The sequence below is a fragment of the Stegostoma tigrinum genome, chromosome 38 (genome assembly GCF_030684315.1).
Source record: "Stegostoma tigrinum isolate sSteTig4 chromosome 38, sSteTig4.hap1, whole genome shotgun sequence".
Classification (NCBI taxonomy): domain Eukaryota; kingdom Metazoa; phylum Chordata; class Chondrichthyes; order Orectolobiformes; family Stegostomatidae; genus Stegostoma; species Stegostoma tigrinum.
In genome coordinates this window covers 19,680,999-19,753,087 of record NC_081391.1, presented here as the reverse complement: position 1 = coordinate 19,753,087, position 72,089 = coordinate 19,680,999, and the positions used below count along the sequence as shown (strand labels likewise).

The following is a 72,089-nucleotide window of genomic DNA, read 5'->3' as shown; positions in this document are numbered from 1 at the left end:
AGACTGAAGGATCTGTTTCTGTGCTGTGTGACTCTATGACCACTCACTTGATCAAACTCTTAGGTTTTAAGGAGTGTTTTAAAACAGAGAGTGAGGCAGATCCTGGAATCACCCCTGCTTGAACTGGGATCAAGCACCATGCTATTGGCATCAATCTGATTCAGGCTAGTAATTCAACCAATCCAGGGAGTCTGAGTTGCTGTGAAACCATACATTTTTACATTTATATTGTAGCCAGAAGCGTGTGTGTAGCAGCACAGGTGCTCTGTGATTTTTCATATGTCAATGCCTTGACCTCTGGTTTCAGAAGTCACTGTTGTGCCTTGACCTTGGAGGTCCACACACCAAGAAAGAAATTGAGCGGCATTATTGGATAGTGAAGGTAGAGGCTCCCACATCCTGCCTGTCTCACACTTGATCAGAAATCTCTCCCATTCTTGATTCCTCCCACTAGGGGCATTTGCAGGTCAGTCCTCATTGCCTTTTGTACTTTTCCTGGACTGTCAAGTCTTGCACTGGGCCTTAAGTCCAGAGCTTCTGGATCAGAGAGTAGGGACAGTACCCATTGCATCATCAGACTTCCTCACATCAATTGCCATTCTTTAATAGAATTTATCACAGGATGGATAGCCAAGAGCTAACAGCATTGCAAAAGTACGTTCACCCTACAGAAAACACTTCACTACCATTTTCTCAAAGAGCAACTAGATAAGGACAATAAATGCTTGCAATCAGTATCCCAAGAATGATGAAGTAATCACAGATTCATAGGATTGTTATAGAACAGAAGACCATTCAGCCCATCATGCCTGCACCTGTTCCATTATCTAGTGGCAATCCCCTGGCTTTTCCCCAATATCCCTGCACACCATTTCAATCCAAATAACCAGCAAATACCCTCCTGATTGCTGAAAAATAAATTGTTAAAATTAAAGCTCCTTGAAAATGAGACAACTCTAGCATCCCGGGATGTTCAGGCTAGGCGAATCAGCCATGGTAAATGTGGGGTCAAGGGTGATGGGGTGAAGGGAGCGGGGTTATGGGGACTGGGTGGTATTCTTTTTGGAGGGTTGATGCAGACTTGATGGGCTGAATGGCCTCTTTCCGCTCTGTAGGGATTCTATGATTCGATAAACACATTGACCCATGATTCTTCAGAAGAGCCTGTGCATGCACAGTGAGCCAAACGGCTTTCTCCTGCGCTGTAACAACACTGTGAATCCAGTCCTTGCCAGCGAGCATTGGGGGTATGCCGGTATCTCTCTGTTGCCCAATTTTAGGCCCACAAATTATGCTGCCCCGCCCCCTGCCTACCATCATTTCCGTCTCTGTCATCTGTTTAATGTTCAGGCAGTCGTCCTCGAGCTGTTGCTGCCACTTAAAATCTTCAACCAACTGAAAACCAGAAAGCAAACAAGAAATCAGGCCTACATCCCAGACTACAGCATTCCAGAAAATTAGCCCCAACAATCTTAATAGTTAAAGGTGCCGTATTGGCTAACCGCACTGATGTACCAAGCAGCTACATTCCCCGGGCAAGAGGGTCTAGAATAAGTGGATCAGCCATGGTAAATGTGGGGTTAAGGATGATGGGGTAACCTTGTATTTCCCATGACCAATCCACCAAATGTCCATATCGTTGGATTGTAGGAGGAAACCCACACAGACACAGGGAGAACATGCTAACTCCACAGAGCCAGCCACCCGAGGCTGGATTCAAGCCAGGGTCCCTGGTGCTGTGAGGCAGCTGTGCTAACCACCGTGCTACCCCATTATATGTTGGAATGTTATTGAGTGACCAGATGCAAGTTTTGTTTTTAATGTGTCAAGTGGTACGGCCACGGCTTCCTCTACATTGGGGAAACCAAGCGGAGGCTTGGAGACCGCTTTGCAGAACACCTCCGCTCAGTTCGCAACAAACAACTGCACCTCCCAGTCACGAACCATTTCCACTCCCCCTCCCATTCTCTAGATGACATGTCCATCATGGGCCTCCTGCAGTGCCACAATGATGCCACCCGAAGGTTGCAGGAACAGCAACTCATATTCCACATGGGAACCCTGCAGCCCAATGGTATCAATGTGGACTTCACAAGCTTCAAAATCTCCCCTTCCCCTACTGCATCCCTCAACCAGCCCAGCTCTTCCCCTCCACCCACTGCATCCCAAAACCAGTCCAACCTGTCTCTGCCTCCCTAACCGGTTCTTCCTCTCACCCATCCCTTCCTCCCACCCCAAGCCGCACCCCCTGCTACCTACTAACCTCATCCCACCTCCTTGACCTGTCCGTCTTCCCTGGACTGACCTATCCCCTCCCTACCTCCCCACCTACACTCTCTCCACCTATTTTCTTTACTCTCCATCTTCGGTCCGCCTCCCCCTCTCTCCCTATTTGTTCCAGTTTCCTCCCCCCATCCCCCTCTCTGATGAAGGGTCTAGGCCCGAAACGTCAGCTTTTGTGCTCCTGAGATGCTGCTTGGCCTGCAGTGTTCATCCAGCCTCACATTTTATTATCTTGGAATCTCCAGCATCTGCAGTCCCCATTATCTCTCAATGTGGACTTCACCAGTTTCAAAATCTCCCCTTCCCCCACCGCATCCCAAAACCAGCCCAGTTCGTCCCCTCCCCCCACAGCACCACACAACCAGCCCAGCTCTTCCCCTCCACCCACTGCATCCCAAAACCAGTCCAACCTGTCTCTGCCTCCCTAACTTGTTCTTCCTCTCACCCATCCCTTCCTCCCACCCCAAGCCGCACCCCCATCTACCTACTAACCTCATCCCACCTCCTTGACCTGTCCGTCTTCCCTGGACTGACCTATCCCCTCCCTACCTCCCCACCTATACTCTCTCCACCTATCTTCTTTTCTCTCCATCTTCGGTCCGCCTCCCCCTCTCTCCCTATTTATTCCAGTTTCCTCACCCCATCCCCCTCTCTGATGAAGGGTCTAGGCCCAAAACGTCAGCTTTTGTGCTCTTGAGATGCTGCTGGGCCTGCTGTGTTCATCCAGCCTCACATTTTAATATAATGTTTAAATACGTTGGCTGCAACAGCAGGTCAGAGGCTAGGAATCCCACAACAAGTAGGAAGAAACTCACATCCTGACTCGCCAAAGCCTGTGCACCATATCAAAGGCACAAGTCAGGAGTGTGATGGAGTGCTCCTGACCTGGCTGGATGGGGGCAACCCCACCAACATCAAGAAACCTAACACCATGCGGGACAAAGCAAATTGCTTGTTTCATACTGCCCCCAGGGCCTGCAATTGCTAATTTCTGCAGTTTTATATTTTGTATTTTGTTTCCATTTCAATTGCCCTTCCATGCTGAATTTTTAGAAGTTACTTTGTGGACATTGGTTTAAAATTAAGTGTGATCGTGCTTTGATGAAGTCAAGTAATTAATCAATTATGTAAACAGTCGGTGGTAACATTATTAACTATGGCTTTGTCCATTCCCAAGGACTCCTCTATTGGAGCTTTCATGCCATCCAAAGCTGGGCGCGTTCAAATCTGGAACAGAGGGATTTGAAAGTCCTGGTCAGGAAAAGTTAGCATCCAAGTTCAAGGTGGGTGTTGTAGAAGGCGAATGGTATTTGAAGGATGTTGTGAAACTTGAAAGAGTGCAGAAGAGATTTATAAGTATGATGCCAGAGTTGGAGGGTTTGAGCTACAGGGAGAGGCTGAACAGGCTGGAGCTATTTTCCCTGGAAGTTGAGGGGTGACCATATAGAGGTTTAAATAATCATGAGGGGCATGGAAAGGATGAATAGCCAAGGGTTCCCTCCTTCCCCCCCCGCCCCAGGGTAGAGGAGTCCAAAACTAAAGGGCATAGGTTTAAGGTGAAGGGGGAAGATTTAAAATGGACCTAAGGGGCATCTTTTTCATGCAGAGGGTGGTGCGTGTATGGAATGAGCTGCCAGAGGAAGTGGTGGAGGCTGGTACAATTACAACATTTAAAAAGCATCTGGATGGGTGCATGAATAAGAAGGGTTTAGAGTGATGTAGGCCTAATGATGGCAAATAGGACTAGATTAACTTAGGATATCTGGTCAGCATGGATGAGTTGGACAGAAGCGTCTGTTTCCATGCTGTACAATTCTATGATTATGACTTTGACTCTCCTTCTAAAGGAAAGAATATAAAGGGAGGGAGTTTTGCTAAAGCTATACAAGACTATTCTGACCTTAACTGGCATATGTGAACAGTCTAATCTATGGAAAGAGATACTAACATTGGAGACAGCCCAGAGAAGTTTCATTAGATTGATACCAGGTATGGACGGATTGTTTTAGGAGGGAGGTTGTGTAGGTTGAGCCTGTACTCATTAGAATATAGACAAATGAGAGGAGATCTTATTGAAATATTCAAAATTCTTAGGGGACTTGACAATGTAGATGTGGAAAGGCTCCTTTCCCTGGTGAGAGAGTCTGGGAGCGGAGGATATAATGTCAGAATAAGGGGGGGTGTCCACACATTCGAAAACAGAGAAGAGGAATTTCTTCTTTCAGATGGTTGTGAATCTGTGGAATTCTTTACCATAGAGGGCTGTTGCAGCTGAGTCATTAAAAATATTCGAGGCTGAGACAGGTTTTTTAATCAGTAAGGGGAATCAAGGATTATGGGGCAAAGCCAGGAACATGGAGTTGAGGATTATCAGATCAATCATGATTTCATTGAAAGGCAGGCTAAATTTGATGGGCTGAATGGCCTACTTCTGCTCCTACAAAAATATAATAGGGTTATTCCTATGATTACTATGGTCTGTGTTCTATCTAAATGATTGTTTTTCCTCTGCCTGCTAGATTAGCTAATATAAAAGTTTAACATTTTTTTTGACAGCAGTCAGCTCTTACTAAGATCAGTTAACTTTAAACTAAATCAAGGACAGACCTTGTAAGTCTTGTGGCCAACTGTGGTGTAGAGCCAGGAATGTAATTTGAGTGTTGGACTGCACAAACTGAATGATGGCAGGAAGGAGACCACTGAAAGCCTGTGTAAACAGCCTGATGAACCCTGTAAAGTCCCGCACTGCCTGCAAGAAGAACATGGTAAAGTCTCATATAATGATAGAATATGGGAGCAGATTTAGACCATTCAGCCCATCAAATCAGCTCCACTATTCAATTGTATCTTCTCAATCCCATCTTTAATCCCCTTACTAATCAGGAATGTAGCTTTTTTTTTAAAATGCTGAAAGAACTGTGGATGCTGTAAGTCAGGAATAAAAACTGCAGTTGCTGGAAAATGCCGCAGATCTGGCAGCATCTGTGAAGAGAAATCAGAGTTAACATTTCGGGTCCAGTGACCGTTCTGAGGAAGGGTCACTGGACCTGAAATGCTAACTCTGATTTTTCTTCACAGATGCTGCCAGACCTGCAGAGCTTTTGCAGCAACTTCTGTTTTTGTTCAGGAATCTTTCTATCACTGTCTTAAGTACACTCAATGACTTGGCCTCCACAGCCCTCTGTGGCAACGAGTTCCATAGATTCACCTCCCTCTGGTTGAAGAAATTCCTCCTCATCTCAGTTCTAAAGGGTCAGTCTGAGGCTGTGCCATTGGTTCCTAGTCTTTCTTACAAATGGAAGTATCTTCTCCACATTCACTCCACACAGGCTTTACAGTATTCTGTAAGTTTCAACCAGATCCCCCCACTTCCTTCTAAACTCTGAGTACAGACCCAGAGTCCTCAACTGCTCCTCATCCCAGAATCATTCATGTAAACCTCCTCTGGACCTACTCCAAAGCTAGCACATCCTGCCTTAGATACAGGACCCAAAATTGCTTATGACATTCCAAATATGGTCTGACCAGACATTAAGACAGCCTCAGCAGTACATCCCTACTCTTGTATTCTAGCCTTTTTGAAATGAGTGCAATCATTGCATTTGCCTTCCTGTGTGCCCAATGAACCTGGCTGTTAACGTTAAGAGAATCCTGCAGTAGGACTCCCAAGCCCCTTTGTACTTCAGATCTCCAGAGGCTTTCCCCATTTGGAAAATAGTCTATGCCTCAATTCTTTTCTGCCAAGGTGCATAACTTCACACTTTCTCACATTGTATTCCATCTGCCACTTTTTTGCCCCCTCTCCTAGTCTGTCCAAGTCCTACAGCATTCTCCCCACTTCCTCTATACTACTAGCCCGAATACCTATCTTTGTGTAATCTGTGAATTTATTAACAATGCCCTCAGTTCCTTCATCCAGACCGTTAATGTATAACATGAATAGTTGTAGCTACAACGCGACCCCTGTGGACCTCCACTAGTCTCTGACTACTGTCCTGAAAAAGATCCGTATTTCCTTACTCTCTGAATTCTGCCAGATAGCCAGCCCTGGAACTCGCTAACAGCACTGAGGACGTACCTGTAGCATGTGGACTATAGCAATCAAAGAAAGTGGCTCAGCACCTTCTCTAGGACAATAGCAAGTGAAGTGAGTAAGTAGGAAAGCAAGGGGTATGTTGGCCTTCATTGTAAGGGGATATAAGGCCAAAATTAAAGATATCTTGTTGTAATCGTACAGGGCATTGGTGAGACAGCACCTGGAGTATTATGTACAATTTCTGAGTTTGTCATCCCAAGGAAAATCCAGGCTGTAAGCTCAATGGTAGCATCTCATCTTTGAGAAGGCACTTTACAGCCTTCTGGGATCATCATTGAAATCAGCAACCTCAGATCATAACCACTGTATTACGTTTCTCAGAGAGCTTTTCTGCTTTTCACATGTATAACTTCTTGATAGCTAGTTTTTCTTCCTTCACTATTCTTGCATCATGCCCTTTTGCTCTGTACAGTCACGCTTAACAAAACAAAAGACATTTCTGAACAAGGGTCTAGGCCCAAAGCGTCAGCCTTCCTGCTCCTCTGATGCAGCTTGGCCTGCAGTGTTCATCCAGCTCTACACTTTGTTATCTCAGATTTGCATTCCTGCACCTTTCATGGCTACCTGATGTCTCACACCTTACAATATACTTTTGAAGAGGACTTTTGAATTGTGCTCATTGTAGTAATGAAGGAAATTCAGGTTGCACAGAACAATCTCCCACGTAGAGAGAGATCAAAAGAAATGAGCTAATGACTGTCGGAAAATATTGCATCCCACAAAACTGTCCTTTCTGATGTGGAGGTGCCAGTGTTGGAGTGGGGTGGACAAAATCAGAAGTCACAACACCAGTTTGTAGTCCAACAGGTTTATTTGAAATCTCAATTTCGGAGTACTGCTACTTTGTCAGCTGAAATGCTTTTTTCTGAAGAAATGTGGCAACTATATTTTCTCAAATTCTCTTATCCACTTGTGGCACCTGGGCATTGCTGGCTGGGCCAGCATTAATTGCCCATCCCTAGTTGCCCTTGAGAAGGATGGTGGCAAGCTGCCTTCTTGAACCACTGCAGTCCACATGCCGTGGTTTGACCCACACTGCCTTTGGGGAGGGAAAACCAGGATTTTGACCCAGTGACACTGAAGGAAGAGCAATGTATTCCCAAGTCAGGATGGTGAGTGTCTTAGAGGGGAACATGCAGGGATGGTGTTCCCATGTATCTGCTGCCTTTGTCCTTCTAGATGGAAGTGGTTGTGGATTTGAAAGGTGTGAATTTCTTTTGTGAATTTCTGCAGTGCATCTTGCTGCTGCTGCTGACCATTGGTGGTGGAGAGAGTGGATGTTTATGGATATGGTGCCAATCAAGCAGCTGCTTTGTCTTGGATGGTGTCAAGCTTTTTGAGTGTTGTTGGAGTTGCCCCCATCCAAGCAATTGGCGAGTATTCCATCACACTCCTGACTTATACCTTGCAGATGGTGGATAGGCTTTGGAGAGTCAGGAGGTGAGTTACTTGCTGCAGCATTCCTCGCCTCTAACTTGCTCTTGTACACACTGTATTTGTGTAGTAATTCTAGTTGAGTTTCTGGTCAATGGTAACCACCGGAATTTTGATAGGGGGAGAGGTGTGTTCAGTGATGGTAATGCCATTGAATGCCAAGGGGCGGTGATTAGATTGTTTCCCTTTGGAGACGGTCATTGCCTGCCATTTCTGTGGTGCAAATGTTATTTACCATTTGTCAACCCAAGCCTTGATATTGTTCAGATCTTTTTTGCATTTGAGCATGGACCCCTTCAGTATCAGAGGAGTCACAAATGGTACTGAACATTGTGCAATCATCAGCGAACATACAGTCTGTATGATGGAGGGAAAGTCATGGTGAAGCAGATGAAGATGTCAAGTCAACACCAACCCTCCAACTGCATCCCACCCAGACCCAACCCTATTCTTGTAATCCCATATTTCCCGTAGCTAATCCACCCTAACCTGCACATCTTTGGACAGTGGGAGGAAACTGGAGCATGCGGAGGGATCCCACGCAGACACTGGGAAAATGTGCAAACTCCACACAGACAGTCGCCTGAGGATGGATGCCCAGGTCTGTGGCACTGAACGGCAGCATTGCTAACCACTGTGCCACCTAGAAGGTGGTGGGAATTTAGAACCCACTGGTAGTAAGGGTGGGAGAAACAGAAACCCTCACAATATTGAAGAACCATAGAACATTGCAATGGAGAAGTAGAAGTGGAGAGGCCATTTGGCCCATCACCTCTGCTCCACAATTCAATGAGATCATGGCAGATCTGATAATCCTGAGCTCCACTTACCTGCCTTTTCTCCATAACCCTCAATTCCCTTAAAAATCAGTCTATCTGAGCCTTGAAGATACTTAATTTTCGCAAAACAAGAGACACAACGCTGAATCCTTGTTCAGTTCTTTCGCAAGCATTACGAGGCATATGGACTGTGCAGGCTGTTCACATGAGCTTTCGATGGAGTTTGTTAGTTATCATCAATCAGCCTATACTGTCTAATCTTCAAACTAGTACTCAGGTAGGGGGCATTCATTTAAGGTGAGAGGGAAAAGATTTAAAAGGGGCCTGAAGGGCAACTTTTTCACACAGAGGATGGTGCATGTATGCAATGAGCTGCCAGAAGGAGTGATAAAAGTGGTTACGGTTACAACATTTAAAAGACATTTGAATAGGTACATGGATAGAGGGATATGGACCAAACACAGGCAAATGGGATAAGTTTAGTTTGGGAAACATGGTCGGCATGGACAAATTGGACTGAAGGATCTGTTTCTGTTCTGTATGACTCTAAGGGGTGCTCTTGCTATGCAAAGACATGCAAGGCTGTGGGAAAATGGGATTAGAATTGTTAGATCAGAGATAATGGGAACTGCAGATGCTGGAGAATCCAAGATAACCAAGTGTAAAGCTGGATGAAAACAGGCCAGGCAGCATTTCAGGAGCACAAAAGCTGAGAGCTCTCTGATGAAGGGTCTAGGCCCGAAATGTCACCTTTTGTGCTCCTGAGATGCTGCCTGGCCTTTTCATCCAGCTTCACACTTGGTTATCTTAGAATCGTTAGATGGTTGTTTTTGACTGGTATAGATGAAATGGGCTGAAAGGCAACTGTAACTCTACCTCAAACCGTAGCATGTATAACAATGCAAATAAAATAATTTGTACGTAAAACTTTCTGTGTCAGATTGCAGTCACTCTTAGCTAAAGACAAACAATGGTTACCAGAAGAGAAGTCTATCAGGTGAAACTAAACCGCAAACTAAATATGTCTTGGACTACTGTAGCTATCACACTGTGACCTGATTGTTGCAGATGGGCACAATCCAAGGTCCAGGTGTACGTGCTGAGGGACACACTAAAATCTAGGCAGTTGCTGCCAAGGCACAGTAGGGAATGACTGCTCTCTGAGGCCTTTCTGCTCAAGTTTCAGACCCTCTTGTTGCCTCAATGTATGTAAACAGTGTCCTGCATCAGTAACAAATGCCTTTGGTTTTTACAACTGCAGGTAATATCATATTTGTTTGTTTTCTTGATGTGCAAATTCAGCTCAGAACTGCTGTAGTACCTGAGAAAGTAAACAAAGATATTTTTAAGAATAAAGTATATTTTGCAATTTAAAAAATCTACCTGTGATCTCTTGAATTAGGTCTTTGTTGTTCTGTCTCCAGTTACCTCCCATCTGTACGTTCTCCGAGGGGCATTTATTTTAACTAAAAGGGCTGGCTAACGAAGAAAAGTTTACCCACCAGATATTTATTCTCTGTCTGTTGGAACGTCTCCACGTCCCGAAGCCCTCGGTGGTGGAAGTTCCTGTAGCATCTCCACCAACTGAAGAGCACCACGAGCTGGTCCAGGGAGCAGTGAAGCACCCAGGGAATGTACAAACCCTTTGGCAGCACCGGGGCGACCAGCAGGAGGCCCCAGTAGATGAGAATGCACAAGAAGTAAGGTATCTGGGTGGGGGATTCAATAAGTTTCTTAAAGGTCCGTTGGGATTTTCTCCTTACATCTATTAGAGAACATGGAGAAAAGAAAATATGTCACTGGTTGTATCATAAGTATTGAATCATTAAACAAAGCAATGCAACTGAGTCCTCTCTTCTTATACTGATTGAGCTGTGCAGCATGAGAACAGACCCTTTGGTCTAACTCATTCATGCTGACCACATATCCTAAACTTATCACGTCCCATTTGACAGCATTTGGCCCATATCCCTCTTAACCCTTCCCATTCATGTGTCCAATCCAAATGTTTTTTTAATGTTGTAATTATACCAGCCACCACCGCTTCCTCTGGCAGCTCATTCCGTACCTGGACTACTCTCTCTGTGAACAAGTTGCCCCTTAGGTCCCTTTTAAATCTTTCCCCTCTGACTGTAAATCTAAGCCCTCTATTTTTGGATCCACCACCGCAGGAGAAAGACAGCTATTCACCCTATTCATGCTCCCTCAAGGTCACCCCACAGCCTCCGACGCTGCAGGGAAAATAGCCTCAGTCTATTCATCCTCTCCCTATAGCTCAAACCCTCCAACCCTGGCAACATCCTTGTAAATCTTTTCTGAACCCTTTCAAGTCTAACAACAACTTTCTACAGCAGGGAGATCAGTATTAAACACAGTATTCCAAATTTGGCCTAACCAATATCCTGTACAGCCACAACATGACGCCCCAGCTCCTATTCACAGCTATGCTTGGAGAAGTATGTAATATGTAATGGACCCAATGGGAACGGGTCCAGTATAGTCAGAACTTCATCCCCTCAGCAGCAGCCTGCGAGAATTCAGCAATGGGGCTCGATGTTTTTCAAGGTTAACTTGGGATCATCCAAACATTGTTGAACTCATGTCATCGCACTGTTATGGCAAGAGTGGCACTTGGTGAATTGACCATTTGGGAGCCAACACAGGCACAGGGGGCCAAATGATCTCATTCTGTGCTGTAACCATGTGCTGGAGGCCATTCAGCCCTTCATGTCTGTGGCAGTTCTTGATACAACTATCTAATTAGACCCAATGCACATCTTCCAGCTGTGTAAATAATTTCCCATTGAGTACCATCCAATTCTAGTTTCAATGTCATTATTGAATCTGGTTCCACACATTGCTTTGACCTTGTAATGCAGAGAGATTCAAAAAGGGGAAGTGGAGGCTTGAGGGGTGAGTAACTACCAGAATGGACCTGTTGGGGTGAATGGTCAGTTTCTTTGCTGTAGACCGTATAACGCAACAATTTACAGCAGAACTAAAAGTGTAAACTTGTGAATGTCATAGTAGATCCACTGAAACATCACCGTTCTTAAGAGACTTGACATGGTAATTGCTGTTTCCCCTCATGGGAGAGTCTGGTATCAGAGGGCATGGTCTCAGAATAAAGGGGTGCCAATTTAATACTGAGATTACGAGGAATTTCTTCTGTCAGAGGACTGTGAGTCTTTGGAACTCCTTGCCACAGAGAGCTGTGGGGTGCCTTGTGTATATTTAAGGCTCAGATAGATTCTCGATCAGCAAGGGAATCAAGGGTCACTGGCAAAGGGCAGGAAAGTGGATGTGAGGAATGTCAAATAAGACATGATTATATTGAATGGTGGAGCAGGCCTGAGGGGCTGAATGACCTACCGTTCCTATTTCTTCTGGTCATTATGGTCTTGTGGCTCAGTCAGGAAGATTATTATCGCTGATTGAATCCTCAAGTTGTAGAGCTGAGCTAACACTGGACACTTCATTGTGTAATGGGGAGGCAATGGCCTAGTGGTATTATCACTGGGCTGTTAAACCAGGGACCCAGATAATATTCTGGGGACCCAGGTTCAAATCCCGCCACAGCAGATGATGGAATTTGAATGCAATAAATATCTGGAGTTGAGAATTTAATGATGACTGTGATTGTTGGAAAAACCCATCTGTTTCACTAATGTCCCTTTAGGGAAGGAAACTGCTATCCTTACCTAGTCTGGCCTCCATGTGACTCCAGACCCACAGCAATGTGGTTGACTCTTACCTGCCCTCTGGGAAATTAGGAATGGGCAATGAATGCTGCCTGGCCAGCGATGCCCTCATCCCATGAATCAATAAACAAAGCACATCCGGTCTGACATATCCAATGCCAATGCGAAGGGAAGTAGTTGCAGGGAAAGACTGAAAGAGCAAAGTAAGGGAGAAAACTGTTCCTTGGCCTGGGGAGATGGTCAGGATTTCACCTTTGAACCTGCAGACCGTTGACCTGAAGTGAGTCTGTCGTTGGAGGATCTCAGCCTTCCTGGTTGTCATGGTGTAGACTTGTCTGATCCCACAGGAGAGGATCCAGATCACTGAACTGATGCTGTAGATCAGCTCCTCGTCAAAGATCACGGTGGGCAGGTAGAAGAAGACAATGAGGCCCAAATATGGCGGAAGTAAATCCATTGCTGACTCTGCACAGATAGAGAATCAGCTGTTACCGAGGAGATTTGATCTGCAGGATAACCGCAACATTGACTCACACAGCTCAGAAAGAGGCCATTCAGCCCATTGTGACCAGCTGGCTGTTGGAAGGAGCATTGAAATTGTCCAATGCCCTAGGGCCCAACAAATTCTTACTTTTCAATTGTTTATCAAGATCCCAGTCTAAACTTTCTTTGTTGATGGGAGGAGCTGCTTGGACCCTAACAATATTGGAGTCATTCTAAATGGACAAACCTGTGAGAAAGGCTATTGAGAAGATTGTGAGAGGCTCAGCTGCCTCTCATCTTTGAGGAGAGATGGCTCAGACCTTCAGACCTGTTTCATCTCAACTCTCTCGTACATTACTGGATTACCCCAGATACGCCTAGGATGATAATCTACCTCTCACCCTCTCACACTCACCCTCACCCTCTCACTCACACCTTATCACATTCACTCACTCACCCTCACCCTCTCACTCACACCTTCTCACACTCACTCACTCACCCTCACCCTCTCACATTCACCCTCTCACACTCACTCACTCACCCTCACCCTCTCACTCACACCTTCTCACACTCACTCACTCACCCTCACCCTCTCACACTCACTCACTCACCCTCTCACTCACACCTTCTCACACTCACTCACTCACCCTCACCCTCTCACATTCACCCTCTCACACTCACTCACCCTCACCCTCTCACACACCTTCTCACACTCACTCACTCACCCTCACCCTCTCACATTCACCCTCTCACACTCACCCTCACCCTCTCACTCACACCTTCTCACACTCACTCACTCACCCTCACCCTCTCACATTCACCCTCTCACACTCACTCACTCACCCTCACCCTCTCACTCACACCTTCTCACACTCACTCACTCACCCTCACCCTCTCACATTCACCCTCTCACACTCACTCACACCCTCACCCTCTCACACCTTCTCACACTCACTCGCTCACCCTCACCCTCTCACATTCACCCTCTCACACTCACTCGCTCACCCTCACCCTCTCACAGTCAGTCATGCTCACCTCACATTCACCCTCTCACACTCACTCACTCACCCTCACCCTCTCACTCACACCTTCTCACACTCACTCATGCTCACCTTCTCACATTCACCCTCTCTCACACCCTCTCACACTCACTCACTCATCATCACCCTCTCACACTCACTCACTCACCCTCACCCTTTCACTCACCCGCATGCTCTCACACTCACTCACGCCCTCATCTTCAGTCATTCACCTTTACCCTCTCACCCTCATCCTGTCACACTCACCCTGACACTCTCACGCCCACCCTCTCACACTCACTCACTCACCTTTACCATGTCACCCTCATCCTCTCACTCTCACACTCACCCCAACACTCTTTCACACTCACCCTCTCACAATCACTCATACTCTCGCCATCTCACTCTCACACTCACCCTCTCACACTTACTCACTCACCCTCACCATCTCAGACTCACTCATTCATTCTCCCACACTCACCCTCACACTCACTCACCTTTATTCTCTCACACTCACTCTCTCACACTCACCCACTCACCTTTACCATGTCACCGTCATCCTCTCACCCTCACACTCACACACACCCCAACACACTCTCACACTCACCCTCTCACAATCACTCATCCTCTCACCGTCTCACTCTCACACTCACCCTCTCACACTTACTCACCCTTACCATCTCAGACTCACTCACTCATTCTCTCACACTCAACCTCACACTCACTCACCTTTATCCTCTCACACTCACTCTCTCACCCTCACTCTCATACTCACCATCTCACACTCACTCACTCACGCCCACCCTCTCACACTCACTCACTCACCTTTACCATGTCACCCTCATCCTCTCACCCTCACACTCGCACACACCCCAACACACTCTCACACTCACTCTCTCACAATCACTCATACTCTCACCGTCTCACTCTCACACTCACCCTCTCACACTTACCCTCACCATCTCAGACTCACCTACTCATTCTCTCACACTCACCCTCACACTCACTCACCTTTATCCTCTCACACTCACTCTCTCACCCTCTCACACTCACCCTCACACTCACTCACCTTTATCCTCTCACACTCACTCTCTCACCCTCTCACACTCACACTCACCCTCTCACACTCACCCACTCAACTTTACCCTTTCACACTCATCTTCTCACAATCACTCACACATTCACTTTCTGACTCACTCACACTCATACTCGCTGTCACACTCACTGACTCTCAGTCTCAAAACAACACTCTCAACTCCTCCATGCACACATCAGAACATTCACTCTCACCCACACACACTCTCGTTCACACACAAGCACTCATGCTGTAACTCACACCCATAGCCACACTCATACACCTAACACTCACACACAGCCCCATACGCACACACATGGAGACATGCACAAATACGCAGACAAGGTTCTACTAAATACTAACCTCATCCCGCACCCTTGACCTGTCTGTCCTCCCTGGACTGACCTATCCCCTCCCTAACTCCCCACCTACACTCACCTTTACTGGCTCCATCCCCACCTCTTTGACCTGTCTGTCTCCTCTCCACCTATCTTCTCCTTTATCCATCTTCTGTCCGCCTCCCCCTCTCTCCCTATTTATTTCAGAAACCTCTTCCCCTCCCCCATTTCTGAAGAAGGGTCCAGGCCCGAAACGTCAGCCTTCCTGCTGCTCTGATGCTGCTTGACCTGCTGTGTTCCTCCAGCTCTATACCTTGTTATCTCAGATACACATTCGCTCACAGACAGGAAGTGATCAGAAAAGTGATTACAGTCCTCACCCCCTCCCCGCCCCTTTCTAGCCTGAGGAAATCAAAGTCAACTTGAACAATGGCTCTATCGCCAGGCCAAATTGGAATCATGTTCATGGCAGATCCTATTGTCTCTTCGCCGCCTCCTGTTGGCAGTGCTGCCAATTTGGCTCAGTCTGGATGTGGGCCTGGCATTGTCCTCACTCTGGCTGACCAGAAACTGCTCGGTGTCTCTCTCTCTCACCGGAATCAGGCCTCTGGATCCCATCACTTCCAAGACGTAAGTCACCTGTCACACCTTGCCTCGCGCAATAAGGTTTCTCTCTGGGAACATAAAGACTGGGCTTTCCACATGCAGCAGCTGTGAGACTCGTTGAACCTCTGAGTTGGGCCCGAGTGGTTGGGGTCAAGGGTCAGAGCTCAGGCACAATAGAATGGCCTCCCCCGTACACATGGCTTGGTCTGTCTCACCTCAAAATAGTTGAAGGTCTCGACCTGTGGAGCTCCAAGTGCCTCCCCCACTGTGAAATACTCAGCGCAGCAACCATGACACCAGAATGAAGCAATCTGTGACATCACAACAATGGATTCTCATCCTCTGTGGCCTGGTTATGTCTCCATGGAGACCTGAATTTTGAATGAATTCCTGGTTGTTGAGATCACAGCATGCTGGTGTCTGACAGAGTCACATAACAGATCTAGAATCAGACTAGGGTCACACAAATGGCTACTCCACACTAGGGTCATTAATACCCCAGCAAGACATCATTCCAGTAGCTAGCGCCTCACTACGTCTCAAATGAAGTCTCTACTCTTCACTCTCCAACTGCCTTCCAGTTTCTTTGCTGTGCATTCTTCAATGGTTAATTATGAACATAATTATAATTATCATTCATCATCAAAAAATGTCATTCGTTAGCACCTTCCAAACCCACGACCACTTCCATCTAGAATGACAAGGGTTTTACACAGCTTTGTGAAGATGGTTGAGTTTAAGAGCTTCCATTCTGAGCTAGATTCCTGTAAAATTGACAACATAGCCCATCAATCCACAGTAAAGGTATGTTTGTTTATTCCAGTGTGTATTTAAATATAAATCTTAATCAATTGTCTTACTTCACCACTGTTCAGCCATCTCAGATAGGTCTATCCTGGCAGTGGGACAAACATATACAGAGATGGTGATAGCTGTGTCTGGGACATTGATTCAGTGGGTATGACTATGCCAGGCAATGACCATTTCCAATAACAGACAACCTAATCTTCACCCCTTGACATTCAGTAGAGCATTCAATCCCCAACATTCAACATCCTAGGGGTTACCATCGACCACAAACTCAACTGGACTCATCATATAACACAGTGGCCACAAGAGCAGGTCATAGCTTAGGAATACTGCAGCGAGTAACTCACCTCCTGACTCCCTAAAGCCTGTCCACTAGCTACAAGGCACAAGTCAGGAGTGTGCTGGAATACTCCCCACTTGCCTGGATGGGTGCAGCCCCAACAACACCCAAGAAGTTTGACACCATCCAGGACAAAGCAGCCGCTTGATTGGCACCACATCCACAAGCATCCACTCCCTCCACCACCAATGCTCAGTAGCAGCAGTGCATATCATCTACAACATGCACTGCAGGAACTCAACAAAGTTCCTTAAACAGCACCTTCCAAACCCACAATGACATTTCTGTCTAGGACAAGGGTAGCAGAGGCATGGGAACAGCACCATCTGCAAGCTCCCCTCTAAGACCCTCACCATCCTGACTTGGAAATATATTGCCATGCCTTCACTGCCATTGGGTCAAAACCCTGGAATTCCCTCCCTAACAGCATTGTGGGTCAACCTACAACATGTGGAATTGCAGCAGTTCAAGAAGGCAGCCTACCCCCACCTCCTCAAGGGGCAACCCCAGAGATGGGAAATGAATGCTGACCCCAGCCAGCGACACCCATGTCCCATGGGTGAAAAAAGAATGACTGTTTCTTGCCCGGGCTGTCAGCCAGTTCTCCCCAGTATTGGCACCGGCCTCCAGGTGTTAGTGAGGACAACTGTGCAGGGTCAACAGGACTATTTCTGGTTTTGTTGTTTCCAATGCCCAGGTTAACGCCAGGTGGTCTGCCCACTTTCTTTCCTTGCTTTAGACTCTATCATGGTTTACTACAACTGAGTGACTTGCTCAGCCATTTCAGAGGGCAGTTAAGAGCCAATCGCATTGCTGTTGGTCAAGAGTCACATGTAGGCCAGACCATGTAAGGACAGTAGATTTCCTTACCTAAAAGTCTTTAGTGAAGCAAATGTGTTTTTATTTATTTCATCGAAGATTCATAATATTGTAGATTCTCTGATGAGGGGAATCATCCTCTCAGCATTTACCCCATCAAACTCTTTAAGAATCTGATATGTTCCAATGAGATCTCAGGGGAGATGTAGGGACAGGGATAATAACATAACACAGTATTAATGAGAACATGAAAGTTTTATCTGCAGTATGGTCCCACTTATAAGGTTGTATGTGCTGACCTAGTCAGGTAAGTGAACTGTAAAACAGTTTAGCGAACTGTGAGGGTTAAAAGTAGACATTGACACGCTCACTTTTTCTGGGAGAGACCTTGGTGCACTTCAGCTTCGTGTGTTTCCAGCATATGCTTGAATACAGACTTTAAAAACTGTGCCCAAGACTTGAAAGGGTATGCATTTAAAAAAAACACAACAGTAGCACAGGGTTGGGAGGGAGGGAGTTGTCCTGGGAGTCCTCAATGTTTACTCCAGATCAGATCAAAGGTAGGCAGGAAAACCCCTCCTGCTTGTTCTGACCTATTACCCTCCTCCGCTAATGAGTCAGTGTTCCTCCACGTTGACCACTATTTGGAGGAAGCATTAATGGTGGCAAGGGGTCAGAATGTGCTCTGCAGTTGGCGGGGGAGGTGGGGAGTTTCATTGTTGTTCAGCAGAAGTGACTCAGTAGCTGCACTACTGATTGAGCTGGCTCAGTCTCAAAGGACATTGTTGCAAGACTGGGACAGCGGCTGTTAAACACAGAACCAACAAGAGAGAAAGGTTCGATTGACTTTGTCTTCATCTGATTTACAGATCTGCAGATGCATCTGTCCATGACAGTGTCAGTAAGAGTGACTACTGCACATTCCTTCTGGAGACAAAGTCCCACCTTTGCACTGAGCATAGCCTCCATCCTGTTGTATATCACCATGCTAAATGGGACAGACTTCAGACAGATCTGGCAACCCAAGACTGGGCATCCATGAGGCGCTGTGGGCCATCAACAGCAGCAGAATTGTACTCCAGCACAATCTGCAACCTCTTGGCCTGGCATATCTCCCACTCAACCGTTACCATCAAGCCAGGGGATCAAGATTTAACAAACATCAAACTGGATGAACACAGCAGGTCAGACAGCATCAGAGGAGCAGGAAAGTCAATGTTTCAGCCCAAAACCCTTTATCAGGACTAGGGGAGGGGGAGGTCCACCTGACTCACCTCGCTAAAATCAGTACACCAGACATACCTAAAAATGAGGTGTCAATCTGGTCAGTCCACCAGACAGAGATAATGGGAACTGCAGATCCTGGACAATCCGAGATAACAAAGTGTGGAGCTGGATGAACACAGCAGACCAAGCAGTATCTTAGGAGCACAAAAGCTGACGTTTCAGGCCTAGACCCTTCATAACATCAGCTTTTGTGCTCCTAAGGTGCTGCTAGGCCTGCTGTGTTCTACCAAACCAAACTCTTTGCATGACAAATAGCAGAAGCAGGAAGTGATAGATCCCAAAATCAACATATTCTATATTGAAGATAATAAAATGTGAGGCTGGATGAACACAGCAGGCCAAGCAGCATCTCAGGAGCACAAAAGCTGACGTTTCAGGCCTAGACCCTTCATCAGAGAGGGGGATGGGGTGAGGGTTCTGGAATAAAAAGGGAGAGAGGGGGAGGCGGACCGAAGATGGAGAGAAAAGAAGATAGAAGGAGAGCAGAGTATAGGTGGGGAGGTAGGGAGGGGATAGGTCAGTCCAGGGAAGACGGACAGGTCAAGGAGGTGGGATGAGGTTAGTAGGTAGGAGATGAAGGTGCAGCTTGGGGTGGGAGGAAGGGATGGGTGAGAGGAAGAACAGGTTAGGGAGGCAGAGACAGGTTGGACTGGTTTTGGGATGCAGTGGGTGGAGGGGAAGAGCTGGGCTGGTTGTGTGGTGCAGTGGGGGGAGGGGACGAACTGGGCTGGTTTTGGGATGCGGCGGGGGAAGGGGAGATTTTGAAGCTGGTGAAGTCCACATTGATACCATTGGGCTGCAGGGTTCCCAAGCGGAATATGAGTTGCTGTTCCTGCAACCTTCGGGTGGCATCATTGTGGCACTGCAGGAGGCCCATGATGGACATGTCATCTAAGGAATGGGAGGGGGAGTGGAAATGGTTTGCGACTGGGAGGTGCAGTTGTTTGTTGCGAACCGAGCGGAGGTGTTCTGCAAAGCGGTCCCCAAGCCTCCACTTGGTTTCCCCAATGTAGAGGAAGCCACACCAGGCACAGTGGATACAGTATACCACATTGGTAGATGTGCAGGTGAACCTCTGCTTAATATGGAAAGTCATCTTGGGGCCTCGGATAGGGGTGAGGGAGGAGGTGTGGGGGCAAATTTAGCATTTCCTGCAGTTGCAGGGGAAGGTGCCGGGTGTGGTGGGGTTGGAGGGCAGTGTGGAGCGAACAAGAGAGTCACTGAGAGAGTGATCTCTCCGGAAAGGAGACAGGGGTGGGGATGGAAAAACGTCTTGGGTGGTGGGGTCGGATTGTAGATGGCAGAAGTGTCGGAGGATGATGCATTGTATCCAGAGGTTGGTGGGGTGGTGTGTGAGAACGAGGGCGATCCTCTTTGGGCGGTTGTGGCGGGGGCGGGGTGAGAGGGATGTGTTGCGGGAAATGCGGGAGACGCAGTCAAGGGCGTTCTCGACCACTGGGGGGAAAGTTGCGGTCCTTGAAGAACTTGGACATCTGGGATGTGCGGGAGTGGAATGCCTCATCCTGGGAGCAGATGCGGCGGAGGCGGAGGAATTGGGAAAAGGGGATGGAATTTTTGCAGGAGGGTGGGTGGGAGGAGGTGTATTCTAGGTAGCTGTGGGAGTCGGTGGGCTTGAAATGGACATCAGTTACAAGCTGGTTGCCTGAGATGAAGACTGAGAGGTCCAGGAAGGTGAGGGATGTGCTGGAGACGGCCCAGGTGAACTGAAGGTTGAGGTGGAAGGTGTTGGTGAAGTGGATGAACTGCTCGAGCTCCTCTGGGGAGCAAGAGGCGGTGCCGATACAGTCATCAATGTAACGGAGGAAGAGGTAGGTTTTGGGGCCTGCGTAGGTGCGGAAGAGGAACTGTTCCACGTATTCTATATTGATGAGGGTACAGTTCCCGTGTGGACCACGTATAGTTCTTATTATTGGGCCACGGTTCTTCCATTAATTCACCTTTCATCCTCAAATTTGCTGAACTCGAAAAGCAATACCTTATGTTTCACACTGTGAAGCGTTTGAACACGTCAAAGGCTGGTTAAATGGTTAATTATAGTTTCTGACAGTGTTTCTTGTTTTTAATTCTGCGATTCTACACATTTATTTTTAAGCCCATTAATCCTGGTGACAGAGGAAGTTAAATTCTATGTTTTTCCATGTTGTGCCAAGTGTTTACTGTCTCTTGTTGTGAAAATTGGGGAACTGCTCAACTGAAGTTCAGCCACTTCTGTCTTGAACCTCAGCCCATTTGAGTAACTGCTGTTCTCTGAGGAGCCATGATGTGGCAGCAAATCCCTGGTTGTAGGGGATTTAGATCAGATTCTTTCATTGAGTTTGGTGATGCCATTTAGCCCATTCTGTCTGCTGCACATTCTGAACATACAATTCCCTTAGTGACATTTGCCTGCCTTCCCCATGCAACATTACACATTCTTCCTTTTCAGATAACAGTCTAATTCCCTAATGAATGTTTCAGTTGAACCTGCCACAGTTTTAGGCTGTGCATTTCAGACTCGCTGTGTGAAAACCTTTCTCATTGTGTTGCTTTTTTTTGTGTGCAAATTTCCTTAAATTTACACCATCACCTTTGCAAGTGGGAAGCGATTCCTGCCTACCCTGTCCAGGCCCCTTAGGACTTTGAACACCTCTTTTCAACGTAGCTTCTTTATCACTGGGCTAACAGGTGTAGAACTGGATGAACACAGCATCAGAGGAGCAGGAAAGCTGACTTTTCAGGTCGGGACCCTTCTGAATTTCTGAAGAAGGGTCCCAACCCAAAACATCAACTTTCCTGCTCCTCTGATGCTGCCTGACCTGCTGTGTTCATCCATCAACCCTTTGGTAACATCCATCGCGCGCACACACACACACGTACACACTCACTCAGAAAGATACAGACATAGACAGACAAACACACCCGTGCAAATGCATTCTTGCAGACACACACAGAGACAGACACACATACTCTCAAACTCACATACATTGTACATGATTCCAGATGTGGATGTGGGTAGGTAAGGGCTAGTGACAGTATAAGCAGCTGTGAAAATACAGTACTTTTCACAAACTGATGATGTCTAGCTGAAGAGCATTTTTAAATACGTGGTCACTGCTGGAACATAGGAAGATCCCATAAACACCAACGTGATCAATGACCAGATATATAATGCCTTCTGGTGATATGGGTCAAGAAGGACACTAGGGGAATCACCCCTCTCACCTTCATAACAGAGCAACCAATTGATGTCAAACATCAGGCCAAGAGGTGGGTGGCAAGGGTCACTGAATAATTTTAAGGTGGAAGCAGATAGATTCTGGTTAGGAAAGGGAATCAGAGATTATTGGGCAATCAAGGGGAATGTGTGATTTAATACTCAACAGAACAGCCAGGATCTATCCCATCGGGGTGGCACGGTGGCTCAGTGGTTAGCACTGCTGCCTCACAACGCCAGGGACCCAGGTTCAATTCCACCCTTAGGCGACTGTATGAAAAATCTCCCCGTGTCTGCGTGGGTTAGCTCTGTGTGCTCTGGTTTCCTCCCACAGTCCAAAGATGTGCAGGTTTGGTTGGATTGGCCGTGCTAAATTACCCCTTGTGTCCAGAAACATGCAGGTTTAGGTGGATTAGCCATGGGAAATGCGGGGTTACAGGGATTGGTTGGGGGACAGGGTCTGGATGGGATGCTGTTTGGAAAATCAGTGCAGACTCGATGGGCCAAATGGCCTGCTTCCACCCTGTACAGATTGAATGGTGGAGCATGCTCTCGGGGCCGAATGGCTTTGTTTTGTTCCTAACTTTTGTGTTTGTATTAAATAAGGCCTTGGGCTCATGCCTCAGCATCGAGGTGGCCCCTCTGGCAGTAAGCAGCCCTCTCACGGTACTGCACGGAATTTGCCTTCCAACATAAAATAGACTCAGGAAAAAGCTGCAAACTCATTTCATTTCCAGCCTTTACCAGATCTCCGGCTGGAAGGGTCTCATTCTGCCAGCTTTGAAACAAGTTTCTGTTTTCTGGAAATTCCAGATATCCACGGAAGGTGGCTGTGACCCAGAGGGGGATGAGAGACAGAGAGAAGGAGAGGAAAGGATGGACAAATGCTAACGGTTGTAATAACATAATGAGCAATAGTTGACCCCAGACATGCCTGTCACATGGGGTTGGAGGTCAAAGGTTACAGATAAGCCCTCATCAGTATGCACGAGGGATTCCCAATGAGCTGCTCAATGCCTGATCAATGTTAGATTTAGATTTAATATTGTCACTTGTGCTATGGTACAGTAAAAAGTGGATAATGTTGCCATGTTCCAGTGCCATCTTGGATTACAGCATAAGTTACTGAATAAATTGTATAAATGGTAAAATACTGAGTAAATTAATATTAACTTGTTACTAAAACTGAAACAGCTTCAAGAGTTCATCTTTCCCTCTCTGTCGCCTTCGCCTTCTCTGCTCGTCCATTCACCACCATCCGACCTCGTCCCTGCGATCATGGCAATCTGCTCTTTTCCCACCACCACCGGCTCCCTTGCTTCCACGTACGGCATTCCCCGAGCTGGAGATGGCAATGCTGTGTAGCTCCCGTACCTCCTCTGACATTGAGCATCAACCGACAGGGTCCTGGCTGTGAGTTGACCAATGGGGTCCTGGCTCCAGCTTGATTGACAGGGCCCTGGCTCCAGGTTGACTGATAGGGTCATCACTCCAGGTTGACCAAAGGGATCCTGATTCCAAGTTGACCAAGGGATCCTGATTCCAGGTTGACCAGTGGAGTCCTCGCTCCAGGTTGACCAGTGGGATCCTGGCTCCAGGTTGATCAATGGGGTCCTGGCTCCAGGTTGACCAATGGGGTCCAGGCTCCAGATTGATCAATGGGGTCCTAGCTCCAGGTTGACCAGTGGGGTCCTGGCTCCAGGTTGACCAATGGGATCCTGGCTCTAGGTTTACCACAGGGTCCTGGCTCTAGGTTGACCGACAAGGTCCTGATTTCAAGTTGACCAACACGATTCTGGCTTATTCTCCAGCGCCACCAGCCAAGATAGAGCCGGGCTGGAGATCACACGGGCCCTGGCCTCCCACAGGAGACCATCGGGAGGAAGCTCAGGGCAACCAAAACCAAACAAAAACGTTACTGAGCTGGATAGACAATGAGGGAGCTGTGTAGATGCAGCAGAACACGCTGCATGCCCCATGAACAGCCAACCCCCACTGCTACCATCTTGTAAAGCACGTGCCAGGGAAGCTGGCAAACTTTGTCTGCACTCCAATCTGTTTCCACAGCTTCAGTCACAGATGCATGAGCAAAATGTGATGGAGGGGACCTGGCTGAATATTAATTTGGTCAAGCATTCCCAACCCACCGCCCACTGTAACATCTCCTTCCACACCCACCAAGCCCTCTCCCAAGCGGGCAGGGTGAGTGGGGAGTAGTGACCCTTGGGCCTCTCACCGTTTACACCTTATTTCAGGCTCAGCGAACTCGAAGCAGATGTTCCCAGCTCCCACTGCCACTGTCTACAAGCGCCCTCAACCCCCAACACAGTCGGGCAATCTGTCCCCGGGGAGGGATTCAAGTGAGCAGGGAGGTGCTAGCTGAACATTTGCAAACATATTCATTGCATCGCAGTGTTTGTATCTGTCTGACAGGCTGCAACTGGCTTTCTCTTTTCAGGGAGTGCAGATGGGCAGGTCAGCTGGCTTTCAGGAGATGGGGTGAGGGTAATGAGGAGAGGGAAGGGGGGGACGCGAGGGAGGGACCTGATGTCACATTGTCCCACGCAGTCACCCACCAGTGCTTTCTGCTGGCTGACTGGGAGGCCCGATGGTGCAACTGAGAATGTTTTGTTAACCCATTCGCCATTGTTCATGATGAGAGTCGGGGGCACCCAGAGTCCATAAGCAGCAGTTTTCTGTTTCATGCCAATGTAATCGCCCCTCTCGCCCAGTCTGTTTGCCCCCTTTCCTGTCAGGGGGTCAGTGATGGCAGTGTGCCACTCAGATCGGTCAACCCTGAGCCTGGGACAGAGAGTGGTGAATGCAATCACTTAACTCTCCAAATACTAACACACACACATTCACACACATATCTCACACACACAATCACACGCACATTCACACATACATATCTCACACACTCAATCATACACACATATCTCTCAATCACATACATATATCTCACATGCTTAATAACACATATCTCACACACACATTCACACACACATATCTCACACATGCATTAACACTCAAATGTCTCACACTCATTCACACAATCACATACACATATCTCATACACTTAATAACACACACATATCTCACCCACACACACACACAGAAATATCTCTCCCACTGAATCACACACATATATCTCACACACACATATCTCACACACACAATTACAAACACATTCACACACATATCTCACACACACATTCACACACACATCTCACACACACATTTACACACATATCTCACACACAATCACACATACATATCTCACACACACATTCACACAAACCTATCTCACCCACGCATTCACAGTGAATCATGCACACATATGTCACACACTGAATCACACACACATTCAGACACACACATCTCACACACTCAATCACAAGCATATATCTCACACACTGAAGCACACACACATTCACCCACATATCTCACACACCTATCACACATATCTCACACACTCAATCACACTAACATATCTCACATACATATTTCACACACGCATATCTCACACACTCAATCACACACACATATCTCACACACATTCACACACACATATCTCACACACTCAATCACATACATTTCTCACACATTCACACACATATCTCACACATGCATTAACATTCAAATGTCTCACACACTCATTCACACAATCACAGACACATATCTCACACACTTAATAACACACATATCTCACAGAAATATCTCACACACTGAATCACACACATATTTCTCACACACGCATATCTCACACACAGAGTCACAAACACATTCACACACAGATATCTCACACACATATCTCACACACATATATCTCACACACACATTCACACACATATCTCACACATACATATCTCACACATGCATTCACACAAACCTATCTCACCCATGCATTCACAGTGAATCATGCACACATATGTCACACACTGAATCACACACACATTCGGACACACACATCTCACACAATCACAAGCATATATCACACAAACTCAATCACACACACATTCATCCACATATCTTACACACACATATCTCACATACATATTTCACACACGCATATCTCACACAATCACACACCTTTCTCACAGACACATTCACACACATATCTCACACACACATTCACACACACATATCTCACATGTGCATTCACACACAAATGTCTCACACATTCAATCACACATACATATCTCACACTCTCATTCACACAAAGCTATCTCACCCACGCATTTACACACACATCTCACACACTCAGTTACACAAACATATCTCACACACTCAATCACACACATTTCTCACACACATTCACACATATCTCACAGACACAAATCTCATGTACTTAATCACACACGCATATCTCACTCACGCAATCACACACACACCTTACACACACACACACACACACAAATCTGTCTGCCCCTCTGCAATTGGCACTGGGGAATGTTTTGTTAACCCATTCACCATTGTTCTTGATGAGATTCGGCAGCAGCTCTCACACACATCTCACTCACACACACTCCAGACTCATTCACACACTCTTGCACTCTCATACCCACTCACGTACTCTGACAGTCTCTCACAATCACGCACACACACACTTTTGTACGCACACACAATCTGACATACACTCACACACACTCATTCACACACTTGCACACTCTCACATATACTCATACACACTTATACACTCTCACATGAACACACTCAATCATACTCTGGATCACTCTGGATGGAATCCTACGGGGGACTGGGCTTTAGCAACATGTGGAGCAGGCTCGGATGACAAGCCCAGCAAGACCCATCTTGACATTGGGAGCACCTCATTCCATCATTTAAGCTTCTGACCCAGTGGTGCGGTGAGTTTCTCACTCAGCAACAGTGAGTTGCTTGTTCAGGGGGTTTATTGTTTGTTAAATGCCTTGTTAGTTACCCAACTCACTCCATTAATGTTCAGCTTTCTATCTTATCGAACACAGCAAATAAGCTCGACATCAGGAAAACCTGAGGTGGAAACAGAGCAGGAAGCGATAGGCTTAGCTCACTGTTTGTTCCGGAGGAGCCCGTTGTGGGTAACTGACACAAACCATGGGCACTGCCATGCACACACACGTGGACTTTGGCTTCCAATATGTTCAAGTCTCTCAGAACCTTCATGGCACATCCCCATCCAGTTACAGGACCCTCCTGCATTTCAGTGCTGCCCCCTGGGGGCCCCACTGGGCACCTCTGAGGATAACACTGCAGTAAGGGCACAGTGTGCTCGGGGACACAGCCCCAGCTCCTGGGCTGGGCCAGGCTGTATCTCCGGGCTCTTCACTCACTTACTCACACTCACTCACTCCCTCACTCACACTCACTCACACAGTGTCACAGCACTTACACTCACTCACTCCCTCACTCACACTCACTCACACAGTGTCACAGCACTTACACTCACTCACTCACTCCCTCACTCACACTCACTCACACAGTGTCACAGCACTTACACTCACTCACTCACTACCTCACTCACACTCACTCACACAGTGTCACAGCACTTACTTACACTCACTCACTCCCTCACTCACACTCACTCACACAGTGTCACAGCACTTACTTACACTCACTCACTCCCTCACTCACACTCACTCACACAGTGTCACAGCACTTACACTCACTCACTCACTCCCTCACTCACATAATCACTCCCTCACTTACACTCACGTTCACACTCGCTCACTTACACTCGCTCACTCACACTCGCTCACTCACTTATACTCACACACACTTACACTCACACTGACTCGCTCACTCACTCATTCTCACTCACTCAGTCACTGTCTCACTCACTCACTCACTTACACTCATTCATTCACTCTCACTCACACTCACTCACTCTCACTCACTCATTCACTCTCACTCACTTACACTCACTCACTTACTTACACTCACACTCACACACTTACACTCACTCACTTACACTCACTCACACACTCACACTCACTCACTTACACTCACTCACTTACTTACACTCACACTCACTCACTTACACTCACTCACTTACACTCACACACTCACACTCACTCACTTTCACTCACTTTCACTCACTCACACACTTTTTCACACTCTCACTCACCTACACTCACTCATTCACTCTCACTCACTTATACTCACTCACGTACACTCACTCACTCACTCTCACTCACACACTCATTCACTCCTACTCACTTACACTCACTCACTCTCACTCACTTACACTCACTCACTTACACTCTCTCATTTACACTCTGTCCTCACACACTCTCTCACTCACTCACTCTCACTCACTCATTCATTCACTCTCACTTACACTCACTCACTTACACTCTCTCACTCACTCACTCTCACTCACTCATTCATTCACTCTCACTTACACTCACTCACTTACAGTCTCTCACTCAGTCACTCTCACTCACTCTCATTCATTCACTCTCACTCACTCTCACTCACTCACTCTCGCTTGCTCACTCACACTCGCTCACTCACACTCACTCACTCTCGCTTGCTCACTCACACTCGCTCACTCACACTTGCTCACTCACACTCGCTCACTCACACTCGCTCACACACTTGCTCACTCACACTCGCTCACTCACACTCGCTCACTCTCGCTTGCTCACACACTCGCTCACTCACACTCGCTCACTCACACTCGCTCACTCTCGCTTGCTCACTCACACTCACTCACTCTCGCTTGCTCACTCACACTCGCTCACTCACACTCGCTCACTCACACTTGCTCACTCACACTCGCTCACTCACACTCGCTCACTCACACTCGCTCACTCTGAGCTGACCTGAGGTCTCTGGGTATACCTGCCTTGCATTCTCTTGCCTTTTGGTGCTGTATCCCCTCAGCCAGAGGCACCCAGGCTCACTTTGCTGCTGCCTTGCCTCGCCCTGTGGCACAGACACAAAGCCAGGAACTTTGTCCGAGCTGTCAGCCGGCTGCAGTCAACTCGAATGGGATATACTAGAGGTGGAGGGTCCCAGCACAGTGAGCCTGAGGACAGTCTCCGATACCAGTCCAGGGGCTTGGACACAGTCAGTCAGCCACTTGGCACAGAATCAGGGGGCTGTCCATGTTAGAAAGCCCACTGACTCTTTCGGCTTGCATCGTGCACGGTTTGCCCCCTGGAATGAGGGAGAGGCAACTATTGCAGAAGGGGTCAGTGGGTGGCACAATGGCTACTGTCAGCTCAGGTGGGGAGGTGACCCTCAGGTGAGTGAGGGGGCAATGCCGAGGGCAGGGCAAGGTGAGTGTGTTAGGGGGTTGGGGTGGGTGAGAGTGAGTGAGGGGGCAATGCAGAGGGCAGGGCAGGGTGAGTGTGTTAGGGGGTGTTGGTGTGGGTGAGAGTGAGTGAGAGGGCATGCGGAGGGCAGGGCAGGGCAGGGTGAGTGTGTTAGGGGGCATTGGGGTGGGCGAGAGTGAGTGAGGGGGCAATGCAGAGGGCAGGGCAGGGTGAGTGTGTTAGGGGGTGTTGGTGTGGGCGAGAGTGAGTGAGGGGGCAATGCCGAGGGCAGGGCAGGGTGAGTGTGTTACGGGGTTGGGGTGGATGAGAGTGAGTGAGGGGGCAATGCCGAGGACAAGGCAGGGTGAGTGTGTTAGGGGGTCGGGGTGGATGAGATTGAGTGAGGGGGCAGTGTGGAGGGCAGGGCAGGGTGAGTGTGTTGGGGGTCGGGGTGGGTGAGAGTGAGTGAGGGATGATGTTGCAGCCAATTGTGAGGGTGAGCCTTGGTGGGAGGTGGGTGCAGTGGGTGCGTGTGAGCGATCAGAGAAAAGGTGGTAGCACCCACCCTGGCAGAGTGGCAAAGGTCATTGACCTTCTTCCTACAGCTTCAGGCATGACAGCAGACTGCTCTAACCCTCAGGCCCGGTTGGCATGGGCTGGTGTCTCGGCCTCCACACTACCCTGACCAGCGGGGCCTCAAGGTCCCCGCCCACAAAGCTGGGCACCATTACCACCCTGTTGAGGGCAAATGAAAGAAACTGAGCAGAGCCGCTCCAGGTGGGCAATGCTTCTCTGGGGGCACTAAGGGCATTTAAAGGTGGAGCAGATGTAAGCAGCACCCAGCCCCCATAGGTCAATTATTCTGGGAAGAGCATGCAGTATTTATCAGTATCCACCCTCTCGCTCCAAATCCAGTTGTGAATGCCTTGTGATGTGGATGTCTCACATTTGGGTACAAAGCCTGCGGTTACAGGAGGGGGCAGCACAGGCAGTACCTCTATTTACGGCAAATCCCAAACTACCCTGGGGAAGATGATGGTGAGCTGCAAACTTGAGCTGCAATAGAATTAGGACTAGTGTGAGGGGCTAGGGTTGGGATGAGGGATTCGGGTGAAGAGTTAGGGTGAGGGAGGGATTAGGGTTAGGGTTAGGTTTAGGTTAGTGGATTTGTGTGAGGGGTTAAGGTGAGGGTGGGGAATTAGGGTGAAGGTTTAGGATGAGGATGGGGGATTAGGGTGAGGGCTAATGTTTGGGTGGGGTTTAGGGTGAGGGGTTAGGATGACGGGGGGGATTAGGGTGAGGGGCTAATGTTAGGGTGGGGGATTAGGGTGAGGGTTTAGGATGACAGTGGGGAATTATGGTGAGGGTTTAGGGTTAGGGTGGGGGATTAGGGTGAGGGGTTAGGGTTAGAGTGGGGGATTATGGTGACGGGTTAGGATAAGGCTGGAGGATTGGGTGAGGGTTTAGGGTTAGGGTGGAGGTTAGAGTGAGGGTCTAATGTTAGGGTGAGGGGATGAGGGTTAGGGTGAGGGGTTATGGTTATGTTGGGTGAATAGTGTCAAGGGTTTGGGTTAGGGTGGGGAATCAGGGTTAGGATGAGGGGCTAGCGTAGGGATGGGGAACTAGGGTGTGGGGTTAGGGTGAGAGTGGGGTTTAGGGTGAGAGGCTAGAGTAAGGGTGGGGGATTGGGGTGAGGGGTTAGGGTTAGGGCAGGGGATTAGGTGAGGTGTTAGGTTTAGGGCAGTGGATGAGCATGAGGAGTTCAGGTGAGGGTGGGGGAATTAGGATGTGGTGTTAGGGTTAGTGTGGGGAATTAGGGAGAGAGGTTAGGGCTAGTCTTGGGAATTAGGGTGAGGGTTTAGGAGGAGTGTGGGGTTTAGGGTGAGGAGTTAAGGTTACGGTGAGGGATTAGAGTGAGGGGTTAGAGTGAGGGTGGGGGATTAGGGTGAGGCTTTAGGGTTAGGGTGCGGGATTAGTGTAAGGGTGAGGGGTTAGGATTATGGTGGGTTATTAGTGTGAGGGTTTAGGGTTAGGGTGGGGATTAGGGTTAGGGCAAGTGGCTGGGGTTGCAATGGGGGATTAGGGTGTGGGGTTAGAGTGAGGGTGGGGGATTACAGTGAGGGTTTAGGGTTTGGATGGTGGATTAGCGTGAGGGGTTAGGGTTAGAGTGGGGGTTATGGTGAGGGGTTAGGATGAGGGTGGGTGATTAGTGCGTGGGATTAGGGTTAGTGTGGGGAATTAGGGTGAGGGGTTATGGTTAGGATGGGGAATTACGGTGAGGGGTTTGGATGCAGGTGGGGGTTAGGGTGAGGGGTTGGGGTTAGGGTGGGGGATTAGAGTTAGGGGTTAGGGTCAGGGTGGGGTGTTAGGGTTAGGGTGGAGGATGACGGTATGGGGTTAGGGTTAGGATGAGGGTCTAGGCTTCAGGTGAGGGGTTACGGCGAGGGTGGGGGATTAGGGTGAGGGTTTAGGGTTATTTAGAGAATTAGGGTGAGCAGTTAGGGTTAATGTGCGGAATTAAAGTGAGGTTTTGGGATAGGGTGGGGGATTAGGGTGAGGTGTTAGTGTTAGGGTGCAGAATTAGGGCTAGGGTTACAGGTTAGGGTGAGGGGTTAGGGTTAGGGTGGGGGATTAGGGTTAGCTTCAGGAGTTAGGGTTTGGGTGGTGAATTAGGGTGGGTGGTTAGGGTTAGGGTCAGGAGTTAGAGTTTGGGTGGGGAATTAATGTGAGGGGTTAGGGTGGGGGATTAGTGTGAGGAGTTAGGGTGAGGGTGGAGGATTAGTGTGAGGAGTTAGGGTGAGGGTGGGTGATTAGGCTGAGGTGTCAGGGTTAAGATGAGGGCTTAGAGTTGGAGTGGGGTGTTATGTTTAGGTTGGGGGGTTAGGGCTAGGGTGAGTGTTTAGGGTTATGGTGAGGAATTAGGGTTCAGGTAAGGGGTTAGATTGAGGGGAGGGGTTTATTGTTAGGGGTCAGGGTTCAGGTATGGGTGTGGTTTAGGGATTAGGGTGAGGAATTAGAATTAGAGTGAGGGATAGAGGTTAGGGTGAGAAATTAGGGTGAGGGGCTAGGGTTAGGAGAGTAATTAGAGTTAGAGTGGGGGGTTAGGATGAAGGTGAGGAATTAGGATTAGGGTGAGGGGTTAGGATTGGGAAACATTAGTGTTAGGTTAGGGTTAAGGTTATGGTTAGTCTAACCTACACTAACCTCAGGGTGTAGAGGCACAATGCAGCAAATGAGGGAGTTGCAGGATTTTGATCTGCACGTACTCATTCAGCAGCTAACAGCAAGCCAGCATGTTTCAGGCACCTGCTCGGGGTGAGGAGGGGGTTCTTACACACAGGCACCCCCTTCCCACATCCCCAACACCACCCCCCACTCACAGGCGGCAACAGAATGAGAGCAGCAGCTCGTGCTGCATTGTCCTTGCAATCACAATGGGCAAAGAAAGCAGAGCAGCTCACCCTCTGCCTAGCTCACCCCTGGGGACGGACTGTCCGTCTGTCTGTGGAGGAGGAGGGGGTTCCCAATGATCATGTCTGTCCCTGCGTGGGGCAGGGCGTACAGGAGACCTGCCTTGTGTGGGCCTGCTTCAAGTTCACTGGCCTGAAGTAATGTGTAAATGGGCTGGTATGTGGAGTGGGGGCTGAGGGGCTGGACTGGAGTGGGGACAGCCCTCATCTCTAGTCACCTCTTCAGTCCCTGGAGCCCAGACCCAAGAACAATTGGGGACTGGACGCACGGCCGATAAGCAGCTACCCACCTCCCTTCCCTTCTTGTTTCTCCTTCCGAAATATCGAGCACCCCTTGAACATGGAGTTCCCAGTCTTGGTCACCCTGTAACCATCTCTCTGTAATAGTTATCAAATCATATTTGTTTATTTCAAATTGTGCCGCCAACTCACCTATCCTGCTGCGAGGCTTGAGATTTGACTTATTTTTACCGTTATTGCTTACTGCGCTGCACTTTTCTGTGTGTACTTTTCCACTTCTTTCCTATACATTTTGTTCATATGGGTAAAGTGTGTTTGAATGCAGGTCTAGGTTGTTTGTCTATCTGTGGGCATTTTTGTGTGTGTGTATGTATGTGCACTCGACATTTCCATCGTTTCTACTGAGATGCAGCTGCCCCGGCCATAAACCACCCCCCACAGTAACAAGCTGTCAGTACAGAGCCGTTCTGAATGTGTAAAAATGCCTCTTCACAGAATCACTTGACAAAGAGGGGATCTGTCGAGATGTTAACGAGAAAGTGCTTACAACACCATGCATAGGATGAAAAGGGACAGGCGGTGAGGTGAAGGAGGGTGGAATGGGGGCGGAGCAGGGAGGGAAGAGGTTGAGCTGGGCTGGGCGTGTAAATGGTTTTCAAATATCCAGCTAATTGTTTGCTGAACAGGCCTAGAGAGGAGGCAACAGAAGTTACATTGAAGGGCGTCAGAGCAAAAAAACAGCTGCTTCATCTCAGACTGCAAGTGAGATCGAGTGATGTGCCAATTTGAGATTCATTGCTGCCCATTTAACAAGTGCAAACCAGCCAGGACTTTCTTCTGCTCAGGAGTAATTACAGCAAGATAAGTGACACATGAAAGCAGTCCCTATGCACTCCACTCAGACCACATTGGCCCCATCTGCTTTCTATCACATCTTCAGCATAATCTAAACGTCCCAAAGTGAGTCACAGGTAAACATCTGACACTGACTCACTGAGGGAGATAGTAGGATGAGTGACTAAAACTGCTTTATCTTATGCTTTAAGCCAACACTGATCCCTGTGCAATGAGGTAACAGCCTGGTGTATTTCCAGGCTGCTGAGATAGACTCAATGAGACTCATTCAGGACTCAAAGCGTTAATCTGTTTCTCTCTCCACAGATGCTGCCACACCTGCTGAGTTTCTCCAGCGATCTCTGTGTTTCTTTCAGATTTCTAGTATCCGCAGTATTTTGCCAATTAAAAACTTCTAAGATGTGCACAAAGCTCTGAGGTCGCTGAATAAATTAGACCCCCATTTGATCATTAAATTTCATTTGGGATGGAAACATGTGCCAAGTGCATTTGTCAATATTCTTACAGATTCCCAGAATTATAGAACACAGAAACAGACCCTTCGGGCCGACTCATCCATGCTGACCAAGTTTCCCAAACTAAACTAGTCCCATTTACCTGTGTTGGGCCCATATTCCTCTAAACTTCTCCTATCCATGTACCTGTCCAAACGTCTTTTAAATGTAGTAACCATAGTTGCATCTAATACTTCCTCTAGCAGATCATTCCACATACAAACTACCCTCTATGTGAAAAGTTTGCCCATCAAGCCTCTTGTAAATTTTTCTCACTTCACTTTAAAAAATGCCTTCTCGTTTTGAACTCTCCCACCCTGGGGAAAAGACCTTTGACATTCACCTTATCCATGCCCCTCATGATTTTATAAACTTGTATAAGATCACCTCTCAACTTCCTATGTTTCAGGGAAAATTGTCCCAGCCTATCCAGATAACTTAAACCCTCCTGTCCCTGAAACATGTTGATATCTCTGTTTCAAACTCCCCCCAATTTAGTATTGTCCTTCTTCAAGCAGGGTGACCAGTACACAGTATTCCAAAAGTAACCTTACCAACATCCTGTACAACCTCAATATGACGCCCCATCTCCTGTACTCAGTTGTCTGAGCAATGAAGCTAAGCATGCTAAACAACTTAATCGACACATCTGCCTGCGATGCAACTTTCAAAGAACTATGTACTTGAATCCCTAGGTCTCTGTTCGACACTACCAAGAATCCAGTCATTAACTGTATTATTCCTACCCTGTTTATTTTACCAAAATGTAAAACCATTTATCCAAATTAGACTCCATCTGCCACTCCTCAGCCCATTGACCCGGTTCTGTATGTAATCTTGGATAACCTTCTTCATTGTCAAATATCTCACCAATTTTGGAGTCACCCACAAACTTTCCAACTTGCCTCATAAATTCTCATCCAAATCCTTTGTATAAATGATGAACAAAAGCCTGCAGTACTTTCTTCCAGATTTTACCTTACCAGAATGTCATCAGCTATTGGTCCTGCAGCATATAAAAATGCATTGAGTTGATGGCATGAGCACTATAGTAAGGACATTCGGAAACTAGAAAGGGTTCGGAAGAGATTCAGAGAATTTTGCCAGGGTTGGAGGGTTTGAGCTATAGGGAGACGATGAATAGACTGGGGCTATTTTCCCTGGAGCATCGGAGGGGTGACCTTATTGAAGATTATAAAATCATGAGGGCCATGGATAAGGTAAATAGGCAAGGTCTTTTCCCCAGGGTCGGAGAATCCAAAACAAGAGGGCATAGGTTTAAGGTGAGAGGGGAAAGATATAGAAGGGACCTATGAAGCAATTTTTTCATACAGCGTGTGGTGTGTGTATGGAATGAGCTGCCAGAGTAAGTGGTGGAGGCTGGTGCAATTACACATTTAAAAGGCGCCTGGATGCATTTATGAATAGGAAGAGTTTACAGCAGTATGGACCAAATGCTGGCAAATGGGAGTAGATTTATATAGGATATCTGGTCGGGATGGACGAGTTGGAGTTCAGGGGCTGTTTCCATGCTGTACAATTCTATAACTATGACTGTATTTCAAAAGAAATGAAGTAAAGAAGTAGGGAGGTTTTGTTAAAGCTATACAAAGCACTAGTCTGGTTGGCATGGATAAGTTGGACTGAAGGATCTGTTCCTGTGCTCTATATCTCTATGAGTGTGTGTGTAAGCCTGAAGCCATTCAGTTACACTGAAACTGCCAGTGCCAGAGTTCCTGTTCCTGGCCTCATTGTGGGCCCTTGTGCTTTATCGATGGTTGGGGTAATGGTGAGGCTTCCTTTAGAGCTGCCATTCATGCAGACAATTGTACCGGGCTGACTGAGGTGAATAATTAGATTTTCCCATCTTGCAATTCTATATTCTCATTCTCCAATGAATTGTCTATCACAGATAGACTTCAAAGCATATTGATGCTCTCTGGTCTTGGGTTCAAATCCTACCATGGGAGACAGTGAAATTGGAACTTAATAAAAATCTGGACTTTACAAAGGGTAACCATTGTTGAATTGTCAGAAAAAAAACATCGATCTCCTACAGGGAGGGAAATCTTCCACCCTTACTTGGTCTTGCCTACATGTGACTCCAGACCCACAGCAATGTGGTTGACTCCTAACTACCCTCTGAAATGGCCCCAGCAAACCACTGGAAACAAGGAAATTTAGAAATAGGCAATCACATCCCGTGAACAAATTGTTAAAACATAAACCCAACGTTCCCAGAGCATTGAGTCTTTGGATCCCTGGTCCAGTGGCATTACCAGTATCTGAGGTCGCTGAGTCATTTAATTTAATTTACAAACAATGGACAAGAGCAGGCCACTCGGCCCTTCAGGCTTGCTCTCTCAGCCAACAAGATCGTGGCTGATCAATTTTAACCTCAACTCTACATTCCTGCACATCCCCAATAAATTTCCATCCTCTTGGTCATCAAGACTCTATCTACCCCTGCCTTAAAACTATTTAGACATTCTGCAACTTTGCAGAGAGGAAGTACAAAGACTCAATCCTCACAGAAAAAAGAAGTTTCCTCATCTCTATCATATATGGGTGTCCTTTTATTTTTAAACTGTGACCCTTAGTTTCTAGGTTCTCCTATAAAAGGAAACATCCTTTCCACATCTACCCAGTCAAAATTCCCTCAGGATCGTATTTGTTTCAATTCAGTCACCCCTGATTGTTCGGAACTCCACAGGACACAGGCCTAGTCTGACTGGCCTTTTCCTAATAAAGCATTTCATGAAAGTAGTGACAGAAGTAAAACGCAGATCATTTGCCCAATTCTGTTCGGGCACAGTTTAGTTCCTCATTCCTATTTCAATCCCTCTCACCTCTGTGTTGTAGACTCCATTAACACCATATATTCGCAATTAGTCACTTTGTTCTGTCATTCTCAATCTTCCCCTTTCACCATTTGCCCTCGACTAAAAAAGAATTGTTCACCGTGACCGAAAGCTTTACCGTCTCCCACCGAGCCCTTGTCTCCTAGTTCCCAGTTAACACACAAAAACAGCTTCAACACCCGAGTCATGATGAGTTAGCAAACCTGGCTTAGAATGGGGCAAAGTACATAAGTAACAGGACAAAGACTGACCAGAGATAGCAGGAGCTGCCGATGCTGGAGAATCCAAGATAACAAAGTGTGGAGCTGGATGAACACAGCAGGCCAAGCAGCATCTCAGGAGCACAAAAGCTGACGTTTCGGGCCTAGACCCTTCATCAGAGAGGGGGATGGGGAGAGGGTTCTGGAATAAATAGGGAGAGAGGGGGAGGTGGACCGAAGATGGAGAGAAAAGAAGATAGGTGGAGAGGAGAGTACAGGTGGGGAGGTAGGGAGGGGATAGGTCAGTCCAGGGAAGACGGACAGGTCAAGGAGGCGGGATGAGGTTAGTAGGTAGGAGATGGAGATGCGGCCTGAGATGGGAGGAAGGGATGGGTGAGAGGAAGAACAGGTTAGGGAGGCAGAGACAGGCTGGGCTGGTTTTGGGATACAGTGGGGGATGGGGATGAGCTGGGCTGGTTGTGTGATGCAGTGGGGGGAGGGGACGAACTGGGCTGGTTGTGGGATGCGCTGAGGGAAGGGGAGATTTTGAAGCTGGTGAAGTCCACATTGATACCATTGGGCTGCAGGGTTCCCAAGCGGAATATGAGTTGCTGTTCCTGCAACCTTCGGGTGGCATCCTTGTGGCACTGCGGGAGGCCCATGATGGACATGTCATCTGAAGAATGGGAGGGGGAGTTAAAATGGTTCGTGACTGGGAGGTGCAGTTGTTTATTGCGAACCTGGCGGAGGTGTGCTGCAAAGCGGTCCCCAAGCCATTGCTTGGTTTCCCCAATGTAGAGGAAGCCACACCGGGTACAATGGATACACTATACCACATTGGCAGATGTGCAGATGAACCTCTGCTTAATGTGGAAAGTCATCTTGGGGCCTGGGATGGGGGTGAGGGGGGAGGTGTTGGGGCAAGTGTAGCATTTCCTGCAGTTGCAGGGGAAGGTGCCGGGTGTGGTGGGGTTGGAGGGCAGTGTGGAGCGAACAAGGGAGTCACGGAGAGAGTGGTCTCTCCGGAAGGCAGACAAGGTTTCAAGTGCACAGCTCCCTCAAAGTTGCCATCCAGGTGGATAAGGTTGTTAAGAAAGCATATGGTGTTTTGGCTTTCATTAACAGGGGGATCAAGTTTAAGAGCCGCGAGGTTATGCTGCAGCTCTACAAAACCCTGGTGAGACCACACTTGGAATATTGTGTCCAGTTCTGGTCGCCCTATTATAGGAAAGATGTGCAGGCTTTGGAGACGATGCAAAGGAGGTTTACCAGGATGCTGCCTGGACTGGAGGGCTTGTCTTACGAGGAGGGGTTGACTGAGCTCGGACTTTTCTCTCTGGAGAGAAGGAGGAAGAGAGGTGACCTGATCGAGGTGTACAAGGTAATGAGAGGCATGGATAGAGTCGATAGCCAGAGACTTTTCCCCAGAGCAGGATTGACTGCCACGAGGGGTCATAGTTTCAAGGTGTTAGGTGGAAGGTATAGAGGAGACGGCAGAGGGAGGTTCTTCACCCAGAGAGTGGTGAGCGCATGGAATAGTTTTCCAGTGGTAGCCATGGAAGCGGAGTCTTTAGTGACATTTAAGCAACTGCTGGACATGCACATGGACAGCAGTGAATTGAGGGGAATGTGGGTTAGGTTATTTTATTTTTGGATTAGGAATATTCCACAGCACAACATCGTGGGCCAAAGGTCCTGTACTGTGCTGTACTTTTCTATGTTCTATGTTCTAAGGGTGGGGTGGAAAAATGTCTTGGGTGGTGGGGTCGGATTGTAGATGGCAGAAGTTCGGAGGATGATGATTTGTATCCGGAGGTTGGTGGGGTGGTGTGTGAGAACAAGGGGGATCCTCTTGGGGTGGTTGTGGCGGGGGTGGGGTGTGAGGGGTGTGTTGCGGGAAATGCGGGAGACGCGGTCAAGGACATTCTCAACCACTGTGGGAGGAAAGTTGCGGTCCTTGAAGAACTTGGACATCTGGGATGTGTGGGAGTGGAATGCCGCATCCTGGGAGCAGATGCGGCGGAGGCGGAGGAATTGGGAATAGGGGATGGAATTTTTGCAGGAGGGTGGGTGGGAGGAGGTGTATTCAAGGTAGCTGTGGGAGTCGGTGGGCTTGAAATGGATATCAGTTTCTAGCTGGTTACCTGAGATGGAGACTGAGAGGCCCAGGAAGGTGAGGGATGAGTTGGAGACAGCCCAGGTGAACTTGAGGTTGGGGTGGAAGATGTTGGTGAAGTGGATGAACTGTTCAAGCTCCTCTGGGGAGCAAGAGGCGGCGCCGATACAGTCATCAATGTAACGGAGGAAGAGGTGGGGTTTGGGACCTGTGTAGGTGCGGAAGAGGGACTGTCCCACGTAACCTACAAAGAGGCAGGCATAGCTTGGGCCCATGCAGGTACCCATGACCACCCCTTTGTCTGTAGGAAGTGGGAGGAATCGAAAGAGAAGTTGTTGAGGGTGAGGACGAGTTTTGCTGAGCGGATGAGGGTGTCAGTGGAGGGGGACTGGTCGGGCCTGCGGGACAGGAAGAAGCAGAGGGCCTTGAGGCCATCTGCATGCAGAATACAGGTGTATAGGGACTGGACGTCCATGGTGAAAATGAGGTGTTGGGGGCCAGGGAATTGGAAGTTCTGGAGGAGGTGGAGGGCGTGGGTGGTGTTCATCCGACTGTGTTCATCCAGCTTCACACTTTGTTATTAAGGATCATCTCATGCTTGTTTTTGACCAGTGCAGGAGAAGTGGGCTGAAGGACCTTTTTCTGTGCTCCATTCCTCTATGACTCCATTAAACAGTGGAGGAGGCTGAAGGGGCTTGAATGGGTTATTCCTGCTTCTGGTCCTTAAAGAAAGGAGGTTATTGTAATAGAGAGGATACAGGCAGTGTTATATAGAATAGAATCCCTACAGTGTGGAAACAGGCCCTTCGGCCCAACAAGCCCACACTAACCCTCAGAGCATCCCACCCAGACCCATCCCTCTGTCACCTACCTAATCTACACATCTCTGAATGCTACGGGCAATTTAGCATGGCCAATCCACCCTAACCTGCGCATCTTTGGACAGTGGGAGGAAACCTGCACAGACACGGGGAGAATGTGCAAACTCCCCACAGGCCCGAGGCTGGAATTGAATCCGGGTCTCTGGTGCTGTGATAAATAAGTGTGGAGCTGGATGAACACAGCAGGCCAAGCAGCATCTCAGGAGCACAAAAGCTGACGTTTTGGGCCTAGACCCTTCATCAGAGAGGGGGATGGGGTGAGGGTTCTGGAATAAATAGGGAGAGAGGGGGAAGCGGACCGAAGATGGAGAGAAAAGAAGATAGGTGGAGAGGACAGTATAGGTGGGGAGGTAGGGAGGGGATATGTCAGTCCAGGAAAGACGGACAGGTCAAGGAGGCGGGATGAGGTTAGTTGGTAGGAAATGGAGGCACGGCCAGGGCTGGAGAGCTGGGCAGCAGGCACTGGCTGGTGCCAGAGGACAGTGGAAACTGAGATAAGAACATACTTGCAGTAAGCACAGATGACATGCTTATCAAGCTCTTTGAGGGAGATATTTACATGTCCAATCAACTCAATCAGATTGTTAATCTTCACATTACTGCCGGGGGAGGGGGGGTAGAGTTTAAGTGAGGACTTTGGCTTCAGGCCAAGCAGTCAAACTGGTCTCCAGATAAAGGAAGGCGCAAAGTAGCTGGGAGTGGAAATTGCTGTGTTCATCCAACTCTACACCTTGTTATCTCAGATTCTCCAGCATCTGCAGTCCCTACTATCTCTGGGAGTGGAAACTCTAACCTTCTGAGACAGTGAGAACGCTCAGAGATGTCAACAAAATAGCCAGAGGGCCCTAGTGGTGCCGAGGCAATACCCCTTTCTCTGAGCCAGGAGGTCCGGGTTCAGATCAGCATGGTGGCTCAGCGGTAAGCACTGCTCCCAGGAACCCGTGTTTGATTCCACCCTTGGGCAACTGTCTGTGCGGAGTTTGCACATTCTCCCTGTGTCTGCGTGGGTTTCCTCCGGGTGCTCCGGTTTCCTCCTCCAGTCCAAAGATGTGCAGGGTAGGTGGATTGGCCATGCTAAATTGCCTGTAGTTTTCAGGGGTGTGTGAGATAAGTGAATTAGCCATGGGAAATGGAAGGTTACAGGGATAGGAGAGGGGGGTAGGTCTGGGTGGGATGATCTTCGGAGGGTTGGTGTGGACTGGATGTGCCACGGTGCCTGTTTACACACTGTAGGGATTCTATGATGAAGTCCCATCTGTTCCAGAGGTGTGTCATAACCCCCCAGAACAGGTCAATTACGGGATAATATCTAAAATTTGTCCATGCCCACCCCTGCAATGGAATTTAAAACTAGAACAAGATTAACATTCTGGAGATAACCAGGTTTTGGGTCAATCTCAACTATCTCACATCCAAGAAGCTTTTCCTTCACTGGGTCACCAATTCCAAATTGGAAATACTTTCAGAAAGTGTTTGTATCCCTTCCTGCCTTCACCCGCCCTGCTGCTCAAACCCTGCCCCTACCGCCTGACCAGTTTTCTTTGCCATTTTAACAGTTTGGTTATTGAACATATCAAGAAATTCAATCTTTTCTCAGTCCCATGCAACCTTTAGCCGAAAGGTTGGAAGAGGAGTGGGTCTTAACAGGAAAACACAATATGACACCAAGCTGTTATAGAATCCCTACAGTGTGGAAACAGGCCCTTCAGCCCAACTAGTCCACACTGAACCTCGGACCATCCCACCCAGACCTATCCCCTCCCTACCTCACCACCTATACTCTCCTCTCCACCTATCTTCTTTTCTCTCCATCTTCGGTCCGCCTCCCCCTCTCTCCTATTTATTCCAGTTCCCTCTCCCCATCCCCCTCTCTGATGAAGGGTCTAGGCCCGAAACGTCAGCTTTTGTGCTCCTGAGATGCTGCTTGGCCTGCTGTGTTCATCCAGCTCCACACTTATTTATCACAGCACCAGAGACCTGGATTCGATTCCAGCCTCGGGCCTGTGGGGAGTTTGCACATTCTCCCCGTGTCTGTGCGGGTTTCCTCCCACTGTCCAAACATGCGCAGGTTAGGGTGGATTGGCCTGTAACCCACCTAATCTACGCATCCCTGAACACTACAGGCAATTTAGCATGGCCAATCCACCTAATCTGTACATCTTTGGACTGTGGGAGGAAACCTGAGCACCCGGTGGGAACCCACGCAGACGCGGGGAGAACATGCAAACTCCACACAGACAGTCGCCCGAGAGTGGGATCAAATCCGGGTCCCTGCTGCTGTGAGGTAGCACTGCTAGCCACTGAGCCACTGTGCCGCCCCTGCTGGGTGACAATCAGACAAATGACTAATAATTTGCTTAAAGAAGTAGGTTTTCAAAGAAGTGTCGTAGAAAGTGAGGTCAAGGGACAGATGTGAAGGGAGGAAATTCCTGAGCCTGGGGCCTAGTCAGCTGGAGGAATGGCCACAAGTAGTGCATTGACTGGAAATACGCAGGAAGCTGGAATGAGAGAGAAGTGGATAAATCAGACGCAAAACATTAGCTTTGATTTTCTCTCTGTGCAATTGCTGCCGGACTGACTGTTCCTCCAGAAATTTCTGCTTTTGTTTCAAATCTTCAGCTTTTTTTTCCAACACCCATTCACAGGATGTGGGTGTCGCTGGCTAGACACTGTTTATTGCTCAGCCCCGAGTGCCAGAGGCCAGTTAAGAGTCAAGGGGCATTGCTGGCAACGGTGGCATTTGCTGCTCATACTGACTTGCCAAGCCAGTCGATAGGGCTGGGAAGAAATGACCAAGTAATGTAGTTCTGAAGTCACATGGGGGCCAGATCAGGTAAGAGCATTAAAGGACATCAGTGAACCATTTTGTTCACCTGACAATCAACACACACTCACTGACTGTGAGTGTCATGGTGGGATTCAAACCCATGCACCCAGAGATGCTTTTTGGAGGGTCACTGCATACTCAATGGGACAAATGGCCTTTTTCTGCACGGTAGAGATTGTGTGTGTGTGTGTGTGTGCGTCTGCATGTATGCATGCGTGTGAGGCTGTGACTGTGTGTGTGTGAGGCTATGTGTGTGTGCATCTGCGTGTATGCATGCATGTGAGGCTGTGACTGTGTGTGTGAGGCTGTGCGTGTGCATATGCGTGTATGCATGTGTGTGTGAGGCTGTGTCTGGGTGTGTGTGAGGCTGTGTGTGTGTGTCTGTGTGTGCGTGTATATGTGTGAGGCTGTGTCTGTGTGTGTGTGCATGTATGCATGTGTGTGTGTGTGTGTACGTGCATGAGGCTGTGTCTGTGTGTGTGCGTATGCGTGTGTGTGTGAGGCTGTGTGTGTGTGTGTGCACGCGTGTGCGTGTGTGGCTGTGTGCATGTGTGTGCGAGACGCTGTGTGTGTGCGGGTGTGTGTGTGGCTGTGTGCGTGTGTGAGAGACAGTGTGTGTGTGCGGGTGTGTGTGTATGGCTGTGTGCGTGTGTGTGAGAGATGTTGTGTGTGTGTGAGGGGCTGTGTGTGACACTGTGTGTACGCATCTAAACCTGTTGTCTATGTGTGCAACTGTGTATTTGTCTTGTGCACATGTCTGTGTGTGAGGAGCTTATTACGTGTCTGTACATGTCTCTGTCTATGTTTCTGTATGTGACTGTCCCTCTATGTGTGTGTCTGTGTGACTGTCTGTATACGTGTGTGTCTGTGAGACTGAGCGAGAATGTGTTACACCCCCACTGTCCAATCCATGAGCTGATGTTGACTGAGACACTGGGGAGGTGGGGGGTCGGTAGAATATGTTGTGGGGTGGGTGCCTCACCGGAAGGCATGAATCCACCCTGTCGGGGTAAGTGTTTGCATGAATGTGCCTGTTTGTGTGAGTGTGCATGTTTGAGTGTGAGACAGTCTCTGTCTTTGCGTGTGTCTCTCTGAGTGTGCGCATGGGTCTGTCTGCTGGGTAGGTGCGAGTTACTCTGTGTGTCTGAGAGTGTCTCTGTCTGTGTAAGTGTGTGTGTGAGACAGTCTCTGTACATGTCTGTGTATGTGTGTATGAACAGTCTCTGTACATGTCTGTGTGTGTGTGAGACAGTCACTGTACATGTCTGTGTGACAGTGAGAGACAGTCGCTGTACATATCCGTCTGTGTGAGTGTGTGTCTGTGTGTCAGAGTGAGCACGTGTGTGTCTGAGAATGTGTGTGTATCTGTGTACGTGTAAATGGAGTGGGGTAATCTCATCAAGAGGTCCCCACCATTAGTGGGGAGGACAGTGTGTGAGATCTGATTGAAAACTCCCAGAAATGGAAACCCTTTAAAAATCTGTAAGGGACAAACTGCTGAGAGAAAGTACTAGAGCCAGCGAGCGCAGGGGGCGAGCATTCCGAACTCCCCTCCCTGTGAAATGACTGACACACTAAGGGCCCAGTTCAAGAGGTGGTCATTGGCCAGGGGCAGAGTGACCTCCCCCCACCTCGCTTGGCTTCAGGTCCACAGGGAGGAGTTAATGTACGGGCAGCTCAGGCTATATCAGGGAGGGTCCTGAGGCAGCCGCTGCAAAGTCCCCGAGTCTGAAGTTGGAGCGGCGATGGAGACAAGCAGGGCAGAGCTGCGCTCCGAGTCAGAAAGGGTATGCCACGCACAAGCAGATCCCTGTCTGCTGCAGGCTCGGGTGCTGACAAAGCTGCTAGAGACCGAGGAGAGGTATCTGCCAAACAGGGGGGCACTTTCATCGCTACAGCAGGAGATTCAGCCTCACATGAGGAACAGGGTGGCCTGCTGGATGTTGGAGGTAGGTACGAGGGCGGGTTGGAGGTGGAGAACCTCAATTTCTTTGTCGCTTTCAATCATTCATCAGTAACGTTGCACGGGATAATCTCGCAGAGTTATTCATGGAGGCCTGAGGAAAAAGCTGCTCACACAGAGAGCCATGGGGGTCTGGAGCATGTTGCATGTGAGTGTGGTGGTGACTGGCTCAATTCGCAGCAATGTGATGGTGCACAAGAGGCCATTCTGTCAAGTCCTAGCTCTGTCTCCTAGCCCCAGTCTGCTGCTTTGTTCCCCATATCCCTGCACACCATTCCCATCCAAATCGGCATACAGTACCTTCACAAATTCCCTCTTGATTGAACCTGCTCCCAACCACATTTCTCGGGGACTGCCCTCCAGACCCCAACCACACGTGTGAGTGAAAAAACATTTTATTTTTCTCCTTTCAACCTTGCTTCGTTTTGTGCGTCATTTCTAGATATTAGTTCAGTTGATCCAGTCAGTTACGAAAGAGACCACTATCTGAAATCGAGTAATGTGCGAGAGGGGGTGATAGGAAGACGGTATGAAGCGCAGCACTCAGTCAGAGACCTAGTACTGTCACGACGGGCCGAACGATCTCCTCCCGCGCTGTAATAATTCCGGGATGTACATAAATGACCAGGCCAAAACTGTACAATTAAACTCCTTAACTAGATTAGGGAATCAAGGTGAGTTACGTTCCAAAAGATCGAAGGTCCCCCACTGGGTGGGTCCACAAGGGCGTGGGTGAGGGGGAGCAGGGTGGGATGCAGCAGGTTCCAGCCGGGCTCCTGTTCAGGGGTGATATCTGGAATCACTTCCTCATACAGAGGGTAACAGAAATCTGCCAAAAAATCTCGTTGGGCTGCAGCTGGTGTGACAGTTTCACAAGAGCTCAATCGAGGAAACGAAGATAGAAAGCAGCCACCATGGAAGTGTGTACAGGCTTGAGGGGCCGAATAGCCTCAATCCTGTCCCTATCGGTTTGCCCAGTCGCTGTTCAGTTAACGTTGCTTTTGAGGAGATGACGTTTCCCAGTTCTGCCCTCCTCCGCTGCACTGAAATTGCATCTGTTCACATGCAAAACCTGAGAACGTGTGTTGGCTATTTGACTGTAAAGGGCATCACAGTCGAACCAATCTGAGGAGCCGAACCTGCTGAACTCCAGCAACTTCTGTTTCTGTGTCACAGTTGAGTTGCCCTACAGTAAACACGCCCCCCCCCCCCCCCCCCCCCCCCCCCCCCCCAGGAGCAACCACCTCGGTTCTCCAGATCACGAGCTGTTCCAAAAATCTCGAATAGACTGCATTCAAATCTGTTTGCTGAAAAGAAATGGCTGAAAATGTCCCGGGACTTTCAAAGGACTCTTCAACTAAATAGCTGTTTTACTATTTTGAACGTTATGTGGAATTCTTGTCATGATCCACTGTGGAAAATGCTCTGACTCTCCAGCCACTGTTCTCGGGGTTTGCACAAAAATTGAAGATTTAATCTGATTACTCAAAGTCGCTATCTTCCAGCCTGACGGACTCAGTTGAACGGGGGATGGTGGAATGTTCCATGAGGAGAAATTGGTTCAACTCAGCTTGTATTCACTAGAGTTTATGAGGATGAGAGAGGATCTTATTGAAATGTATAAGATTCTAACAGGGCTGCACAGTCTAGGTGCAGAGTTGTTTTCCATTGTTGGAGGAGTTTAAAACCAGGGGATTTGAAGAAGACAGTTTAAGACTGAGACAACAAAACATTTCTTCACTCAGAGGATGGGCAGCCTGTAGAATTCTCTGCCACAGAGACAGGTCACTGAGTATACTCAGGGAAGACATTGATTTATTTATAGATGTTAAAGGAGCCAATAGGTAAAGGAGGAAAGTGGTTACAGAGGTAGGGAGGGGGTGTAGGGGCCGGAGGGGGTTACAGAGGTAGGGAGGGGGGGTGTAGGGGCCGGAGGGAGTTACAAAGGTAGGGAGGGGGTGTAGGGGCCGGAGAGGGTTACAGAGGTAGGGAGGGGGAGTAGGGGCCGGAGGTGGTTACAGAGGTAGGGAGGGGGAGTAGGGGCCGGAGGGGGTTACAGAGGTAGGGAGGGGGTGTAGGGGCCGGAGGGGGTTACAGAGGTAGGGAGGGGGTGTAGGGGCCGGAGGGGGTTACAGAGGTAGGGAGGGGGTGTAGGGGCCGGAGGGGGTTACAGAGGTAGGGAGGGGTGTAGGGGCCGGAGGTGGTTACAGAGGTAGGGAGGGGGTGTAGGGGCTGGAGAAGCTGTAGGGGAGAAAGGCACTCACACAGACACAGAGACACACACAGGGAGAGAAACACAGACACAGAGACACACACAGGGAGAGACACACACAGACACAGAGAGACACACAGACACAGGGACACACACAGACACAGGGACACGCACAGGGAGAGACACACAGACACAGGGACACACACAGACACAGGGACACGCACAGGGAGAGACACACAGACACAGAGACACACACAGACACAGGGACACGCACAGGGAGAGACACACAGACACAGAGACACACACAGACACAGAGAGACACACAGGGAGAGACACACACAGACACAGAGACACACACATACACAGAGACACGCACAGGGAGAGACACACAGACACAGAGACACACACAGACACAGAGAGACACACAGGGAGAGACACACACAGACACAGGGACACACACAGACACAGAGACACACACAGACACAGGGACACGCACAGGGAGAGACACACAGACACAGAGACACACACAGACACAGAGAGACACACAGGGAGAGACACACACAGACACAGAGACACACAGACACAGGGACACACACAGACACAGGGACACGCACAGGGAGAGACACACAGACACAGGGACACACACAGACACAGAGAGACACACAGGGAGAGACACACAGACACAGGGACACACACAGACACAGGGACACGCACAGACACAGGGACACGCACAGGGAGAGACACACAGACACAGAGACACACACAGACACAGAGAGACACACAGGGAGAGACACACACAGACACAGACACACACAGACACAGAGAGACACACAGGGAGAGACACACACAGACACAGGGACACGCACAGGGAGAGACACACAGACACAGAGACACACACAGACACAGAGAGACACACAGGGAGAGACACACACAGACACAGAGACACACACAGACACAGAGAGACACACAGACACAGGGACACACACAGGGAGAGACGCACACAGACACAGACACACACAGACACAGAGAGACACAGAGACACACACAGACACAGAGAGACACACAGGGAGAGACACACACAGACACAGAGACACACACAGACACAGAGACACACACAGGGAGAGACGCACACAGACACAGACACAGAGAGACACACAGACACAGAGACACACACAGACACAGAGACACACACAGACACAGGGACACACACAGGGAGAGACGCACACAGACACAGAGAGACACACAGGGAGAGACACACACAGGGAGAGACACACACAGACACAGAGAGACACACACAGGGAGAGACACACACAGACACAGAGACACACACAGGGAGAGACGCACACAGGGAGAGACACGCAGACAGACTGAGACACTCAGAGACAGACGAGAAGTGAAACAGATAAACAAATATGGATGGGCAGCAAAAAAGGAGCAAATAGACTTCAATAGATCCTCTTAACTCAGCTCACAATGTTTCATATATTTGGATGGGAATGAGGGAAGAAGAAACATGCTCTGTTCAACCCCTCCCTATCTCTGTCACCCCCTGCAGGCCCCTACACCCCCTCCCTATCTCCGTCACATCCTCCAGCCCCAACCCCCTCCCTATCTCCGTCACATCCTCCAGCCCCAACCCCCTCCCTATCTCTGTCACATTCTCCAGCCCCAACCCCCTCCCTATCTGTCATTTCCTCCAGCCCCTAAAGCCTCTCCCTATCTCTGTCACTTCCTCCAGCCCCTAAACCCCCTCCCTATCTCTGTCACATCCTCCAGCCCCAACCCCCTCCCTATCTCTGTCACATCTTCCGGAGGGGGTTGGGGCTGGAGGACATGACAGAGATAGGGAGAGGGTTGGGGCTGGAGGATGTGACAGAGATAGGGAGGGGATTAGGGGCTGGAGGAAATGACACAGTTAGGGAGGGGGTTTAGGGGCTGGAGGAAATGACAGATAGGGAGGGGGTCGAGGCTGGAGGATGTGACAGAGATAGGGAGGGGGTTTAGGGGCTGGAGGAAGTGACAGAGATAGAGAGGGGCTTTAGGGGCTGGAGGAAATGACAGATAGGGAGGGGTTTGGGGCTGGAGGATGTGACAGAGATAGGGAGGGGGTTGGGGCTGGAGGATGTGACAGAGATAGGGAGGGGTTTGGGGCTGCCTATCTCTGTCACTTCCTCCAGCCGCTACACCCCCTCCCTATCTCTGTCACATCCTCCAGCCCCTACACCCCCTCCCTATCTCTGTCACTTCCTCCAGCCCCTAAACCCCCTCCCTATCTCTGTCACATCCTCCAGCCCCAAACCCCCTCCCTATCTCTGTCACATGCTCCAGCACTTACACTCCTCCCTGTATGTTACCTCCTCCGGTTCCTTCCCCCCTCCCTATCTCTGTAACCTCTTCCAGTGCCTATACCCCTCCCTGTCTCTGTAAGCTCCTTCAGACCCTATATCCCTCCCTGTCTCTGTAAGCTCCTTCAACTCCTACACCTGCTTCCTATCTCCAACTTCCTCCTGAACCTACACTCCTCCCGATCTTGTTACCTCCTTCAGCCCCTACCCCTTCCTAACTCTGTAACCTCCTCCAACCTCTACACCCCTCCTGATCTCTGTAACTTCCTCCAGCCGCGACCCCCTTGTAACACTGCAACCTCCTCCAAACACCTACACTCCTCTGAGAGCTTTGTGCTCCTTCAATCCTGGCCTATTGAAAATCCTCCGATTTAATCGCCATGGCAGCTGCACCTTCAGAGTGCCTGGGGCCCCAGCTCGGGAATTAACTCCCTAAACCTCTCCATCCCACACTCTGCTGCTTCAAGGTGAGGTCAAGGAGCGCCTTTATTTTGAGCCACAACGCCGGCGCTACGCGAATGGAGTCAGGTGTTGATGAACTGTTTGCCTGGTCTGTAGGTTTGTGAAGAGGAAAGCTGTGAGAAGGAGGTGTTCCCCCTGGCGATGAGCTACCTTGACCGGTTCTTGTCGGTGGTGTCGCTGGAGAAGTCGAGGCTGCAGTTGCTTGGCTCGGCTTGCCTGCTCCTGGCCTCGAAGCTCAGGGAATCCCGGCCGCTCTCTGTGAACAGCGTGTGCGCCTACACTGCGCACTGGTCCAGGCCGGAAGAACTGCGGGTAAGTCGTGGAAGCGGAGTCATTAGTGACATTTAAGCGACTGCTGGACCAGCACATGGACAGCAGTGAATTGAGGGGAGTGTAGGTTAGGTTATTTTATGTTTAGATTAGGATTATTCCACAGCACAACATCGTGGGCCAAAGGGCCTGTACTGTGCTGTACATTTCTATGTTCTATGTTCTGTGAATCACTCCTCGCGGCAGCACCCAAATGGGTGACATCCCACTCCCCTTCCGGATCTATCACTGACTGAGTGGTCCCCACACTGCCACCAGCTCCGTGAACCTTTCTTCTCTGATGGGATGAGGGTGTCACTGGCTAGGCATTTATTACCCATCCCTAATTGCCCAGAGGGCAGTTCAGAGTCAACCACATTGCTGTGGGTCTGGAGTCACATGTAGGCCAGACCGGGTAAGGATGGCTGTTCCGAACCTGGAACATTGTCTGGATCTCCGGATTAACAGCCCGGCAATAATACCACTAGGCCATCACATCCCGAGCAGTGGTGAGGAGGAACAGGTCGGATGGACAGAAGGCCATCCTCGGCAAATACACTAATCCCAGCAGGGAAAGCTCATTTCTGTCTGTGGGAAAAGTGTGGAAGAAGACATTCTGTAAGATAGAGAAGCCGAATTTGGCCATTTGGCACATTAAGTCTGCTCAGCCATTCTCAGTCACAACCCTTGACTCCCTTGCTAATCAGGAACCTATCTATGTCGGCTGTCAAGATGCCAAATGACAAGGTCTCCACAGCCTTCTTTGGCAGTGAGTTTCATCCATTGGCTGAAGAAATCCCCCTAATCTCAGTTCCAAAGGGTCTGTAGAAGACTGCAGCACAGGAGGAGAACATTCAGCCCATCCTGCCTGTGTTGGCACTCAGAGAGCTCCAGAAGGAGCAGAAGTGGGGCCATTCAGCCCCTCGGGTCTGTACCACTGTTCCATGCGATCACAGGCTGGACTGATAATCGTCAAATTCACCTCAACCCTTTCACCGTCGCTCTGCAACTCTTTTGTGCTTTGAATATACACCTAAAATGCTTTTGAAAGCTCCTGCTGACACTGTGCTACCAGGCAGCACATTCCAGATCCTAAAAGCTCACGTAATGACAGGAGCCAACATTCCCACTCCTCCTGCTCCTCTTGTCAGATATTTTTATATCTGGATGTTGACCATCCTGCCCATGGGAATAGTCCACAGGCCATTACAAAGTACTCAAAAGTATAGACACAGGCCATTTCACCCATCTGCTCTGTGCTGCTGTGAATGCAGTGAACCTCCTCCCACCCACTATTGTACTCATCCTATCACCATATCCTGCTATTCCTTTCTTCTTCATGTGCTTATCCATGATGGATCAACAACTTCCTCCTCAGCTACTCCCGCTGCTCTAAATAAAGGTATTGCACCTTAGCTTTCTTGTTGAAGCTCCTCACAGTTTTGAACACCTCTATGAAATCACCCTTAAAGCTGCGAGGACAGCAATTTCAGTTTCTCTCAGCCTCTCCACTAAAACTGAAGACTCTCATTCTTGGTATTATTTTGAAAAGTTGTCTCTAGGGAACAATGCCCTTCCAAAGGTTTGCAGCCTAGAATTGGACAAAAAGGATCAGCTGGGATGCACACATATATAAATACATACCCAACCCCCAACGCGCACATGCACACACACACATACACACACACATATACAGACACACACACAGACACACATATGCGAACTTACCCATTCTCAGACACATACAAAGTCACACTCATATACACACACACACACCCAAACCACCCCCCAAACACAGGCATTGCCCCACTCACACCCACACACTCACCACATACACACCCACAGAAAAATGACCCATAAACAGTCACATCCATACACAATCCCACACACAGATATAACCCCTCACACCCACCCACCCATCCACACAGCCCTACACACACAACTGTACACACACAGCCCTACACCCCAACACACATTACCCTACACGCATACATACACTCCCACGCCACACAATGGCACTTACACAGAACTGGAGACAAACTTAAGCCACCCATGCATAAACAATATCCAGGTGTACACACTTGTATTGGAGTCAGAGACAACAGTGTGGAGCTGGAGGGACACAGCAGGCCAGGTAGCATCAGAGGAGCTGGAAAGCTGACTTTTCGGGTCGGGACCCTTCTTACTATCTCTTTTTGTTCGGGTCATTTGGCAGTCGTCAGGTGAATGTGCCTCTTCCAGATCACTCAATGTTAGGTCCCACTTGGTAAGATGTCCCAGACTCCGCTCAGGGAAAGGGGACATCACACCTTCGAATTCAATGGAGAGTACCCGAGGAGGTCAAAGGTCCGGAACGTCTTGTCCAGGCTGTTCGCTCACAGTGATGTTGTTGATTGTGTACTGCAACAGGTTCCACTCTGTTCCTCCTGTCTCTCTCTCTCTCTCTCCCTCTCTCTGTAGACGATGGAGCTGCTGCTTTTGAATAAACTGCGGTGGGATATTGCAGCCCCGACCGCCCTGGAGTTTGTGGAACATTTAATACGAGCCACAAGCCTGGCAAGGGTCAAAGAACAAGTTGTCCGAAAGCACACAGATACTTTCATCGCGCTCTGCGCAACAGGTACTGGAGCGAATTGTGGGAAAGACCAGCACCTCACTGAGGCAGAATGGGGGCTATTTGCAGAGTCAGGTAGTGTCCTTCAGGATTTCTGCCCAGCATGGGGGGAGAAGATAGTTTAGTGGCAAAGTTATGAGACTAGTAGTCCTGAGATTAATGGGTTGGAGACATGGATTCAAATCTCATCAGAACAGGTGTCAGAATTCATAAATAAATTAAGTTTGAAAACATTTGCAATTTTAAATATTTAAAAGAAGGATTAGATATAGTTCTTAGGACTGAAGGGACAGGGAGAAAGTGGGAACAGTTTAATGAGTTGGGTGATCAGCCAGGATCAGGGAGGTGATGGCCTAGTGATATTATCACCAGACTGTTAATCCAGAGACCCAGATAATATTCTGTGGGACGTGGGTTTGATTCCCACCGCAGCAGATGGTGGAATTTGAATTCAATAAAATATCTGGAATTGAGAATCTAATGATGACCATGAACCCATTGACAATTGTTGAGGGGAAAACCCATCTGGTTCACTAATGCCCTTTAGGGAAGAAAACTGCCATCCTTACCTGGTCTGGCCTACGTGTGACTCCAGACCCACAGCAATGAGGGTTGACTCTTAACTGCCCTCTGGGAAATTCATGATGGGCAATAAATGCTGCCTGGTCAGTGAAGCTTTCGTCCCATGAATGAATAAAGGAAAAAGCATATCATACTGAATGACAGAGCAGGGCTGAATGGCTTCATTCTTCAAGGGCCGCAACGCTCCCCCCTGCAGTGGTTGAGAATGCCCGCGACCGTGTCTTCCGCACCTCATCCCTCACACCATGCCCTTGCAATAACTGCCCAAAGAGAATCCCCCTAATGCTCACATACCACCCCACCAACCTCCGGATACAACGCATCGTCCTCCGACACTTCAGCCATCTACAATCCGACCCCACCACCATAGACATTTTTCCCACCCCACCCTTGTCTGCCTTCCGGAGAGACCACTCTCTCCACGACTCCCTTGTTCGCTCCACACTCCCCTCCAACCCCACCACACCCGCCACTTTCCCCTGCAACCGCAGGAAATGCTACATCTGCCCCCACACCTCCTCCCTCACCCCCATCCCAGGCCCCAAGATGACTTTCCACATCAAGCAGATGTTCACCTGCACATCTGCCAATGTGGTATACTGCATCTGCTGTACGCGGTGTGGCTCCCTCTACATTGGGGAAACCAAGCGGAGGCTTGGGGACCGCTTTGCAGAACACCTACACTTGGTTCGCAGTAAACAACTGCACCTCCCAGTCGCGCACCATTTCAACTCCCCCTCCCATTCCTTAGACGACATGTCCATCCTGGGCCTCCTGCAGTGCCATAATGATGCCACCCGAAGGTTGCAGGAACAGCAACTCATATTCCGCTTGGGAACCCTGCAGCCCAATGGTATCAATGTGGATTTCACCAGCTTCAAAATCTCCTCTCCCCCCACTGCATCCCAAAACTAGCCCAGCTTGTCCCCACCTGCCTAACCTGTTCTTCCTCTCACCTATCCCCTCCTCCCACCTCAAGCCGCACCTCCATTTCCTATCTACTAACCTCATTGCGCCCCCTTGACCTGTCCGTCCTCCCCGGATTGATCTATCCCGTCCCTACCTCCCCACCCAAACTCTCCTCTCCACCTATCTTCTCCTCTATCTATCTTTGGTCTGCCTCTCCCTCTCTCCCTATTTATTTCAGAATTCTCTCCCCATCCCCCTTTTCTGATGAAGGGTCTAGGCCTGAAAGGTCAGCTTTTGTGCTCCGAAAATGCTTCTTGGCCTGCTGTAACAGCCCCACACTTTGTTATCTCGGATCCCCCAGCATCTGCAGTTCCCATTATCTCTGAATGGCTTACTCCTTGATCCTATTTTTCAGGTTACACTGAAAGCTATTCACAGTGATGGTGACCATGACAACTATTATCGATTGTTGTGGAAAGCCATCATTCATTTCCTTCAGGAAAGGAAATCTGCTGCCCTAACCCGGCCTGGCTTACATGTGATTCCAGACACACAGTGATGTGGTTGACTCTTAACTGCCTTTTGCAAGCTGCTCATTCAACGGCAATTAGGGACGGACAACAGATGTAGCCCCTGACGGCAAGGTCCACACCCCATGGAAGAATCTAGAAACTTGAGAGACTTCACTTTTGAGCGATTGCAGAGGCGGGTCTGGAAGAGGTGGGGATTTGGAAAAGGCTTTGAGTTGTCAAGCAACTAAATTCCGGCACGTCTTCTTTCAGATGGTGAGTTTACCTCGTTCCCACCGTCCATGATTGGTGCAGCGAGCCTCGCTGCCGCAGTAACAGGTCTCCATGCTGGGCAGCATGGACATTGGCTCCTGCATCGGGAACTGACTGACCAGCTCGCACACGCCATCCGCTGCGATCCGGTAAGGGAATTCTTCAAAACCTGATGTTTGAACACTAGGACTGGCTGCCTTGCACCTCTGACCTCTAACAATTGGCAAGGGGATCTATCAGGCTCCATTACACCCACCCCCCTCCAACCTTGGTGTTCCCCATCCAATTCTGGCTGATCCTTTAGTCACAGTTCATCTCTCGGTTTCTTCCTTTGTCACATTGGAAGAGACGGTAGTGGTACGGTCACTGGACTATGGTCTCACAGCTGCCAGCACCTCTTTACTCCTCATGAAACCCAAAGATATAGAAATGTAATGAAAATAGGAGCTAGAGTTGACCAATTTGTCAACCATTTTGTGCCTCGGGCCTGCTCCACCTTCTGACTAAATCATGGCTGACCTTTTCCTTCAACTTCACTTTGCTGCTCTTGTTTGCTGCACTGCCCAAAAATCTATTGAACTCAGGCCTTGAATGTACTCAATTAGAGAGATCAAACACATGGAGAAACTTCCCTTCATCTCAGTCTTAATTTCATACATTCTAGCAGCTCTGCAATGTGAGTGACTCACCTCCTGATGCCCCAAAGCCTGTCTACCATCTACAAGGCACAAGTCAGGAGTGTGATAGAATACTCCCCTCTTGCCTGGATGGGTGAAGCTCCAACAACACTCAGGAAGCTTAGCACTATCCAGGACAAAGCAGCTGCTTGATTGGGACCACATCCAGAAGCATCTGCTCCCTCCACCATCAACATTCAGCAGCAGCAGTGTGTACCATCTACAAGATGCACTGCAGAAATTATACCAAGGTTCCTCAGACAACACCTTCCAAATCCACCATCTTTTCCATCCAGAAGGACGAGGGCTGTAGACAAATGGAACACAACCTCCTTTCCTAATCCTAAGATGCTGCTTGGCCTGCTGTGTTCATCCAGCTCCACACCTTGTTATCTCGGATTCTCCAGCCTCTGCAGTTGCTATTATCTCTCACCTACAAGTTCCTGTCCAGGCCACTCACCATCCTGACTTGGAAACGTAGTTATTTTCATGTCGCTGGGTCAAAATCCTGGAGTTCCCTCCCTAATGTCATTGTGGGTCATGGACTGCAGCTCAGCACCATCTTCTCAGAAGTAGCCAGGAATGGGCAATCAATGCTAGCCCTGGCAATGGTGCCCACATCCAGATCTCTAGACATGCCAGCCCAAAGGAAATATCCTCTCTGCCCGTCAAACCCTCAGAAGAATTCTATACATTTCAATGTCATGGCCTTGCATTCCAAGATTTGAAAGTGGCTCCCATGTCCACAGTCTTTTCTCTCTCAATCCTGGAACCGATACTGAGAAATTACACACTCTCTCTGCCTCTCCTTTTCTTTCCCAGTGCCATCTCCCACTGTCACCCTTCAGATTCCAAGGGCTGGAGCCCATGTCATTGGATGGAACGGTGGCTCAGTGATTAGCACTGCAGACTCACAGCGTCAGGGAGGGTTTGATTCCACCCTCTGTGTGGGGTTTGCATATTCTCCCCGTGTCTGCGTGGGTTTCCTTCAGGTGCTCCGGTTTCCTCCCACAGTCCAAAGATGTGTAGGTTAGGTGCAGTGGTCATTCTAAATTGCCCGTAGTATTCAGGGATGTGTAGATTGGGTGGATTAGCCATGGGAAAATGCAGGCTTATGGGGATAGAGTAAACGGATAGTTCCGGGTGTGATGGGACAAATGGCCTGCTTCCACACTGTAGTGAATCTAACCTTCCCCAGTGCTGGTTCTAAGTGAGTGTGGCACGTACAGGTGTGATATTAAACTCAGGTCTGAGGTGAGTGCAAAAGAAAATCCCATGACTACAATTGACAGGGTGTGGGGAGTTCTCCCCAGTCTCCTGGGGCCAGTATTTATGCCTCAGTCAATGGCACAAAACTGTGAGCAGTTTGGGGAGCTGTATACTCTGCATTTTAACAGTGATTCTGTTTCATTGGCTGCAAGCCACCTTTTGGAATATCAATAGGCTGTGAATAGGCGCTACAGAAATGTAAGTTTTGCTCTCGTGAATTGATATGAAAGTAGTGAGGTCGCAGCTTGTCCAATATTATCTTTGAGCCAACCAGGGATTGACACTAATACACATCCATGTTCCTTTCCCCAACCTCACTCACCTCCCATCATCCAACCCCATCCCCAACTCCACTAACATCCCCACCCCTACCACCCAACGGACCCCCACCATTCCCGACTCGCCAACAACCCATTTCCCACCATCGTACCCCAACACCCACTCCCCCTGCTCCTCCCAAACCCCAACCCTTCCTCAACGCCACCGACCTTCCACACCAACACTCTCCAACGCCACCAATTTCCCACACCCACCCATCCCACCCACCTTGGACAACCCCACCTTTCAATGCCACCAATCTCCCTCACCCATCCATCCAACAACCCCACTGACCTCCCACATCACCACACTCCAACCCCACCCACCAATACCCCCGGCCTCCCACACACACCCCCATCTCTCAACCCCCATCCTTCACTCCCCACTCTACTCCCCTACCCCCATCCTCATCCCTCACTCCCCACCCTACTCCCCCATCGCCATTCCCATCCCTCACTCCCCATTCTATCCACCCCACCCCATCCCATCCCTACCCCTGTCTCGCACTCCCCACTCTACTTCCCCCATCCCATCCCCGACTGCTCACTCTACCATTCCATCTCTCACTCCCCATTCTACCCCCCCACCCCATCTCCACCCCCACCTCTGTCTTTCACTCCCCACTCTACCTCCCCACATCTCTCACATCCCACTCTACCCCTCCAACGTCTCTCACCCCACTCTACCCTCCCACATCTCCACACTGCACCCCCACCATTATCTCTCGTACCCCACTCTAACCCCCAACCGCATCTCTCACACCCCACTCTACATCCCCCCCCCGTGTCAAACCCAACTATACACCCCCACCCACATCTTTCACACCCCACTATACACCCTCCCTGATCTTTTACACCCCACCCTCCTCTCCCATGTCTCTCACACCCCACTATACACCTCCACCCCCGTCTCTCACACCCCACCCACCCCTCCCACGTCTCTCACACCCCAATCTACCCCCACCCCCTATCTCTCACAACCCACTATACACCCCTACCCCTGTTTCACACCCCACCCCTCCCACGTCTCTCACACCACCATCTCTCACACCGCACTATACACTCCCACCTCCGCCTCTCACACACCCCCACCCCCACCCCCATCCCACAGGAGTGTTTACGAACCTGTCAGGAGCAGCTGGAGGCCGCGCTCCAGGCCCGGCTACAGCCAGCACATGGCCGCGCCCCGCCTCGTGCCGATAAATCCGGGGAGCAGGAACGTTCTCGAACCCCCACCGACATCCGGGACATAAGGCTGTGAGGACCGGGACCGGGACTGGGCTCCAATCCCAGAAGGAGGTCCAATACCCCCTCACCAGCCCCTCCGTGTCTCCCCGGCTGTGGGCGGGAACAGCTCCGGGGTGTCTTCCTCATGGATCTCAGAGAATTGTCGGGAAACAAGGCTGGTGAGTGACCGGGAAAATGAGGGGGTTTAGGCCGCGGGTGACAGGAGAAGGTGGCCCTTCAGCCCATCAAATCTGCTCCTCAAGTCACTTTGATCTCGTCAGGTCCATTTTTCCACCAGGATTCCATTCTGCCCCCTGCCAGACTATCAAGAAATCTGCTGATCCTCAATCTCAAAAGCTCCAGGACACTCCATCGGCTTCAAATGAGCACTTGAATTGCCAGGCAGCATGCGAGGCTCTGGCGGTGGTGTCCCCACCTCTGAGCCAGGAGACCGGGGTATAAATGCCACCTACCCCAGAGGTGTCTGATAACATCCCTAAGCAGGTCAACTCAAAAACATTGACAACGTGATCGGCCAAGCGCTGGAAAATGGGATTGGAAGAGAGAAATGCTTCGTGACTAGAATGGACATGATGGACCAAAGGGTCTTTTTATTGCGCCGTTAAGTTCTGTGACTCTATTCGTCCACTACTGGAGTGGACTCACTGGAATGGATGGTCTCCTCCTGTTGCCTGTAACCCCAGTCTCTCTCTCCCTCATCAATGCCTTAAAAGTGTATCCCTTAATGATTGACACTCTCGTGGGGATCAGAGACCAGTGAGACAGGGAGCACATCCCTTGACAGTGACCATGGAAACCGTTAATGGCTCCTTCAGCTATTTCATTATTATTTAACTATTTATTATCAGCTGTCTTAATTTAAAGAATTGTCTGTATTTAATGCTTAATGTCAAACTTATTCATTGTTGTAATAAAGTTCACTGATCTCATTGGCCAACCATTTACCAACTTACTGAACTGATGCATCTCAACCGAGCTTGGTCTGTACCCTCATGAATTCTTTCTGATAATGTGTTGGTTTCCCCGACCTCTTTCTCCCTCTGTCGTCCTATGCAAGCATCGGGAGCTTTCTGACTGTTTGGCGTTGGGGGGCATCAACAGATTCTGTCTGCCTCAGCACATTCCAGGATCGGGGGGCACACGGCCATAGGGGCAGTGATCACGAGCTGATGACCACAGCCCGGGATGGACGTCCTGACGTTCCTCTGGCAGTTGCAAACAGGCGACGTTAACCAATCAAGGGCTGCAACCAAACTGGGTCGAACCAAACTCCTGGCAATCCCCAAAAAGCTGAGGCCCTTAAAATCGAACAGTGTGTAACCTCACTCAAAGCATTGTCTGATGTATACCCCCCAACACAAAATCCAGCTGCAGTCTCACGCTGAGGGTGGTGCTGCATTGTCAGAGGTGCTCTCTCGCCGGTGACATCTGAAACCGAGAACAGTTTCAGCACAGAAAGAGGCTGTTCAGACCCTTGCGTATGGGCTTACATCAAGGCCCCCCCCCCCCGAACTGTGTGAAAGATTCTACCATCTTGGAGCAACTGGGGAATCCCAGAGCCCATATTTATTCCTCTGGCAGCTTCATTAAAAGCACATTATCCGATCATTTGACCACATTGCGGCTGGTGGGAGCTTGTCCATTATCAAATAGACATTGTGTTCCCACACTACTCAATCACTCTTCACAAGACAATTCCTCCATCCCCAGTATCAGCCTAATGAACCTTCTCTACACTGCCTCCAGTGTCAGGCTATCTTTTCTTTGATAAAGGACCCAAAACTGTTCACAGTATTCCAGCCGTGTCTGACTAGTGCCTTGCGTAGATTCAGCAAGATTCCTGTTTTATACTCCATTCCCTTTGAAACAATGACTGCAGATTATAATTAATGAATTGCCATAAGGCACTGCCTGTTGTTTGCTGGAGCTTGGTGTTAACTTTCTACTCTTACCGTCTGAGTGGATCATCACCCACAATCTGATTTATCTGCACAGTTCATGTTAACTTGTCTACATCCCTTTGTAGATGCCTTTAGGTGAGATTTTGTATGGGGTGGGTGTAATGTGATGATGTTCCCTAAAATCTGCCGCCCTTGTCCTTCTAGGTGGAAGTGGTTGTGGGTTTGGAAGACGTGGTCTAAGGATCTTTGATGAATTCCTGCTGTGCATCCTGTAGACAGTGGAGGCAGCAATGTTTCTAACGTGGTGCCAATCAAGCGGATTGTTCTTGTCCTGGACGGGGTTGAGCTTCTGCACCTGTCGGAGATGCACTTATCCAGGCAAGTGGGGAGTATTCCAGCACACTCCTGACTTTTGTGGCCTTGACAGTAGTGGACAGGCTTTGGAGAGTCAGGAGGTGAGTTACACCCGTGGCCCATGTCAAGGCCTGTAATCGGCGCCTGTCTCACCCCTTGAAGCTAAGTCAAAAAATAGATAGCAAGCCAAGAGGTAAAGATGACAGTAAGAGTCTGCAGAGAAGAGCCTACAGAGAGGTTCAGCAAGTGGGCAAAGCTCGGCAGATGGAACATAATGTGGGAAAAAGGTTATGTACATTGACAGGAAGGGAAGAAACTGAACGTTATCTAAAGAGAATGATTGCAGAAAGCTATAAAACAGAGGGATTTGGGAGTCTTTGTGCAGAAATCACACAAAGCTAGTATCCACATTCAGCAAGTAATAGGGAAGGCAAATGGAATGTTGGCCTTTGTTTCAAAGAGAATAGAGTATAAAAATAGGACGATTTTGCTGAATCTACACAAGGCACTAGCCAGACACAGCTGGAATACTGTGAACAGTTTTGGGCCCTTTATCTAAGCAAAGATATTCTGACATTGGAGGCAGTCTAGAGAAGGTTCATTAGGCTGATACTGGATTTGGCAGGATTGTCTTGTGAGAGTAGGTTGAGTAGTTTGGGTCTGTACTCACTGGAGTTTAAAAGAATGGGAGATGACCTCATCGGAACATATAAAATCCTTAGGAGACTTGATAGGATAGATGCAGAGAGGCTGTGTTCCCTTGTGTGAGAGTCCAGGACCAGACAGCATAATCCCAGAATAAGGGGTCACACATATAAGAGAGAGAGAGACGTGGAGGAATTTCCACTCAGATGGTTGTGAATCTGTGGAATTCGTTACTGCAGGGGGCTGTTGAGGTTGGGTCATTGAGTATATTCAAGATTGTTGTATTTTAGATTGTTAAGATTTTTAATCAGTAAGGGAATCAAGACTTATGGGTGATAACACAGAAGCTAAGGACGATCAGATCAGCCATGATCTCATTGAATGGTGGATTGGAATCCCCGACTTCTACTTTTATTACTTTGGTTGTAAACAGCTATTGATCTTTTAATAATATGAAGGGGTTTGATAATAGATGAAGATGCTCCCATTTGAAGCCTCGCACAGTTATTCATAAATTCAGTTGGACATTTAGGGTAAATTACTTTCCCAGACAGGGGGGAGAATGTGGAATCCACTCCCATGGGTGTGGCCGAAATGAGAAAAATATCGATGCATTTAAAGGGAAGCTGGAGAAAATGTTCGAAAGACATGCATTAGCATAGCACCCTTCACAAACTCTGGCTGTTTTGCAGCACTTCACCATCAAAGGTATGTTTTTGTAGTCACCACATGTGGAGGGAAGTTGAAGGGAGTAGGGACAGATAATGCCAACAGAGTGAGTTGAGGCATGGGAGGAGACTTATGAGGATCAGGAACACCAGTGTGAGACAGCTGGCCCAATGGTCTACTGCAATGCTGTAATTTCTCTGCAGATATGAAGCTCCAAGGTCTGCATTGAAACAGCAGTATCTTCACTCACACACACACCTCTCCCTTCCCCCTTACGCACACACCCAGATTCTATCTGTCACTCACTCTCACTCTCTGTCTCACACACACATACACAGACCTGCCAGGGTTGTTCCATTCCTGGTCCCATTCACCCAGGCAGCAATAACCTTGTGTGGCCAGCCGATGGCGATACATCCCAACAAACAGTTGTATGTTATTGATTTTTCTAAAGAAGGGTCCCGGTCCGAAACATCACCTTTCCTGTTCCTCTGATGCTGTCTGGCCTGCTGTGTTCCTCCAGCTCCACACTGTGTTATCTCAGACTCCAGCATCAGCAGTTCCTACTGTCTCTGAGTATGTTATCGGCTGTTGGGACTGATCCTGGGCACTGACCATTGAGGCTGACAAACTGGACACTGCTCACTCAAGATAACAAAGTGTGGAGCTGGATGAACACAGCAGGCCAAGCAGCATCTCAGGAGCACAAAAGCTGACGTTTCGAGCCTAGACCCTTCATCAGAGCTGCTGTGTTCATCCAGCTTCACACTTTGTTATCTCGGATTCTCCAGCATCTGCAGTTCCCATTATCACTGCTCACTCAATACAGGATGGGAGGCACTGGCCAACTGGAAGCTAGATGTAGAAAATAGGAACAGGAGTGGGCCATTCAGCCCCTCCAGGCCACCCTGCCATTCAATATGATCATGGCTGAGTGATACTGCCTTCTACCAACCACATCCTCATGACCCTGAACATCACTTCTAATTACAAATCTACTCAAATGTACTCAAGGTTGTGCTTCCAAAGCGCTGCGTGGCCGGGAATTTTCAAAGATTCACAATCCCCTGTGTAAGAAACATTCTCTTTGTGAACCTAAGTAGTATTTTTTTAATTCACTCACTACCCCTGTACTCAGATCCTCTTGTGATAAAGACAAACATTCCAATAGCCCCCCTCACAGCTTGCTGTACCTGCGTGTTCATCTCAACAAGTCCCTAGACACATCGAAATACGCTCTTTCAACCTCTTACCATTTCCGCACCTCTGTTCCTCTGACCAAAGTAGATAATCTCCGCAATTTTTCCACCTTGTATTCCAGTCACACTGTTCCGGAGGGACAGTCTTGTCAATAAAGGAGCCAGGAATATTTTGAAGTTTGGACACAGACCTTTATGTAAATACATTAAATACACTCACCTGGAAACGCGCGGAGCACGAATAAATTAATAATAACAGACGAGACGATGGAGCAGGTTTGGGACAATATAAAAAACAGAGATTCCTTTCCTTGTCAGTCGTTATAAGTAAAAATGAGCAAGTAAATCTCAAAAGAATGTTCCAGACCAATGACTGAACATTACACGAGTTAAATAAATACAGTAAACATCCATTTACAAAATAAAACACCTCAGGGCTTAACAGCGATCAATGCATTGACAGCAAAGCTTAATTTACATTTTCAACAAGGACTGAACAGACCATATTTCAGAGAAGGAGGACGGTGGTATCAGAGTGGAGATGGAATTTAAAACAAGAGGGGGGCCTGGGGCTGGATACAGAGTGTGGAAATTGGGGAAAGCATTAGCTGATGCTGCAATGGATGGGTACCAGTACTGAGGTGGGTAGGAATGCTCTGACAGACCGGCTCGCGCATCATCCCAGGAAAACTGGGGTTCAGGGCTACACAGGGTGATCCCAGGCCTAGAGCTGCCTGGTCACTGACATGACCCTGGGCAGTTTGAGCGAAGCCAGTGATCGGATTCTGCTCCAATTCCCCTGGAACCTTACCCCCAACCACCTCCTCTTCTGCACAAACGTGACCCCCTACCCCCCATGCCCCGCTTTCCTCCCACCACCACCACCTGCCTCAACAGCTCCAGGAAGTGCACCCTGTGAAATGCCCTCCAACTCCACACACCTCCCCCCACCCCGCAACAAGCCTCCAACACTGTCTTGCTGCTTGCTCTCAAAGCCTGACATTATTATAGTAACTAAAAAAAAGCACATTTTTAGCTATTGAGGGTCCTTAGGAGGGGAGTGCGACTGTGTGTGTGTGTGTGTGTGTGTGTGTGTGTGTGTGTGTGTGTGTGTGTTGGGGGAGAGGGTAAAGCATCGAAATGGAAGCTAAATGGGGGCTAAGAGCAAACAACTCATGGAAGAAATTCTGCAGTAAAACTGTCCCCCCCTCCCCCAACAAGATCCTGTCACCAGGCGAACCCAGTCTAGGCTGGAGAAGGCCAAAGGTCAGCCCATAAATTATGGTCAAGAATGACAGAGAGGCATAGGCCAAGCTGTTTTGTATGAAAGATCCTGCAAAAGCTGCCCTGGACAACAGCAGGCTTCGGGCCTGGGCCGAGAGCTGCAGCAGACTTCCTCCATTTCTCTCTTTGACAGCTTTAACTAACATCAGCAACAACTGTCACTCACAGTGACACAGACCATTCTGCTCCAGCATCTCAGGGCTCTCCCCCTTTCTATACAGAAATGAGAGAGAGACTACTACAAGATGTGTTAGGTACAGAGTAAAGCTCCCTCCACTCTTTTAAACAGAAGTTAAATGTCCCTTGATATTGTCTCCATCAAATACTCCCAGGACAGGGATAGCACGGGATAAGATACAGAGTAAAGCTCTCTCTTTTAAAATGAAAGTAAAACTTCCTCTACAATGACCCCATCAAACCCTCCCTGACAGGCACAGTAATGTCCTGTAGAAAGCTCACTCACTGACAAACTGTCTATCTGTGTCCCTGAGCCTGCTGCCCAGACAATAATCACTGCATCAAACAGGAGCTCAGTTAATTGAAGGCAAGGAGTGACACCATGTGTGCACACGTGTGCGTGTGGGTGCATATGTCTATGTGACTGTGTGTGCATGCGTGTCCGTGTATGTATGGCGTGTGCATGTGCAGGGGCGTGTGCTTGTGTGTGTGCGTGTGTGATTCAGTTTGTGTGTGTAGGGGCATGTGTGTGTGTGTGTAGGGGCATGTGAGTGTGTGTCGGTGTGTGTGTGGGGGCGTATGCGTGAGAGTGAGTATGTGCGTGTGTGTGTGGGGACGTGCGCGTGCAAGAGTGTGTGTGTGTAGGGGCGTATGTATTTGAGTGTGTGTGTGTGTAGGGATGTGTGCGTGTGACTATGTAGGGGTGTGAGTGTGTGTGTGTGTGTGTGTAGGGGCATGTGTGTGTGTGTGTAGGGGCATGTGCATGTGAGTGTGTGTGTAGGGGTGTGTGGGTGAGTGTGCGTGTGTGTATGTGTGTAGGTGTGTGTGTGTGTGAGTATGTGCGTGTGTAGGGGTGTGTGCGTGTGTAGGGGTGTGTGAGTGTGTGTGTAGGGGTGTGTGTGAGTGTGTGCATGTGTAGGGGTGTGTGTGCGTGTGTGTAGGGGTGTGTGTGAGTGTTTGTGTGTGAGTGTGTGTGTGTGTAGGGGTGTGTGTGCGTGTGTGTAGGGGTGTGTAAGTGTGTGTGTGTGCGTGTGTAGGGGTGTGTGTGAGTGTTTGTGCGTGAGTGTGTGCGTGTGTAGGGGTGTGTGCGTGTGTGTTTGTGTGTGTGCGTGTGTGTGTGTGTAGGGGTGTGTGTGTGTGTAGGGGTGTGTGTGTGTGTGTAGGGGTGTGTGAGTGTGCGCATGTGTGTGTGTGCGTGAGTGTGTGTGTGTGGGTGTATGTGTGTAGGGGTGTGTGAGTATGTGTGAGTGTGTGTGTAGGGGTGTGTGAGTGTGTGTGTGTAGGGGTGTGTGAGTGTGTGTGTGTGTGTGTGTGTGTGTGTGTGTGTGTGAGTGTGTGCGTGTGTAGGGGTGTGTGAGTGTAAGTGTGTGGGTGTGTGTAGGGTTGGGAGAGAGAACACTGTGTGTGCAGCATGAACAGGCTGACGCTGGGCAGGGACACACAGAGGCCAAGTGCAAGCCCAGGAGGAGCGACTGGATTTTAAAATAAACGAAGAAACTCTCAAAGGCAACTGTCCCCGGCACAGCAAGAGTTCTGAGAAAAAGAAATCCCAGCACTTTGTGGGAGGGGTGGGAAGGAAATGTGGCCGTGGGAGGGCGGGGCGGGGCGGGGCTGACCGGTGTATTTACACCCAGGGCCCGAAACAGGACCATACCTTAAACTTGTGCCATAACGTCTGCTGTGTACCCCTGAGTCACCCACAGGCCTCAGGCCAGGACTGTGGCTCAGTCCCGCTTACGGTTTTGGGGGCGGGTGGGGGGGAGTAGAGTTTGGGGGGAGGGATGGTGGGTGATTGACCTTAGATGTGGGACCCACGGAGTGCCAGAAAATGAAAACAGAGTCACCAAAGGAATGGAACAACCTCTCCACCCTGTCGCCCACTCTTCTCGGGAGCAACACTGGGGATAGGGGCGAGGGGAGATGGTGGTGGCAGGGGTGGGGGTTCTCTTGCCCCTTTTAACAGTCGGGTCAGTTCTGTGATAGTTCTTGAAGCTGGTTCTTCAATTCTTCCAGCCACAATTAACTGCATGACAGCGACTCATCACAATCCCCTCGAGATCTGCGGGAGCAAAAGGGAAAACATTTCATGCAGAACCTTTCGGAGAGTTCGCTCCTGATTTACCAAGTTTAATTTTTCATTCACCCAATGTGCTGTCACTGGCTGGGTCCACATTTCTTGCCCATCCCTAGTTGCCCCTGGAGAGGGTGGGCATGAGCTGCCTTCTTGAACTGCTACAGTCAACATGTTGCAGGCTGACCCACTATGAACTTGCAAGAATTTGAGGATTTTGACCCAATGACACTGAAGGAACAGCAATATATTTCCACCTCAAGATGGTGAGTGGTTTGGATGGAATTTACAGGGGGGGTGATGATCCCATGTATCTGCTTGTCCTTCTAGATGGAAGTGGTTGGGGGTTTGGAAGGTGCTGCTAGAGGATCTCTGGTGAATTTCTGCGTTTAATCTTGTAGATAGCACACACTGCTGCTACTGAGCATCCGTAGCGGAGAGAGTAGATGCTTGTGGATGTGATGTCAAACAAGCAGGTTGCTTTGCCCTGGATGGTGTCGAGCTTCTTGAATGTTGTTGGGGCTGCACCCATCCAGGCAGGTGGGGAGTATTCCATCACACTCCTGACTTGTAGATGGCTGTGTGGGAGTCAGAAGGGGAATTACTTGCAGTATTCCTAGACCCTGACCTGCCCCAGTAATCACTGTGTTTAAATGGTGAGTCCAGTTGAGCTTCCAGTCAATGGTAAACCCCCAGGATGTTGATAGTGATTCAATGATAGTAATACCACTGAATGTCAAGGGGCTGTGGTTAGATTGTCTACTGTTGGTGATGGTCACAGCCTGGCATTTGTGTGGCGTGAACATCACTTGCCACTTGTCAGCCCAAGCCTGGACACTGCCCTGATCTTGCTGCATCTGAACACGGGCTCCTTCAATATCTGAGGAGTCACAAATTTTGCTGAATATTGTGTAATTGTCGGTGAACATTGCCACTTCTGAGCTATGATGAACTGGACAACTCAATCCTATTGTCTCCAAGTTTGAAAGCACACAGCTCGGTAAATGCCAACACTGTGTGCCTGGCTCACACTTACTCGCTGAGTGATGCTAGCACGAGTACGTCCGTATTGATGGTGTGTCAGCTCGCGGTGTCCCTGAGGGGTTACCTAGTTTACAACAAAAATATATCAGTGAAAATAAAGGCCAGCTGAATTAGAACATAGAACATAGAACATAGAACAGTACAGCACAGAACAGGCCCTTCAGCCCACAATGTTGTGCCGACCATTGATCCTCATGGATGCACCCTCAAATTTCTGTGACCATATGCATGTCCAGCAGTCTCTTAAATGACCCCAATGACCTTGCTTCCACAACTGCTGCCGGCAACGCATTCCATGCTCTCACAACTCTCTGCGTAAAGAACCTGCCTCTGACATCCCCTCTATACTTTCCACCAACCAGCTTAAAACTATGACCCCTCGTGCTAGCCATTTCTGCCCTGGGAAATAGTCTCTGGCTATCGACTCTATCTATGCCTCTCATTATCTTGTATACCTCAATTAGGTCCCCTCTCCTCCTCCTTTTCTCCAATGAAAAGAGACCGAGCTCAGTCAACCTCTCTTCATAAGATAAGCCCTCCAGTCCAGGCAGCATCCTGGTAAACCTCCTCTGAACCCTCTCCAAAGCATCCACATCTTTCCTATAATAGGGCGCCCAGAACTGGACGCAGTATTCCAAGTGCGGTCTAACCAAAGTTTTATAGAGCTGCAACAAGATCTCACGACTCTTAAACTCAATCCCCCTGTTAATGAAAGCCAAAACACCATATGCTTTCTTAACAACCCTGTCCACTTGGGTGGCCATTTTAAGGGATCTATGTATCTGCACACCAAGATCCCTCTGTTCCTCCACGCTGCCAATTCTGGAGACATTTGCAGCATTCACTTAACTGGGTCAGTTACGGTATGGACTTCCTCTGCTCCTTTCCCTCTCTGCATCTGGCTGTCTCTCCCTCTGTATGTGTGTGTCTCTCCCTCTCTCTCTCTCCCTGTGTGTGTGTCTTCCCCTCTCTCTCTCTCCCTGTGTGTGTGTGTGTGTGTGTGTGTGTGTGTCTCTCCCTCTTTCTCTCTCCCTGTGTGTGTGTCTCCCCCTCTCTCTCTCTCCCTGTGTGTGTGTCTTCCCCTCTCTCTCTCTCCCTGTGTGTGTGTGTGTGTGTGTGTGTGTGTCTCTCCCTCTTTCTCTCTCCCTGTGTGTGTGTCTCTCCCTCTCTCTCTCTCCCTGTGTGTGTGTCTTCCCCTCTCTCTCTCTCCCTGTGTGGGTGTGTGTGTGTGTGTGTGTCTCTCCCTCTTTCTCTCTCCCTGTGTGTGTGTCTCCCCCTCTCTCTCTCTCCCTGTGTGTGTGTGTGTCTCCCCCTCTCTCTCTCTCCCTGTGTGTGTGTCTTCCCCTCTCTCTCTCTCCCTGTGTGTGTGTGTGTGTGTGTGTGTGTGTCTCTCCCTCTTTCTCTCTCTGCCTGTGTGTGTGTGTGTGTGTCACTCCCTCTCTCTCTGCCTGTGTGTGTGTGTGTGTGTGTGTGTCACTCCCTCTCTCTCTGCCTGTGTGTGTGTGTGTGTGTGTGTGTGTGTGTGTGTGTGTGTGTGTCTCCCCCTCTCTCTCTCTCCCTGTGTGTGTGTCTCTCCCCCTCTCTCTCTCTCCTTGTGTGTGTCTCCCCCCCTCTCTCTCTGCCTGTGTGTGTGTGTGTGTGTGTGTGTGTGTGTGTGTGTGTGTGTGTCTCCCCCTCTCTCTCTCTCCCTGTGTGTGTGTCTCTCCCCCTCTCTCTCTCTCCTTGTGTGTGTCTCCCCCCCTCTCTCTCTCCCTGTGTGTGTGTGTGTGTGTCACTCCCTCTCTCTCTGCCTCTGTGTGTGTGTGTGTGTGTGTGTGTCTCCCTCTCTCTCTCCCTGTGTCCCTCTCTCCCTCCCTGTGTGTGTGTGTCTCCCCCTCTCTCTCTCTCCCTGTGTGTGTGTGTCTCTCCCTCTCTCTCTCTGTGTGTGTGTGTGTGTGTGTCTCTCCCTCTCTCTCTGCCTCTGTGTGTGTGTGTGTGTGTGTGTGTGTGTGTCTCCCTCTCTCGCTCCCTGTGTGGGCATGTGTCCTCTCTCTCTCTCTCTCTCTCTGTCTCTCTCTTTCTCTCAGTGTGTGTCTCTCCCTCTCTCCGAGTGTGTGTGTCTCTCTCTCTCTCTGCCTGTGTGTGTGTGTCTCTCTCTCTCTCACTCTCTCTCCCTGTGTGTGCGTGTGTCTCTCCCTCTCTCTTTCCTCTTATGGCATGTTTTGCTCTCTCTCTGTATCTCTCTCCATATCTCTGGAACCACCACCATCATCTGTCTGTCTTTCTCTATCCCCTCCTGTGAGTGTCCCGCATCTCTCGTCTCTCCCAATCAAACACATTCTCATGTCGTCTTGTTGGAGGTTAAGTACTTACGGAGCGGCGCACTGTCGGAGGGTCAGTACTGAGGGAGTGCCGCACTGTCGGAGGGTCAGTACTGAGGGAGTGCCGCACTGTTAGAGGGTCAGTGCTGAGAGAGCGCCACAGTCTTAGAGGGTCAGTGCTGAGTGAGTGCCGCACTGTCGGAGGGTCAGTGCTGAGGGAGTGCCGCACTGTCGGAGGGTCAGTGCTGAGGGAGCACCGCACTGTCGGAGGGTCAGTACTGAGGGAGCGGCGCACTGTCGGAGGGTCAGTACTGAGGGAGTGCCGCACTGTCGGAGGGTCAGTACTGAGGGAGTGCGACACTGTCGGAGGGTCAGAACTGAGGGAGCACGACACTGTCAGAGGGTCAGTGCTGAGGGAGCGCTGCATTGTCAGAGGGTCAGTGCTGTGGGAGAGCCGCACTGTCGAGGGGTCAGTACCGTGGGAGCGCCGCACTGTCGGAGGGTCAGTACTGAGGGAGTGCCACACTGTCGGAGGGTCAGAACTGAGGGAGCACGACACTGTCAGAGGGTCAGTGCTGAGGGAGCGCTGCACTGTCGGATGGTCAGTACTGAGGGAGTGCCGCACTGTCGGAGGGTCAGTACTGAGGGAGTGCCGCACTGTTAGAGGGTCAGTGCTGAGAGAGCGCCACAGTCTTAGAGGGTCAGTGCTGAGTGAGTGCCGCACTGTCGGAGGGTCAGTGCTGAGGGAGTGCCGCACTGTCGGAGGGTCAGTGCTGAGGGAGTGCCACACTGTCGGAGGGTCAGAACTGAGGGAGCGCGACACTGTCGGAGGGTCAGTACTGAGGGAGTGCCGCACTGTCAAAGGGTCAGTACTGAGGGAGTGCGACACTGTCGGAGGGTCAGAACTGAGGGAGCACGACACTGTCAGAGGGTCAGTGCTGAGGGAGCGCTGCATTGTCAGAGGGTCAGTGCTGTGGGAGAGCCGCACTGTCGAGGGGTCAGTACCGTGGGAGCGCCGCACTGTCGGAGGGTCAGTACTGAGGGAGTGCCACACTGTCGGAGGGTCAGAACTGAGGGAGCACGACACTGTCAGAGGGTCAGTGCTGAGGGAGCGCTGCACAGTCGGATGGTCAGTACTGAGGGAGTGCTGCATTGTCAGAGGGTCAGTGCTGTGGGAGAGCCGCACTGTCGGAGGGTCAGTACTGAGGGAGCGCTGCACTGTCGGAGGGTCAGTACTGTGGGAGAGCCGCACTGTCGGAGGGTCAG

The 72,089-nt window shown here is 49.3% G+C and overlaps 2 protein-coding genes across 8 annotated transcripts in view; one reads left to right on the top strand and one right to left on the bottom strand.

Annotated features, from left to right (window-relative positions):
• The first annotated feature begins 45,047 nt into the window (after positions 1-45,047).
• On the top strand, positions 45,048-60,116 carry LOC125447198 (G1/S-specific cyclin-D1-like). The gene is made up of 5 exons (XM_048521411.1): positions 45,048-45,439; positions 50,569-50,784; positions 53,242-53,401; positions 55,669-55,817; positions 59,043-60,116. Exons 1-5 carry the CDS (start codon positions 45,236-45,238, stop codon positions 59,190-59,192), a joined length of 879 nt encoding a protein of 292 aa, XP_048377368.1. The 5' UTR covers positions 45,048-45,235; the 3' UTR covers positions 59,193-60,116.
• A 7,050-nt stretch (positions 60,117-67,166) lies between these two features.
• Positions 67,167-72,089, bottom strand: part of ppfia3 (PTPRF interacting protein alpha 3) — a 151,718-nt gene continuing 146,795 nt past the window's right edge. For 3 of the 7 annotated variants that reach the window (XM_059640440.1, XM_059640443.1, XM_059640441.1), the window contains 2 exons: positions 68,516-68,587; positions 67,168-67,467 (listed from right to left, as the gene is read on the bottom strand). In XM_059640440.1, coding sequence (XP_059496423.1) covers positions 68,529-68,587 — 59 coding nt within the window. In that variant the 3' untranslated portion in view covers positions 67,168-67,467; positions 68,516-68,528. Of the gene's footprint in view, positions 67,468-68,515; positions 68,588-72,089 lie in introns of all 7 variants that reach the window. The other 4 variants (XM_059640439.1, XM_059640444.1, XM_059640442.1 and 1 more) reach the window with 3 other exon arrangements.

Bases quoted from the DNA above. Each gene is read 5' to 3' on its own strand.
- LOC125447198 (XM_048521411.1), top strand. From the start codon at position 45,236: ATGGAGACAAGCAGGGCAGAGCTGCGCTCCGAGTCAGAAAGGGTATGC. The intron at 45,440-50,568 runs GTAGGTACGAGG...CCTGGTCTGTAG, and splicing joins TGGCCTGCTGGATGTTGGAG to GTTTGTGAAGAGGAAAGCTG. The intron at 53,402-55,668 runs GTACTGGAGCGA...GTCTTCTTTCAG, and splicing joins CATCGCGCTCTGCGCAACAG to ATGGTGAGTTTACCTCGTTC.